The sequence below is a fragment of the Pogona vitticeps genome, chromosome 1 (genome assembly GCF_051106095.1).
Source record: "Pogona vitticeps strain Pit_001003342236 chromosome 1, PviZW2.1, whole genome shotgun sequence".
In the NCBI taxonomy this organism is placed as follows: Eukaryota; Metazoa; Chordata; class Lepidosauria; order Squamata; family Agamidae; genus Pogona; species Pogona vitticeps.
In genome coordinates, this window is record NC_135783.1 from 193504288 (window position 1) to 193567809 (window position 63522).

Sequence of the window (63522 nt, forward strand, 5' to 3'; positions counted from 1 at the left end):
ATTGTCTCTTTACCTTTAATTGTTTTGTAATTTGCTGTTTTATTCTTATTGTATTTTATCTCTGTTGTTGGCCGCCTAGAGTAGTCCACCGCGACTAGATAGGCAGGATATAAATTAAATAAAATAAATAAAATAAATAAATTTAGAGATCTATTCCATGCTTTTTTGATTGTGCTTTTCAAGGCTAACAGTTCCTGAATTTTAAGACTATAACTAAGGGTGCAACTACACTGGATAGCTGAATTGGAATGATTTGGCTTTGCTGTGATTTGATTTGGGAGTCACCATTCATATTGGATGCAATACGAGTTCCATTCCAGCCCATAGCTTTCCTCTCTCCCTCCCTCTGGTCCCACCTCTGCCAATCCTTTCTTCCTTGGGTTGCACATATGATAATCCTTCTATGGTTTGCTGTGAAGCCAGCTTCTTATTTAAAGCTTTAGAATACTACATTTCTCAAAAATCTTTCTATAGAACGTTAGCATGGAAAGGTACTTCATAGTCTTAAGAACACAGAGCATCAAAAGTCTGAACAATAATTTTGCAAAATGCATCATAATTAATGTGTCTGAATTATTCTATAAGAGGAATCACCACCTTCCTCTTCCCATCTGTTACTCTTTCCCCTTACATTCAAGTAACACATGCAGGAGTTACCACATTTCTAGTCACATGGTTTTCAACTATGGATATGATAAACAGAAAATTGAGGGAGGATTTGCAGAAATTATCACTGAACTTTTATAAGCACAGGTTTGGTAATACACAGGATGTAAAACTAGTTCCCTCTATGTACTGACATTACATTTCTGCCCTGGATCACATTTCTTGATTTTAATGAGATTTCAGAGGATACAGCTAATCGGTGATGCAGAAAAACTTTCTGCACACACTCAGAGATGCTCAATATTTCAGATTAAGAATGCCCCACACTCGATTTACCAGCTGATCTTTGTAGCTACTTATTACTGCACTTCAGTATTGCATTGGATCTGTTCTTTTTGATGGGAATAAAGATATCATTCTTCCTTAACCATTTTCGTTCTAACCAATCCACAGGGTTTGAAGAGTGAGGGAACCATGTTAATTGTTGCTAGGTTGGGATAAAAATGAAATACAGAGATGGCAATAAGCAATGCAGCTTAATTGAACAGGTTGTTAGATCCATGCTTTAATTTAGGTCCACATTCTCCAACCTGGCATCTTCTAGATGCGTTGGGCTGCACATCTGACCATCACTGGATGGCCACTGAATTGTGGGATTTGTGACCCAAAGGATCTAGAAAAGAACAAGTTGGAGACCCTCTAGACTGGCATTAATCCTACTGTTTGCGCCATTTTTATCACATTTCAATATTTGTTTCTTCAACTACACCAGTGGTCCCCAACTTTGGGTTTCCAGATGTTCTTGGACTACACCTCCCCAAAGGCCTGCTCAGCACAGCTAGGGGTGAAGGATTCTGGGAGTTTCAGCCCCAAGGTTGGGACCATCAGGGAACCCACGGATGGGAACCACTGGACCGCACAGCGTTTATGGAAATCATGAGCGGATCTGATCTCTTCACATGAGGGTGTGATATATTTTGTTTGCCCAGGAGGGCTTGTTTTATTATTATTATTATTATTATTATGAGCACTTCCCAAATGATTTTGTTGTTGTTCCATTTAACTAAAAATCTTAATTACTTAAGGATCAAGATTCCAAAGTGTATGTTTTGATGTCTGGACTTTAGTCTGCAGCCTCCATCCTCCCTCCTCCAATTTAAAAAAACAACAACCTACATTCAGTGTAGTAAAGCAGTATGTTAGCAAGAGGGATGGACCTTTTCTTTCGCCGTCATTGCTGCAGGAAACAAAAAATTGTTTTCTGGGTGAGTATTGTGCAAATTAAAAGAATTGGATTCCCCCACACCCACACCTGGAATGGGAAGCAGTTACAGCCGAGAGCTTTGCTCGGCACTGCTTAACAGTTAGATTGGCTCTCATCGGCCACCGAAGCACCTTGGCTTTAGATGAGGCGATTTTCAAGGATCCCAGCAGGTGGCAGTCAACTTCCAACTTCCCTTCCGAAAGCACCAGCCGGATAATTAACCCCGCTGTGGAGAATTTTAATTCCCTCTGCTACAATAATTCAAGGATGCAGCAGTGTCCAATTAACTATATTAAATCTTAAACATGTAGTATGCAAGCCATATATCTTCCAAAATGCTGTGCCTCCCCCCCAATCCTTTTGCTAAGGGATTTAAGCTGTTCACTTTGGGCACATTTTTTTTAAAAAAAATCCAAAATCCATATTAGCCCAATATCTTAATTAGGCCAAGTGAAAGCTCGCATAAATGTGCAAGGTACAGCCCGGAATAGTGCTGTGACACTAATGAGAGCGGGATACAAATTGAATGAATAAATAAATAATAAAATTTTCTGCGTGCTAAGACCATTTCCTCTCAATTTGTAACATCTTATCTGGAGGTCTGAAAACCTCCCACATTTTTAATGGTTCTTCCTTTGGCCCAATAAAGACATTGCATTCACATGTATTTTGGGATATTTACTTCGGCCATCAGTTCACAATCATTCCTAAGCATGGAATGAACTGTTAATGGGTCACTTCAATGCTTCCATTTTACAAGTGAAAAGAAAAAAATTACAAAAAGAAAAAAAATCTTTTGAGAATGCAGCTGTGATGTAAAAAACACACACAAACACACAATAAACCTGGAAGCATTGTAATACTTCATTTGATTCTAGGTTTAAGTACACTTGCTACAGATAGGTGCTTAGTTCAATGGACTGGTGTATCATAGAAATACACCTACTCTAAAACCTGTTTGTTTGTTTACTTATTTTAAATATTTTTAAACCCACCCACCCCCATTTCTCCTTAAAGAGGACTCAAGTTGGCCAACATCATTAAAATACAACATTTAAAGGAAAGAACAATAAGTATACACATATTAAAGAATCAAACAAATGGATGCTAAAAAACAGTAAACAAAAGTAGCACCAAAACCACGTTCAAACCAGTAAAGCACAACCATCCATTTAAAACCGCTCTCAGACCACCAGATAGTAAGGGAAAGCCTGCCTGAAGAGAAAGGTCTTTTTTTCATGCTTGTAGAAGGAGAGCAAAGATGGGGCCAGCCTGGCCTCCTGTGGGAGGGAGTTCCAGAGTCTGGGAACAGCCACAGGGAAGGCCCTCTCCTGTGAGGGTGGTGGGACTGAGAGAAAGCCCTCCCCTGGTGATCTTAACACCTGAGCTGGCTCATAATGGGAGATATGGTCTTTGAGAGAGATTGGACCCAAGCCATTCAGGGCTTTATAGTTTAAAACCTGCACTTTAAATTGTGCCCGGAAATGGATCAGCAGCCAGGGGAGCTGCTATAAGGGTGTGTGTGTGGTCCCTGTAGCCAGCCCCAATCAGCAATCTGGCTGCTGCATTTTGGACCTGCTGAAGTTTCTTGACAATTTCCATCGGCAGCCCCACACAGAGTGCATTGCAGTAATCCAGGCAAGATATAACTAAAGATATGTGTCATTGTGGTCGGATAAGACAAGGAACTGGTGCAGCTGGCACACTAGTTTTAACTGTGCCAAGGCACTCCTTGTCACTACCATAACCTGAGTGGTTCAGACTCAGATATTAATCCAGGAGCACCCCCAAGCTGTACTCCTGTGTTGTCGGAGGGAGTGTAACCTCATCCAGCGCAGGCTGCCCCCCTATTCCTTGCTCTGCCTCTCAGCTGACCAGGAGCACCTCTGTCTTGTCTGGATTAACATCTTTTCACCTTTTGGCAACTGCATTCCCATCCCTGTCATTCCTGATTCTGAAATGCTTCATTGAATCGCTTGCATTGCATTGAAACAATTCACTTAGAAATTCAATATGCTGGATATAAGTTCAGTAATGCCTGGGAGTAAAGCCGGGATTGTGCAACCTTCCTTTTGGAATGCATAAAAAGTGAGATAAGGTCTGTCTCTGACATTCCCCACACAAAAGGGGCCACTCTTGAATGTTCCATGTCCATAAAAGAGGGGTGGTTTAGCTGCATGGATAAAATGGTGTCTTCCATTTATATTTTTATGTTTGTAAGCTCTGGTTCAAAGTAGGGTTTTTGGGGGTATGTGTGGGGGAGAGATTTACCGTATTTTTCCATGTATAAGATGATACTTTTTTCTAAAGTATTTAGATTAAAAATTTAGGGTCGTTTTATACACAGAAGTAAGAAGTGCTTTGATGTTTCCTGTTTTCCCCTTCCACTTTCCTTGCAAGAAAGTGCTTTCCCCCTCCACTTTCTTCAGAAGAAAGTGGAGGGGAAAAGCAGGAATCACTTTGATGAAGTGCTTTGATGATTCTTTCTTCGCAAGAAAGTGGAGGGGGAAAACAGGAATCAAAATGGATTGATCCCTACCTTTCCCCTCCACTTTCTTGCAAAGAAAGGAATTCTAGGTTAGAAAAGTGGGTGTGTATGTGTCTTATACATGAGGGCATAGTATACATGGAAAAATACAGTATGTCTGAAGCTCATTTCCCACCTTGGTTTGTGGTGGACATGTACACTGAATTGGATCTCTGTAATTCTCTTAGTGTGGTTCTGCCCTTGAAGGTAGTCTAAAATGATATTTCAGCTGAGCATGAACTAACAGCGTAGATTACACTGTGTCAACAAGTACACTAGCTCCCAATTTGTTTGGAGCTCAGTTCAAGAGCATTACTTTTTAAAAGTTTTATAACAGGAATGGGCATCTGTAGTCTTCCGGTTGTTGTTGGGCTGCATCAGTGATCTATTATAACCAATGGTGAAAGATGCTGGAGATTTATTCTTGAAGGCTTTCATGGCCAGGATCTGATGGTTGAAGAAGAAAAACAGCCACCCACAAATAAAGTACAGTGGTGCCTCGTATAACGAGTGCACCGTTTAACGACGAATCCGCATACCGATGCGGATTTTGCGATCGCAAAAGCGATTGCATACCGATGGCCCCTATGGCGATTTTTCCCCATAGGCACCATTTCCCCCCAGGTGGGCGGTGCTTGCCTCCGAGCGCCAGCGGTGGACGCTTCCCTGGAGGTTGCTCTGAAGGCAGTGCCACCCATCTGGCCGGTGCTGCCTTCAAAGCAACCTCCAGGGAAGCGTCCACCGCCGGCGCTCGGTAGGGCTTGCCTCCGAGCCCCGGGGTGGAAGCTGAGGTTGCTCTGAAGGCAGCGCCGCCCAGCTGGGAGGCGCAGCCTTCAGAGCAACCTCCAGGGAAAGCGTCCACCGCCGGTGCTCGGTAGCGCTTGCCTCCGAGCCCCGGGGTGGAAGCTGAGGTTGCTCTGAAGGCAGCGCCGCCCAGCTGGGAGGCGCAGCCTTCAGAGCAACCTCCAGGGAAAGTGTCCACCGCCGGTGGTCGGAGGCAAGCCCCGCAGCTAGGCGGGGCTTGCCTCCGAGCCCCGGGGTGGAAGCTGAAGTTGCTCTGAAGGCAGCGCCGCCCAGCTGGGAGGCGCAGCCTTCAAAGCAACCTCCAGGGAAAGCGTCCACCGCCGGTGCTCGGTAGCGCTTGCCTCCGAGCCCCGGGGTGGAAGCTGAGGTTGCTCTGAAGGCAGCGCTGCCCAGCTGGGAGGCGCAGCCTTCAGAGCAACCTCCAGGGAAAGTGTCCACTGCCGGTGCTCGGAGGCAAGCCCCGCAGCTAGGCGGGGGCTTGCTTCCGAGCACCCCCGGTGGAGGCTGAGATTGCTCTGAAGGCAGCGCCGCCCAGCTGGGAGGCGCAGCCTTCAGAGCAACCTCCGGGAAAGTGTCCACCGCCGGTGCTCGGAGGCAAGCTCTGCCCAGCTGGGGTGAGAAGGCGGCGAAGGTTCAGGGCGCCCACGGTGGACGCTTCACCGGAGGTTGCTCTGAAGCCTGGCTTCAGAGCAACCTCCAGCGAAGCGTCCACCGTGGGTGCCCTGAACCTTCTCCCCCCAGCTGGGCGGCGCAACCTGCGGGGAGGCGTCCACAGCCGAAGCAAGCGCTGCCCGGCTGGGGGAAAATGGCCGCCTGCAGCGTTTTCACGCCTCGCTTACCGAGGCAGTGAAAATGGCGGCCAGATCGGGATTCTTCGCTTAGCGGTGAGTTTTCCCCCAATAGGAACGCATTAAACAGAGTTTAATGCGTTCCTATGGGTTTTCCCCTCCCGCATAGCGAAGAATCCGGATAGCGACGTTAATCCTGGAACAGATTAACGTCGCTATACGGGGCACCACTGTATTTCTGTCATACATCAAAGGAGTCACAGACCGCACGGGGAAACCTTTGAAAAAACACAACCTACAAACAGTATTCAGGCCCACCACAAAAATACAACAAATATAGCGACCCCCTCACCACTGCAGGAGTATACTGGATACCTTGCAGTTGTGGACAGGTATATATTGGAACCACAAAACACAACATCAACAGCAGAATCAAAGAACATGAGAGACACAGTAAACTAAAACAATGGAAAAATTGTCAGTAGCTGAACATGCCCTGAAACAAGCTGGACATGAAATTCTATTTCAAAATGCAGAAGTACTGAACAACACCAGCAATCATAGACTACACAGGGAAGCCATTAAAATCCACAAACAACAGCAGAACTTCAACAAAAAATAAGAAAGTCTAAAACTCAACAAAGCCTGGCTCCCAGCACTGAAAAATACAGCCTGTGAAAGGTCAACGAAATCTATCCAGCCACAAGGACTGGTGACCACACACAAAAGACTAGCTAATGACATCCATCAATCACAGTGACAGATCATCCCCCCTCTTATCACAACAATACATCCATAACAAAAAAAACACTGATTACCATAATCACCCAATCTCCTGAAAAGGACAAAAAGCTGATCCCAGAGCTAGATATATTCAACTATCCCACACATTACACAAGAACACAGGCAGAGTTCTAACTCCTGTCCTCTGAAGATGCCAGCCACAGAGACTGGGGAAACATTAGGAAGAAAAACCTTCAGAACATGGCCAAACAGCCCAAAAAACCTAGAACAACCATGCTGGAGATTGCAAGTTAACATCTGGAGCACCTCAGATGCCCACTCCTGTTGCAGATGTTCTGGGATCATGATATCTTAGAAACTTAGTCTGTGTATACATGCCTGCCCATGAACTTTGCTCAGCTTTCAAGACCTTCCTCTGGCAGAAATGCAGTCGGTCTGGGCAAGGGAAAGGGACTGTGCCGTGAGGGCATCCAGATTCTGGAATACCTGCACGACCGGCAAGCATAGTTAGTTCAGCAGGTATTTCTCACGTAACTTTTCTCAGACTAAAGTTTGGTTCTTTCCCCTGCATTTTATATTGTTGCTGGTGTATTGTATTTTATCTTGTTTTGTCACTTTGCTTTGTTTTATGATCTTGTAAGCCAACGGGAATGGGCATTTTGCCCAGAAAGGCAGAGTATACATTTTAATAGAAATAAATGTAAATATTAATGTGTGAGTAGCAGACTCAAAAGTTTTTGGCAGTAGGGGATATCGCAGGGGAGATGCCAAGCAGCTGCCGGAATCGCTGGTACAATACAAATAATAAATTACAAGTGACAAAAAGTACAGAGCTTCTGTCATGTGGAGAAATATATATTATGAAGCCTTGGAGTTATTCACTGTTGTAATATATATTTTATACACGATAGGTTTTTGTTAGTGATTTATTATTATATAATGGTGATCTTGGAAGATATCAGGGCTTTGTTTGAACCAGCTCAGTGTGTCATATTTAGCTAATGATGCTGCTAATGGATAGCTAGAGGACTTAGAGGGATCATTCACCTCTTCTTGTTCGTCTCCTAACCAAATAAACTGAAGTTTGACCAGGAGGAACTTTATACACATCTCCCTTGAATTATGCAGGTCTGAACAGCAGTTTTTTAAAAACTATACTTGGATTTTTTTCCCCCAATAAATAAATAAGTGTTCAAAAATCCTGTACCCTTGGCCATCCAGAACCCCATGAGTTCAACACTAAAGGCTTCATAGTGACCCCCTTTCTTCCAAACACAACATCTCTCATTCAGCTTCTAGACCAGGAAGTCTTAAGGACATTTTAAGTCCTGTTACACATGGTCCTGTATAGAAAGGATTGTCAATACTATGGAAGATCTGATCTCTCTCTCTCTCTCTCTGTTAATCCACTCTTTTTATGTTTTGTAGTTTAAGAACTTTTACATGGCTTTAAGTTCTGTAAAAAGTGATGATCCCTCTTTCCTCTTTGAAACTCATGTTGAGCAGCTTCTGCGCTGGAATACTTTGATACTGATTTTTTTTAAACTTTTTTTATTATATAAATCCATCCATATTGGTTTAACATCGTGTCACCAGGGTACAGCTTATAATCATTTGTAAAACAACTACTACACACATTATATTCCTAATCTATACAACATCCTTCTAACCATTGATAGAATAAGTCCCATGTTTGGTAATATTTTGTATCTTCTTTTCCTTTGATTTTCAGTGTTAGTCTGTCCATTTCGGCGGAGTCCAATATCTTTTTAATTATTTCTTGATCCGTAGGTGTTCCTTCATTTTTCCAGTACTGTGCATAAATAATCCTCGCCGCTGTTAGAATATGCAGTATTAAATATACATTTTGTCTATCAACACTTTCTGGTATTATACCTAACAGAAAGAGCTCTGGCCTAAAATCTACATGTTTTTTGATTATTTTAACAAGCCATGTATGTATTTTGTACCAATTTTTTTTCCTTTATCACAAGTCCACCAGAGGTGATAATAGGTTCCAGTTTTTTTATGACATTTCCAACATTTACTTGACCTGTTAGAGTACATCTTAGCTAATCTATCAGAAGGTAAATGGCATCTATAAAACATTTTACTGTATATAGATTCTCTTTATAAGATGTTGCCATTGTCATCTTATAGTTTCTAGACCACAGCCCTTGCCATTTTTCTAAGTCAATATTGTACCCAAAATTTTTTGCCCATTGAACCATCGTTTCTTTGACCTGTTCATCCTCCATTTTCCAATTTAGAAGGTATTTATATACTTTCCTAATTAATTTGTCATCTGATGTTAACATTATTTGGTCAAAAGTTGTCTGTTCTTTATAAAAAATCGTACATTTTTAGGTCCCGTTCATATCTTGATTGTATTTGCATTATAGACCACCATGATGCATCTAACCCCTGGTCTATAAGGTCTTGTTTTGGCTTTAATTACCTATCTTTGTCTAAAATATCTGTATAAGTCAAAAATTTTCTAACATTCAAAAGGTTGGGATGAACAAATGCTTCTATGGGTGAAACCCATCCTGGTATTTTCGTGTACATTTTCATTTTTATTTTTTCCCATATTATATACAAGGAGTTTCTAATATAATGGTTTTGAAAATACCTATGAGATTTGGCTTTCTGATACCATAAAAAGGCATGCCAACCCAACTGTAAATAATGTCCTTCTAAATACAGAAGTCTCTTGTTTTTCAGGCTAATCCATTCTTTCAGCCAAGTTAGAGCAGATGATTGGTAATATAAGGTCCAGTCCGGTAGACCAAATCCTCCGTTTTCCTTGGATTCTTGGAGCATTTTTAGTTTGATTCTAGCTTTCTTCCCTTGCCAAATATATTGTAGTATCACTTTGTTTAGATCGTCAAAATATTTCTTCTCTATTTTCACTGGCACTGTTTGGAACAAGAAAAGTAGCTTTGGCAAAATTTTCATTTTGATTGTTGCAATTCTTCCTAATAGTGATAGTTGTAAGTTTTTCCATTTTTCTAGATCTATTTTTATTTGGTTAAATAGTTTCATATAATTATCTTCTTTTATAGTTACACATCTAGCAGTTAAATATATTCCTAGGTACTTAACTTTTTTAACTATTTGTAAATCTGACATCTTTGAGAGTTGATTTTTTTGCTTGGCTGTTAAGTTTTTCACTATAACTTTAGTTTTTTCTTTATAATTTGATACTGTTGAACATTACATTTCCTCTGTGATCTGGAAGCGGAGCAGAAATGGTGATTTTCCAGAGCTAGAGAGTAACTTATTACTTAAAACTAAAAGCTAGGGAAAAAAACCAAGTTCCTTGTAGTTCTTCTTTTCTTTCTTGCAATATAATGCGATATTACAGAGCCTTGTGTTTTAAAACTGCAGTCAAAACTCTGCTCACAAGCTGATTCGATCCCAACGGATTAAGGTAGCCAGCTCAAAGTTGACTCAGTCTTCTGTCACTTCCAAGGTCAGTAAACTGAATACCCAGCTTGTTGTGTGTGTGTGCAAAGTGTAGCCTGCATAATTGTAAACCACCCGGAAAGTGCTTTAATTGCTACGAGATAGTATGTAAGCAGAACACTTTGCTTTACAATAATAATAATGTGTTATCAAGTCAATTCCAACTTATGGCAACCTTTTTCAGGGTTTTCTACATTAGAGAATACTCAGAAATGGTTTACTATATTCTTCTGGGTGTGCTCTGGGAATGTGCAGCTTGCCCAAGGCTATACTGTACACGTTTTTGCAATAACTACGACAATAATTTAGTTACATCAAGGGTGTGTGGATTATGGTCCCTAGGCCACAAGGCAAGGTTTGAAGCCCCTTGGCGTCTCTGGACCCTCCAGTGCTAGAGAAGAGGAGAGGGACATAGCTGGCATTTTCCAGGATGGAATGAGTTCCAGCCCCCCCCACACACACACATTGGTGGTGGTGGGGAGGTAGTGTGGAATACAGGAGATGCTGGCATGGAAAATTCACCCCCAAACCCTCTGAAGTTGCCTGTGGATACATAATGATTGGAATGCAACTAGGAATCATTTCTTTTCTGATGTGTAATTACAATCATGCTTAGTTTTTTTCACAATTACACAGGTGTGGCCTCACAATTTAGATATGTTTAGTGCCATAGGTCAGAAGCTTTATGCATTCAGATGATTTATCTATTCCTTAAGGCAGGCTAAGGGAATCCAGGCTGCCCTTTGCAAAGATGGCAGCTGCAGCTTCCCTACCCTAAATGAAGCCACAGCCACCATCTTTGCAAAGGGCAGCCAGTCTCCATTTTTACATGCATGGCTCTGAGACCAGAAGACCTCGGCAGCAGCAATTAAGGTAAGAGGGTGTTGGTGGGGGGTGGGGGTGGCATGGGGCCTAAGGTATGGAAAGGAAGGGGGTGGGGGGTAGGCTGTGGTATTGGGGTGGCTGTGTGGGGTGGCGGCTGCCTTTCTGCCGCCAATCAGCTGATCGGTGGCCGGTAGGCAGAAAGGTGTTTTTTTATTTAAAAAATATGAAGGACAAATAAAAACAGGTAAATATTTCTCCCTTTGCATTTGTGGGGGTCTCTGGAACCCACAAATACAGATTGATGAATATTTAATGAATCGGCTATATGAGTCGGAGAAAGCGATCTGTTTTTATATTGATCTCTATCTCTACCTCAGAGATCTTTCACATCACACTCTGAGGTTGAATCACAAAGGTTTCTCCTCTGGCCTCAAGGTTCGACCATAAAATCCCAGAAGTCAGAATCCTGCCAGCTGGGCAATGCTAGTTAGTGTAATCTATACATCGCTCGATTTCCTACCACTTTCTCTGGAGTTCTTTGGGTCTTATAGCTAAAATGCTGGTGTGATGCTTTTATCTGACTTAAGGATAGTGAATGGCTGGTACATATGCAAGTAGAAAGAAAGTGGCAACCATTTTAGTTAGACAATAAGACTGATGTATCATACCTGTTTCTTGTCTCCAGATTAGCAAAACGCCAAGACTGTTTTGTGAGATGGAAAAAACTATATCAGTTAACAAACTCCTTTGAGGAGATAATAGGCTTCGTGCATAATTTTCCTCAACAGGATTTAAATGAGCGAAATTAAGTGTTTCCCTTCTACAAAACTGAATAATGAGGAGTGTTGATCTTCCCAAAATGATTTGGGACGTATCTTTAACATTTTAGTCAACAAAGACCATCTGGCCGCATTTCTTTGCCCACCCCCTTTGAGACTTCATGCTAATTTTGCTGCCACTTCTCATCACTTCCAGGACTCTGACTGCACTAAAATGAAACGTACTTCTACTAATTTCATTTAACCAACAACATAACTTTTCTTATGCGTCATCTTTTTTGCAACTTGACTGTGCAACAATATAACTCCAGCAAGCTACTGTGGACATGGTACTACTGCAGAGTAAAACTGAGGCAAAACAGCAATTCAGCAGAAATGTCATATCCCACAAAGCACTTGTTAGTTACCTATCTGAATTCAGATGTGTGCACATAAATTAATCACATACTTGCAAGAGGGAGTAATCAACAGATGTTCTTGTTCTGAAAGAGGCATACAGGGTTTAGGGCGGTACATAACCTGTTCAATCAAGGTCATCCAGTCCCACCTCTGAACTGTTGCCTAGGGGTCTCCTATCAGTGCACTTGTTATTTCCCAGTCATCACTGTCTTTCTTTTCAGACCAGTGATAGGGAATCTGTGCCTCCCTCCAAATGTCTCCGCACCACCTTTTTCCATCTTTGGCGGATAGCCCAGCTGCGCCCCTATCTCAGTGTGGGGGCGCTCACTACCTTGGTGCATGTGCTCATAATCTCAAGATTAGACCACTGTAACGTGCTCTACGTGGGGCTGCCTTTGAAGTTGACGCGGAAACTCAAGTGGTGCAGAATGCGGCGGCCAGAGTCCTTAGTGGAGCGAGAAAATTCCACCATATTTCTCCTATTTTGGCCGCACTGCATTGGCTGCCCATTCGGTTCCGCGTCGACTTTAAAGTTTTGATGCTTACATACAAAGCCCTAAATGGTTTAGGGCCTCGATACTTGGCGGGATGCTTACTCCCACCTAGCTCTACCCGTGTCACTTGTGCGAGCCAGGAGGTGAGGAGCCTGATGTCGAGGAAGGCCCAGAAAGAAAAAACAAGGAACTGGGCCTTCTCGGCAGTGGCTCCTTGCCTCTGGAACAACCTGCCTCCGGAGATTTGTGCAGCACCCTCGCTGGGTACTTTAAAAAATCAATTTAAAACTTAGATGTATAGGCAGGTCTCCCCCCCCCCCCCCCGGTTAATTCCTGACCTTTTCCCTCCTCTCTCTATTTGATTTATTTTATACATTTCCCATCTTCCAGAATTATTTAATTGTGTTATATGTTTTATTATATTTGTTATGTTTTTATGTTGTAAGCCGCCTAGAGTGGTCGAAATGACCAGATAGGCGGGGTATAAATAAATAAATAAATAAATAAATAAATAAATAAATGCTGGACTGCAACTCCCATCAGACACAGAATGCATAGGCAATGGTGAAGGATGATGGGAGATGCAATCCAAGCAACACATCCTTGCTTTAGGAGAAAGGTCTTCTCAGCTGCCCATTGCCACTTCAAATCTGCCACTACTTTAATTTTTTTTTCATTTTCTCTTCTTCCATTGTCTTCCTCTGGGTTGTATATGTGTCAGTATCTATATGTAGCTTAATCATCAGCATTCCTCTGAAGTCAGGATGGCCAACATGGGGCCCTCCAGATGTTACTGGACTGGCTGCACTCAGTCATATCCAGCTTAGCTCTGAGCATGTTATGATTAAAGCGCCAGAAGCAATATCTGGAGGACCACAAATTGCATACCCCTATTATAAATGAATGCTGGGAGGGTGGCACTTAAAGAAGCCAAGTAGGGACAACATAGCCAAAACTGAACTCGTGACATGAAATCTGATACACAGAGAACAAAATCATGTGGTTGATTCCCCAGAAAAGGTCCAGGGCTCAAGTGGGCAGTCAAGGCCTGCGCATGTTGGATATCATGCCTTTAGATTGACTTCAGACAGTCTGCCATTAGCTAGCCAGGCAAGTCTGATGGAGGCAAGGCCGGCCTGTCTGATGAGTGTCTAGGATCAATATGCCACCCCCTGCTCCACTCAGACAGACAGATCAGCTGAAAAGTATTCTCCAAACCTGCTCATCGATGGCATAAGTCTCAGCCTTACATTTCCTCTTTCTTTCTCCCCCAGTGGCATATCGCAATGCAACAGTTGTTGAGAGACTTCCCACCTCTGTGAGAGAAACTAGGACAGTGAAGCAGGATTTAGAGAAAAATAAGTTAAGCAATGGCATGCCATGTGTTTTAAACTACGAGGTGTCCAATGATAGGGAAAGATCAGATCGGAGCTGGCCCTGCTATCGGTCAGACTGAGGAAGTCACCTCAGGGAGCACACGGGCAGATGCTGGAAGACACCGAAGAGGCACAAGGCAGTGACGGACAGATCTGCATGTCACCTGGCCTCTTGTACACCCTCCATCTCACATGCTGCCCGTAGGTTGGCTGACAGAGGCTATCTCCAGCTTGACTCTACCACTGGCCAAACAAGGGGTGGTCATGTCCGGTGGCGGATGGGTAGGGCTAATGAAGATGCCGCAACACATCCTCTGTTGTCCCCTGGCATGGTGCCTGAAGTAGCCCTTGCGGTGCTCCCCAGTTCCACTCTTCTTTGTTTGGCTTCAGTGATGCTGGCTGACTTCTTTGGTGAGACCTGCCTGCGGAGGTTCCAACAGGTGATTTGTATGTGTGTGTGTGAGGTGAATGCTCTCCTAGTGTACCTGGTCAGCAAGGACCCTTTGAAGCTGGGTCTTATGGAAGAAGCTGGCCAGCATCATGGGAACAGAATGGTATGGGGTCAAATGGGGTAGGGAAGAAGACCACGGTTTCTTTGCGGGGGGGGGGGAACCTTGCCTGTTTTGCCTGTGGTGCTGTATGGAATGGGGGCAACTCCCTCCCCCATCTCAGGGAATGGGAGGCTTTGAGCTCCCCCAGAGTGTCCAGTAAGAGTCAGTGTCCAGTTGTCTTGTATAAATGGCAGGGCTGTGTTTGCCATCTTTGACAACAACAACAACAAGATGTTTGTACAGGTCTTAGACAACTGCCACCGTTTTTGGCTGGCATCCATGCATCTCCTGCAACTGCTACGTTCTAAACTTTAGAGGGGGCTCCTTAGAGCCAACCTACTGAAGCGCAGACCCTCAAGAAACTTTCCTGTGGGCTATTTACACTTGCAAGGCTGATCATCTTAAGATTTATAAGGAAATGATTTTATTTCTAAATTAACCAGCAGGCATACTGTGTAATGTAATTTAAAATTGATTTCATTTTTCAGCCTAACTGAAAAGTATTAAGGGTGTCAGATTGATTCATAGTATCTAATCAAAGGGAGAATATCCTATTGCAGATTGGTATCATTAACATTTGAATGTTTTCATGTGACAATAAATCCTCAGAGCTTGCGAAATTCTTTGATATTCCAATGGTAGCAATAATACTCCAGCGACTTCATTGTGATCGTTTTAATGTGTTTTCCCTTCCCAAGGCTTGTTTGAAAAGCAAATGATTGCCATTATGAACACTGCCAACAGAAAAGAAGAAGAAGAAGAAAGTTTTGAAGACGTTCCACTGTCTGGGTATTTATAAATTACTCTGTCTCTAGGAGATTAATCTGAAAGCTGCAGATTTGTTTAGTAGAATAACCTTAAGGTCACTTGCATGTTACAGTATTTTTATTTGTTTGCTTGCTGTGAATTAACTGTTTTTTGACTAGAATATTTTTCTCAGAAGATGTTCACCTAAAATATTATACTAATTTAACACTGCATAGCAATTGACAGTGTTCAGAGTGCTTCTTATACAATGCGTCAGCAATTCTTTGCAACAATAATGCTTCATCCTCTCGAGCTTCTGAAAGCAAGTTAAAACCTGGCTTTTTACATAAACCTCACCCCTTTGTAATATTCTTTTTCTAGTACGTTTATGCCAGCCCAAAGGATTTTTTGTTTTTATATGTTCATTTTTTTAAAAAAATGCTGTACTGTATATTTTTGTTATTTTCTGGAAGCTGTCCAGAGTGGTGGGTTGTCCACTAAATGGGCAGGGTATAAGTATACACAAACAAATAGACATTGTTATAAAGTACTAGTCCTCATCCTGTATTGTAGATTGGGAGAGGGCTCAGGAGTAGTGACTTGTCTAAGGAGGTGATAACACTGGGACCTAGATTGCAATCTGGACCACTCATACTGTTAGTCCATCTGTCCATCTGTCTGACTACCTAAAATATTTTACCCTGGCTTTTTTCTTTAAAAAGACCAAAGGCAGCTTATATCGTTGAAAGGCAATATTTAAAGCTAAGAGCAATGTGTATAAAGAGGCACCTTACATCATCAAAATACAATATTTGAAGTTAAAAAGAGGAATTATACAAATATTAAGAAGGAACAAACAAATACCACTTTGAGAAATGGTAAACACAAATTGCCCTAAAGACCCAGTCAGAGCAAGTAATGCATAACAATCCATCTGAAAATCACTCTCAGGTAGCCACTGAGGGAAAGCCTGCCTGAAGAGCAAGGTCTTTTTCCTGCTTGTGGAAGGACAGCAAAGATGGGGCCAGCCTGGCCTCCGGTGGGAGGGAGTTCCAGAGTCTGGGAGCAGCCACCGAGAAGGCCCTCTCCTGTTTCCCCCCCAAGCATGCCTGTGAGGGTGGTGGGACTGAGAGAAAGGCCTCCCTTGACGATCTTAACACCCGAGATCACATAACACATGAGGAAATGTGCTGCAGCCTGACCCCAATCCATCCCCAAGCGATGTCTCTGGAAACAGAAAGGTCACTTTAAAGGTGGTCACTCACATTAAAATGACCTGTCTGGTGTGATCAGGTCCACACACCTTCACAGTCATCTGATTCCACTCTTACATCTGCTCATGCAGATAATGGAAGAAGAAAGTTCTGAAAGCCTTCCCCCATCTGGGTGTTTATAAATTACTCAGTCTCTAGGAGATTAATCTGAAAGCTGCAGATTTGTTTAGTAGAAAAACCTTGTGGGCACCCTTGTTATTTTGTCTGAAACAGGTGGATGAGTTTTCACCAAATGTGGACAGGTGTCTTTGGGGTTCTGTGACTTAAAATATAGGCTGGTATGTGCCATACAGTAACACAAAAGTAGCTTTGAGAGCCCTTTGGAGCACTCCATTTATTTTTGTTACCTACGGAGTTATGTGGAAAATCACTTTACATGTTTTGAATTATGCTGTAATTTCCTGGGATTTGTACTATTTAAACAAGCTGAGTGAGTACCAAGATGAAGAGACAGAGTTCTTATTGTTAAGTGCCATCAAAATGTCCCCGATGTATGACAACCCTACAAATTGGTGACCTCCCAAAGATCTTATAGTCAGCAGCCCTGCTCAGCTCTTGTATACTCTAGCTTGTGCCTTCCTTTATGGAGCCAATCCATCTCATATTCGGTCTTCCTCTTTTCCTAGTGCCTTCAGCTCTTTCCAGCCTCATTATCTTTTCCAGGGAATCTGGGATTCTGGCCTTTTCATGATGGGCTCAAAGTATGACAGCTTCAGCTTCATCATTTTTGCCTCAGTGCAGACTTGATTTGATTTAGGGTCTAGTTGCTCATCTTTCTGATGGACCAAGGTATCTGCAAAGGTCTTCTACAGGTACCAATTTTTCCCTGCCAGTTTTCTTCACTGTCTAGCTTTCCCATCTGTTCACAGTAATTGGGAATACTATATTGTAGAGGATATTCATCTTGGTCTCTACGCTTGAGAGTTTTTTCAAGTTCCTTCATAGCTACCCTTTTGAGAGAGACAGAGAAAGACCAAAGCAAAAGAAAGAAGGGGACATACAGGGAAGAAGGGTAGTGGGGTGAGCTATTTTAACTCCGGTAAAGCCAGCTCCGTTGACCAGTGCCAAAGAAAACTTGTTAAGCTGCCATAAGACTCTTTGTCTTCCCTCACAATGGACTTGTTGTGAGTCACTTTGGGTCCCTTGTTGGGAGAAATGTGGTATATAAATAAAACTAATAAATAATTAAATAACACAGCTACCTTCCTGGAAATTCCATTTCAATGTGTTTTCTCTTTGGGCAAGCTTTTTATCACAACACTGCTAGTCTGTGCATCTGCTCAGAAGTAAGGCCATGTGTGTTCAGTCACGCAACACTTTATCTACGGTGACTCAGAGGTAAGCCTGACTGAGCCTCAAGAGGAAATAACAAAGTTACAGCCGTTCGAATGTAAACCTTAAAAGTGGGCTCTCACAAAATCCCTGGAGATTTTTCTCTGGTATTTGGCAGGAATACTCCTCTCTCCCAATTTCATGAACATCCATGAGAACAACAACAAAAATAGCCATTTAAATTTCCCCATGCAAATTGGTGAGAGTTGCGAAGGTTTGGATTACAGAATTATGATTTGGATTCAGAGCCATGTGGCCTCAAATCCAGATATCTGATATTGGTCCTGAACTGAATGAGGCAATCCTTGTGCAGCCCTCTTATTTACTACATTTTTTTATTGCTCTTCTGCCAGGGGGTTCAGAGAGCCCCACTGAACTCAAAACCCATTGCCTGAAGTGGTCACTTCACTTTGCCCAACACGGCATCCTCCTCTCTTTTTATTTTTCAAAACTCTCCTGAAAATTAGATTTGATGGAGCGATCGGTCACCCATTCATTATGGTCACTGAACAAGCCTCATGGCTTGGAGGGACTCGAGCCTTTGTATTCCTTGTTCAATACTCTACCTGCTACATTAAACGATGCCTTCTGGGATTTACAGTTTCAACCATCTTAATAAATAAGCCTCAGCAAGCCGGATTGGGTTCTGTTTTGGAGGCAACTGTGGAATAATTTATGCCCTTTGGAGTAAAACTTGGACCAGTTACATAATGATAACTAATGAGCTACTCGATCAAAATGTTAGTAATGGCTCCTCTGAGCTATCCCTTCTCTGTCTCTTAATTAAGGTTATTTAGAACTTTTGAAAGTGTGGATTAATTTTCAAAGTAGGTTGTCATGGAGTGTGTCTAATGAATGCACACATCTTGTTTGATCATGAAATGAAATATATTTTCATGCTGTAGAAGCAGACCTACTAAAACATATGGTATCTCATTTTAATGTCTTTTTAAAAAGAGCTTAGTAGTTTATGAAGGCTTAAGTATGAAAAGGCAGCCCATCATTGTCTTCTAAGCCCTCTTATTTGTCCAACACAAATACTTCTGTCTGAAGACTTGTGCTTTATCTGAAGCCTTTTCTTTGACCAATACAGAGACTTGAGTTTAAAACATAGTCAGAATTTATGTGCCAGTATATTGGAAATTGAGAAATGTGCAACCACTCTTATGGAAATGATTATTGACCACAGGGGGCAGTAGAGATCTATCAACCAAATCGGATTACAGTATCTCCTCATATATATATATGTATTATCTCTTTGTCCTGTCTACTCTGGTGCCACCTCAACAGCCTCGTATTGTATTTCAGTCTCAGCTTTCATCAACATATTCATGCAACAATGTTTTTGCTTTTCGTTTTTGTTTTTACTTTTATCTGGGGTGCTTTCACAAAGAGCTGCTGCTTTGAAAAATCTGAATGTATGTGTGTGTTTGTGTGTGTGATGTGCTGTCATGTTGAAATCGACTTATAGTGACCCTAATGGGATTTTCAAGGTCATTAAGATATTTAAGCACCGGTTTTACAGGTGCCACTCCTCACTGGGTGAATTTCTATGCCAAGTGGGGATTCAAGCAGAAGTCTCTGGAATCCTAGTCCATCATTTTGCCATTACACCTCCTGGTGTATCCACTCTAATATAACTTTATGTTCACCGAAGGCCACCTTTTAAAAAAATTATTCCGAATCCCAGCTTCCACGCAGGAAACTCAACTCATTTTCTTTTGTCACAAAGCTAACCTGTACGGCTTTAAAATCAGTCTTTCCTAGCACCCCGCTCTCTCTCGGGCGACTTCCAAGTATGGGATGGGTCAGCCAATTAGTGTGTTTAATATCCCAAACAGGGACTCAAGACAGCTCACAATAAAATTAACTAAAAAGGTATCGATAGGAATATGGCACAAAATGTAATATTAAAACACTCACAGATCAAAAATAACTTTAAAACTTATCAGTAAAGAAGAAGAAGAAGAACTATGTCCACCTGTTAAAAGCCTCTTCCTCAGTAATCTATCAATTTTGAAAACCCCATTTGAGCAGAAAAGCCTTTGTCCGCTGGCAGATGGGCACCAGGTTGGGGGCCACCTTCGCCTCCTATGGAAAGGAGCTCCCTAGCCTGGGCGCAGCTGATGGGAAAGCCCCCCTCTCTCCTGGATTCCTGCCTAATGTGCCTTTGAGGCTGATGAGATGAAGAGGAGGTAGAGATCTCAAAACCATGTCAAACCCATATGACAGAATACAAGTTTCCAGTGATACATATAACATCCACGATTTATTTATACTTACCTGTGGTATTATGTTTCCCCCCCCCCCCGCCCCATTCGAGCACACTTCAGAGTGCTTGAAGGAGTGGTCTTCTGCAATCAGCTGGACATGGAATCAGAACTGAACAGGATGCCACAGAAGTGGCAAGTCATGACTCTGATTTCATGGGAACGGTGAATCCACTATGGATTTTGGTCCAGATTTTGTTACAAGAGCTATCCATGGTGCTGAATGCCATTCTCCACATATACAGTATTTTGTATCTTCAGCATCTCCTTTAAAGTTCAGAGTAAAACCCAGGCCAGATTTGCAGCCCCCATGAAATCAAAAACAATCAACCTGCGTTGTGCTGACGATTCTTTCAGGGCTTTTAAAAGCAATGCTGATGGGGGAGGGAAGGGAAGGAGAGATGAAAAGAAAAGGCTTCAAAAAGGCTGGTTAGAGGAAGAACTTCAAAGGCATATCTTACTTGTGAGTGAGAGGGGATGAGATCCATTTACCTCATTACGTAGAAGAAAGATTTTTTAAAAATTATTTTTAAAATGTCCCATGCGGGGGAAGCAGAGTGGGGTTTATTCACACACTGGATTTCAGTTTCTCCCCACCTTCTGGAAAGCTGTTGTCACCACACTTTTTTTGTGAAGAGCTCCGAATTGCTACAACATCTCTCTTCAAGCAATCTATAAACACCTTTCAATAAACCCAGAAATAAATAGCCAGGGAGAGGCCTAAACAGCCTCAGTACCTGGAAACAGAAAGTATAAATTTACTTCCTCTCCTTGCCACAGCCCTGACCATACTGGTCAGTCTTTGCAACTGCTATTTGCATTTCAAGGGGAGGTTCTGTTGGTGCTAATTTTGATAGGTCTTTTTTTTGGGAAGGGGGTGTGGACATTGACAGGGAAAGAGTTAATCTTTGTCTCTCTCCCCCCCCAAAAGCTGATTCACTCCTCTATTTACATAACAAAACATGTCTTAAATACATTTCCAATGGGGATGAGCAACTTGAGCTGCTCCCTGATGAAAATAATGCTTGTCCAGTGATTTCAAAATAAAACATTTTTCATCTCTCTCACTCTCTCACTCTCTCTCTCTCTCTCTCACTCACTCACTCACACACACACACACACACACACACACACACAAGCACAAACATACACTCTCTCTATTGAATCTCAAGTACATCTGTCTTCCCCATCCCCTGTTTTTTATCCCATGGACTGCTTTGAACACTGGGTGGACCTTTAAAAATAAAACTTCACACACTGCATTTTTACTTCAGGACCCCCCCAATGAGTGGCAAACTGAGGGCTGTGATCCAGAGGTGTCCCAAAACATTTGGCTGCCTGAGCCACAGTGGCAAATTGCACTCCCTGCGTGCACCCCAAATCAAGATACTGTACATTGCATTCCACTCCAGTCCTTAGCCTTTCCACGGCAATAAAATACGGCAGTACTAGCTGAAGTAACTAACAGTTTTCCTGCCTCTTTCCTGACATCTGAGCTGAGGCAATCACTTCACTTTGTTTAATGGCAGGGCTGGCCCCACTTGTTATACAATAGAGACTGTCACTGGTGAGCATGAATTCTTTTCAGCTTTCAGACTATAAAGAGGATTTTGTACAGAAAAAGGGATTCTACTGACAAGAAACTTACTAAATCCCACATGGGAGAAAATGCATTTACTGTAAATGGGTTGCTCATTGCTTCATGCCAGTTGTTAATCTAAAACTGCCAGAGAAGCGCCGGGATTGCCATAAGGTCCGCATAACAGATTTGCTCATAATCTATGCATATTACATTTTCTTTTATATTAATCACAAACTTGTCTGTTTCCTTATGAATTAAAAGGTGGAAATTTCCATCTATTTAATTCTTAGGGCACATGCTTAGTAAAAAAAATTATTTAAGAACAATGCATGTCTTTTTGTAAAAAAAAATGCATTTGATTTGTTCTTCTAATGATAAAACCTACTGAAATATTTACAGTTTTTTTAAAAAAATATATCCACAGAAAAAGTTTTTAAACAAGTCAGATATTACAAATGAAAAAAAAATTAAAAAATCATATTGTTCCTATTAGCAAAGAGCTTCTGAGCCATTGGGGACTGTGTTATTTCAATTTGCCTGTCCGTAAACACATTAGCCATTGTCATCCTCCATTGTAATTTGCATTGTCTGAAAAAAATCTTGCTCACCATCAGATGGCAGTCCTGATCCATTCTCCTCCATGGGGATTTTGATCATGGGAGGTAGTTTGCATGTAGTGATCTATAAATATTTGCTGCATTAGAGGACATTGCTGGGTATGGAGATCTGAAATGTATCCTACGACAGTGATGCCAAATGAGTTAAGCACACTATACTGTACAGCTATGAGTATGTCTAATGGCCATGTCATTTTACCTGTAGTTCTGTTCTTCATCATATTACTGGGAAACATGGAAAATTCTTCTCCATTGGAAGGTTTTAAAAAGAGTCTGGATGACCATCGGATTCTGTAGCAGCAGCCAGTTTCCTGAACTGGGGATGGTAGAGTGAATTAAGTATTTTTTTTGGTCAGTAATGGCCCATGTCTTGCTGTCTGAGGTGGGAGGGTATGTTCCCCAACTTTTTTTGACAGCCAGTAGCAGTGGTGAGAGGTACTGAAGCCTCACAGTGCTCCACTCTGAGGCAGTAGGAGTTTCTACAACACTTGTTTCTCCAGGGGCCTTTACTCCAACACAAGGCCTCAGCACCCACCCTGACAGGCTGTTGTTTTAGATCAATGTGACTGGAACTGTGGCGCCTTTCCTGTACTGATCAAGATTTAGGGTGCAAATGACATTGTGATACACTCCTCCAGTGGCTCTGGGTTTAGCACAATGCGAATCGATCCAAAATTTCCTGATTACATAACGCTATTGTAAGAGAGGAGGAATCATTTCTTTTTGAAAAACTTGTCATGAGGTTGTTTGTTTTAAATTGCTCTACTTTGTGCAGTTTTTGAACCATTTTTGGTGGTGTGAAAAGCCATGTCATTGTATTCTGTGTGCAGGGGCATTCCCTGTGTCTTGGTACCGTGCTGTGTATTGTTTCGGATGGTGTGAGATTTCCCCATTAGGAAATCATGCCTGCTGTCCAAATTGTTTTCCCTTATTTATTTATTTTTAAAATAAACTGTTCGTCTTTAGAGCTGCATCACATAGGTACTGGAATCTTGCTGTCTGCAGCATTAATACAGTGCTATGTCACTTAGAATAAAAAAAAAGAAAAAAATTAGCTCAGACAAGATGGTTAGGGGCAAGGACAGAACATAGGTGGAGTCAGGACAGACTCGGGGTGGATCAAAGTGCCAACCCTGGGTCTATTTAAGGGTATTTAAGGGGTGATATAATCCTCTGCACTGAACCAATTCTGTTCAGTTGAGGTTGCCCCATGATGATGGGGACAGTGACCCAAAGAGCAGCTGACATGAACTGATACAATAATACCCTGACACAACTCTTAGATTATTTGGGCAATGTGGCCACATCCTTACTCACTGCAAAATTCCATGCTGTATAGTTAGCTTTCCTTTGATGTAATGCAGATTGAGTTTCCATGCTGGTAACACTTCCACTCCATTATTCCACCTTCCGTCCCCATTCTCTGCTCTGTCTCCACCACTTTTCTATTTCCCTTCCTTGGTGTTGACCAGTTTGGTTGTGGAAGTTTTCATCTTATGACAAAGAAGGTGCTGCTTTCTTCCTAACATGGAGAATATTCTGCAGAGCTTGATCCATTAGGTCTTTTTACAATTTGATGGATGGATGGATGGATGGATGGATGGATGGATGGATGGATGGATGGATGGATGGATGGATGGATGGGATGGATGGATGGATGAAGCCCAAGATGAGAGGCAATTCTCCTGGAGAGAATCCTCCATTCCCATCTGCATTCCGACGCCACCCCAGCGCTGGCTCTTTGCTGAGGTGAACACTCCCAGAGCCGATATCGCCGCTGATGTCGAGGGGAGTTCTATTTCTACATGCCCTGCTAAGACCCCCTGCTCCTTAGGGAGGAAAGGACAGATAGGAGGAACAAATTTGGAAAAACTGGAGCTGCAATTAAAAACAAAACAAAACCCAGTGCCCTAGTAAGAGAAAATGCCTCAGAAATGAAAGAGATGCAGGAGGGATGATTTTGAGCGTCCAGTAACATCGTGTGTGCCATCAACTGATATGAATCAATGAGCAACTGAACCCCACTCTTAAACAAGAGCAAATTGAATTTGTGGATGACCTCTTAGTCTAAGGAATGACCTCTGGGAGTCCCGGTCGGCTCCTTGTTCTTGGCAACAAACAAAATAAATGATAATTGAGAAGAAGCTGTTGGACTAAGGGAAGTTTTTTTCCAAGCAATTCCAAGCTTGATATCACCAGAAGCCTCTTTTGTCCATAACATCTATTTGGACACCCTAAGACGAGAGGGCGACCACTTCCACTCATCTCATTTGCTCCACTGCACTGATCTTCACAAAACAGTAAACGTAGGAGCAGAACGTACTGTAGTTTCTTTCAAGACATAACTAGTTATAGTTACTATTTGGGCCCCCAATTTAGTTGCCGTTAGAGTTAACCCAACCCTTCATTCTCATTACTGAAAAATGACTAAAACAGTTTAAAAAAAAAATCAGAATACTACAGACCACTGGCTTGTAGTTCTAAGCTTGCCTAAGTAGTGAGGAAACACCCCTGTAACTATTAAAGTAACTAAAACCATTTCAGTTATGCTGCAAGATGAGCATAATAATTTTGCAGTTGTAATATAGCTTGGTTATGCCTTGATTGTTGCAAATTAAGAACAAAGGAATACATTATTTTAACAATTTATTTCTGAGCTCCCACTCTGGTTGAATCAATGGAACATATAGAGGAGCTGAATCACCAAACTCCAGTGGTTCAATGGGCCTACTCTAGATACAACCTACTACACTAAGCAACAACATTTTTACTAGGAAGTGTGCATTTAATTAGCTATACCGAGAGCAAAGCTTGGGGGGAGGATTCGTTTTTTGCTTTCCATTCCCAGAATTCCCTAGTCGGCACAGCTATTAGGCCTGGTTGGTAAGGGAATCTGGGAACTGCAATTAAAAAAAAAGTAACTTCCCAGGCTCTGGTGCAGTTAGATCTATTTAAACCAAATGGGACTAAATAAAGTGTGGCTCCCACATTATGCTAGTTCTTGAAGATGGCCCTGGTTTATCAATCTGGGTTAGTCAACTTCATTTGTTCTGTTGTCTTAAGGTGTCTGCCCTGCCGCAAGGTGGCTTTAGATCTCCACAAGATGCATCTAATTCTCAAGAAATTAATGTGAGACCTTGCTTTAATTAAATGCTGATCAATACTGCTCATTATGTCATCCACAGGTCCCAGATCACGTTCCGTTGTGCCCTGTATTTGGAAACAATAAGTGAGGAATTGAATTGCTAAGGAGAAATTGTTCACATATGCCACATTTCTCTTTTCTGTCTTCATTAAGTGGGAAATAGGCATGCTGTGGGGACGTAGACGGCAAAAACAGAGTCCTTAAAAACAGCCACGGTGTGACACAAACCCTTTCAGCAGTTTTGTGTGAGGTACTTTTCAGTCATTTGAGCAGAAGCGGAGGTTGCTGGCTCTTCATTCAGAAAGCACACCTTCCTGCCTACAAAGCCACCACTAAGAAAGGAAATAGTCACTGCGAATGCTCCTCTGCTCATGTTGCCCACACTTGTCTTCTCCCGCTGTAGCTTTCCTTCACCCTGAATGGAGGGAAGTGTGTCAACCACGGTCAAGCAGGTCATAACTTGTAAGCTCAGGGGTGGGGGTTGAAGGCCACATATTTCCTCTCCATGGGCTACAAAGTGCCCTCATATGGTCCTTTGAGCTGTTAATGGAAAAATAATCAGAAAGTGACAGGATGGGCATTTCTGGTTTTGTTTTAACAGGTTTTCTTTTTTTTGGGGGGGGATACTGCACTGGCCCTCAAATAGGCATGCTGCTCCTAGAGGCCTCCCGGGGCTCAAAATGGCAATCCTGGGGCAATGCCCTAAATAGCTCTTTTCTTATCTTGGGGAACTGAAAGGATGCAATGAAGTACATTTCCCCAGAGAACAAAATGTCCTTCCTGATCTCTCTCGGCTCTAATCAAGAGTTCTGGGCAAACCCACAAATTCCCAAAACTGAGCTAGAGCGACCGGTACCACTGCAGTGTGTGTCATGGACTTATATGTTGTAGCTACATTTTGAGAAATGTAGCTCTTATTACTTATTATCTGACTTTTTAAACAGCATTAGAATGTCACAAGTAACTTGTCAGTTGCAACATGCTATTTCCAAGTTTGGATTCCGAGCTAGGGGCTTGGAAGGAACAGCCGTGGACTGCTGCTACCCTCAAGCTTCTGTTGCCTGGAGCAGTTGCCCCACTTTGCCTAATGACAGGTCCGGCCGTGTGGCTCAATGATAGAAACGCTCAACCAGTGTATACGTTACCTACCTGTTTAGGCACTCCTAAGTGGTCAAGTGTCACACCAGAATCCCTGATATGAAAGAACAAATCAGCTCCAAAATGCCCGACTCTTTTCAAGCCTCGTTCACGATGAAAGATTCACACACCAAAGGGGCAAAGAGAAAGGGCTGGGACCTGATTAAGGTACAGTAATTAGTTATCTGACAGGACGAAAAACGGCTTTGGCTTGAACCAGCACCTATAATTGTTTTAATCCTTATTGTAGGGGAAAAAGCATAAAGTCGGTCTGGAAAGTGTAAACTTCTTTGGCTTTGATAGTGTTGTGATTTGTGAAGAAGAGGACTACTACGCCATCAAGGAACCTCTTACATTTATCTTTGGTATAACTGCATTACATCTTTATGTCACCCTGCCATATGGGGTCTCTTGGTGTTCTCATCTCAGGCTCCAATGAATGCTAACTCAAGCAAGTGCTGTATTTTCAGGCCTACACAATTTTCTTGGTACATGTAATGGTTTCTACTGCGGGGCCCTTGGCTTGCAAATGAATAAAAATGCCCAGTCACTTAGCATCAAGGGCACGAGACGCCTCTGACAAAGTAACCTTGATTGGCTAGCCGAAGTCTTAAAAGCATGTCACAGAGCAGTCCTTTCAAAAAAGAAAAAAAATGAAACAGAAGCTTCTCTCAGTCACCAATTGAAATGCCTTAGGAAGCTGACAAGGCAGAAGAAGCTCCCGGGGAATAAAAATCATTAACTGTCTCTCTAATGACATCTTTTCCTTGGGACAACTTGGAGGGATAGCGAAAGGAAGAATGCCATATCATGCGGTGTGCTGGGGCAGCTTTGGTAAAAAGAGGGTGAGATTTACTTACTTTTTAGTGAGAATTCCCTCACCAAAATAAAAAAGCAGACACAGTACTTTATAATAATTCTCTGAAAAGTTACAATTCTGAAGAGTGATTTTTGAATCGAACCAGGTATGAGTGGTCCATGTGCCTGTTCTTACCAGCGGGCATTTAAACCAGTCCTTTCTCTATGACACAGTGCTGCCTGGAGAGTCTTTTTCCTAGGTGAAGCATCCAGCTTGACTTGGTACTTAGGAGCAAGAGCTATAGCTTTTGTTTGAAATATGGCTAAATAGGCAGACTGCCTGAAGTTCATTTATATTTTAACAGGCAGTTTGAATATTTATTTATCTACCATTTAATATGAATGAATGGAAGATGATAAATCTCAGAATTCTTGGGCCATAGTGAAAGGAAGCAAAAATATAACAAGCGTGTCATCACAGTGCACTCTTGACGACAGTGGTGTCTCACTTAACGATTACCTCATTAAACGATGAATCCGTTTGACGGTGAGGTTTTTGTGATCACTTTTGCAATCGCAAAATGATGTTTCAATGGCCAAAAATTGCTTTACGACAATTGGTTCCCTGCTTCGGGAACTGATTCTTCACATTATGATGATCTGAAAACAGCTGATTGCCGGTTTTCAAAACGGCCGCCCGCTGTGTTTTAGGAGGCATTTTTCGCTTTACAGGCACCAGAAAATGGCCGCCCTATGGAGGATCTTTGCTGGATGATTAGGTATTTAGACCATTGGAACGCATTGAACTGGTTTTCAATGCATTTCAATGGGTTTTTTTATTGACGAGGATTTCGTTCTACAGCGATTTTGCTTGAACGGATTATCCTCGTCAAGCGAGGCACAACTGTACTTGCCTGTTATCCTCAACACAAAAGCCATACTGAAGCAGATGAAAGACCAGTTGCCCAATGGAAGATTAGGTTCTCACATTGGCCAGCTAGTTGCTGCTGAAAGCTTATGAGCAGGAAATGAGTACAACTGGAGAACTGCTCCCTCAAGTGGTGAAAAATGTCTTTTTCAGCACATGGTTTTCCTTACCTCCCTGTCATGCATTTAGTGTGTTTGTGCGAGCACTCTTTGACAAATGAGTATCGGATTAATTTGCAAGTCTAATTCCTGAAGCATAGGTAATTGAGGAAATACTATAGTTGGATGAGAAACAGGTTATTCTGAGGGAATACATATTCTATTTAACATATATTTTGATCCTTTCTTTGATGGCTTTAAGTAGTAATGAGGAATCTAAATGAAGTTTTCTTTTTATTCCCCCAAACATCATGGAATGCTATTTTCTTTTTTGAGTAATAGGCTAGCAGGAATAACCGAAAGTATGTGTTACTCTGTAGCTTATAGGTAATGTATTAACAGGTTTCGTTATTGTTAAATAGTAATTCCAATGTCTGTTCCCCAGAAGCAAGCTATTGGTTCCTTTAATGAAGGTTAGGTTCATCAGGAGTTAAAGTTAAATAAAAAAGGCTTTCAGTGTTCCTACCCATTTATGACTCCACCTGAAATGTACAACTGTCCTTGGGACTAGCCATCAAGTGCCCTTTTTGATAGTGAAACGGAGCATGGACAGAGATGCAGGCGTGTATCTCCACAGTCCACTTTTGGTTATAGCTGATTCCTCTCCTAGTTGCCTTCAATAGTTGATAGTTGTAGCACAAGGAGTGATTCCTCATCTGCAGCTGCCTCCCATGCTGGCAATCCTGGAGATACCTGTTGATGTTCAGTCTTGTAGTTTGTAAAGACAGAGGGCCCACATCAAACACACACACACACGCATGCTATGAAATATCAAAATGTTATTTTGTGCAGCTGGATGTCATGGCCAGTTAATTTTTGGTAAGTGGCATAGCGCTTAAGTGATGCGGCACAATAGTAGGAAAGTAGATTTCTAAAATAATAAAAACCAAAAACCCTAGACCGATCTGGGATGGATTGGTCCCTTTAGGGACAGGTTGGATTGCTCTAACAAGAATGTAGTGTAATCAACATTTTTAGAGTGATCCCAACCATTCCAGCAGGGGAGTACAGAGAGGGATAAACTTCTGTGTAGCTGACCTCTGATTTTCACCTCTCTCTGTGGACTCCTTGAGGACATTTTACTGAGAGTGTTGTGGTGCAGTGGTTAAACTGCAGTTCTGCAGTCCAGACTCTGCTCATGACCTGAGTTTGATCCTGATGGAGGTAGCCAGTTCAAGGTTGACTCAGCCTTCCATCTTTCTTAGGTCAGTAAATTGAATATACAGCTCACAGACGGTTGGCAGGCAATGTGTAGCTTGCAAAAAAGTGCTTCAAGTGCTATGGAGTATATAAGCAACACACTTTGCCTTGAGATCAGGAACAGATATTAGATGTAGCCTGCAATTAGATCTGAATCTTCACTGAATCCGTGAGATCCCATATGGTGTAATGGATGGACAGTTGGACTAGGATTTTGGAGAACTGGGTTCAAATCCCACTCAGCCATGAAACACATAAGAGGTGGGTGGGAAGTGGTAAAATTACTGTTTGAACATTTCACCCGCCTGGAAAACTTTGACAGTGTTGCCAGAAGTTTAAAGTGATGGCAAATAAGAGCAACAATAAACAGTGGAGATGTTCTGGATAGAACTATGGCTGCTGCAGAAACAATTATGGAGGAATGACTCAAGATTGCCGTCACTAACATGAAGCAAAACCACCTTGGCCGTCTTTATCATCAACTTTCTTCTGAGACTGACAACCCTGCAGTTATGCAATCAAAAACCAGAAGCTATTACCCAGCTTTGGGTTTCCTATTGTTCTCATGCAGGTGAAAAACTAGCATTCTAGCTTGTGTAGTAACATAGGACAGAACTCTTTGTTTTGGAAACATGTGCTTTTTGACCCACAAAAATTGTAGCTTTTCATTTTTATTCCTTCTAGATGGAAAATAGGATTATAAAATCCACATCTTACCAATTGGGAAGTGGAAAAATAAGTTGTTGGAGAGAACCTTGTGGGTTTATGTAACTTGCCACAGCTAATTGTGGCTAATTGGCAAGAGGTTCTGTGATGGGGTCTCAGTTCTATGCTTGACCACATGCCTGATTACGAAACCAAGACGTGCCCTGACACTTCATCTGTTAGCTACAATGAGCTGCACCAGGTGACACAAACCATAGGCAGACACCAGTAGGATTCAGGCTATAGTCTTTTACTGTGATGCATTCCCAAGCACAGTGATCAGATTGCTTATTCTTGAAGGTGTGCACAGGTTCTGTGGCAAGAGGCACTTTCTCACCCTAAGGCTGCTGTTACAGCCTGTGCTAATCTGAAAAAGTCTGGTGATATTTATCTCCCCTTTGCTAACATGCTGTATGCATTCACACAGGGGATTGTAGATGGGGCTGCCCTTAAAGACAGTTTGGGAGCTTCCAACGTACAGCAGCTATTATGCTAACCAAGAAGACTCAAATGGAACATTTCATATCAGTTGCATTAGTTACAGGTTAGCTCATCCTTAAATTTTAAATTCCTAAGCACCTTAAATGGGACTGCCGCTGTGTTGCTGCCTTTGGATAAACTGGCTGAATTGTAAGGTCATCCTTAGAGGGTCAGCTTGTTCTTCTCCAAGACAACGCTTCCAAAGGGAGACGGATGCCAGCTGGGGATAGAGCCTTCTTAATTGTGGGGTGCTCTTCAAAGCTTCACTGCACAATTTTGTTCAGTGGAAATTGACTGGAAATTTCTGTGTATAATCATGGATCGGTTTTTATGCTCGCCAGTTTCCTGTGGCATACATAAGGGGACAGTTTTCTCATTTTGCCCAGCTGCAGGACTGATGGCACAACCTGGGCATGTTGGAGCATCCAGTAGACCGTTGGTAAGATTATCCACACCCCTTGCATGATTTCTGGTCTACGCGTTGCTTTCCTGACAGGATTGTGGCTCTTGAGGACCCCCTGTTCCCGCAGCTTCACTCGGAGCTTGGAAACATGCTTTTCTTGAGCCACACATTCCCCAAAACCCTATTCTATTTATACTTTTTCTGCTTTTAAACTGTAGCTGTTGTGAAAGTCTCTGGGCTAAAAGAGCAGGATAGAAATGCTTGCCTTAGTAAATACTACTCACCTAGGTGTACCTCGTTTGGCAGAGACATCCTGCCTCCTCTCTCAAATACACCAACCTTGGGCAAGAGTTGCCTTTTGTTCTAGGAACAGCTGCTGAAGAACGATCAATGACTCCCTCTATTCATATCTATTCATATCTCTTAGAACACATCCCACTAAGTGGGGGCTTTTGCCAGAGCTTGAAAGGAATGCACAAATAATGGTGTAGCCAGCAACAATGCTGCTTGTTTAAACCACCCCTCCTCACTAATGTTAATCTTTCAAAGTAACAACCCAAGCACCGGCTTTTGCTGTGTATCTACCTTTGTTGTCGCATCCCTCTTGAAATGCAGAAATCCCATTATAGTGTTTTTAACCATGGGTGAAATGGAGACTTCTTCTTCTTCTTTTCCTCCATAAGGACCAGAGAGAGAAGAATAGACACACTTCAGCAGTTTTGCTCTTGACGTAAGATATCACTTTGGCGGCTTCAGTGAAGATGTTGGGTTAGGTTTGGGGAGGAATTACTGGAACCCTGACAGACAGCCTTATCCAAATACAAAAGCTCTCAAGGTTACACTACACAGAACAAGTGTTTTCCTCAGTAGGTTTATTGACGTGATATCCCTGGTTTTCTGTTAGTTGACAAGTGCTAGATAAAACATTGTACTTTGGATTTTGGCTCCGGTTTCAAAATGGTTGCTATGGCAGATTACGAGGTATCCTGCAGATTTTGTAAAAGGTTTTGTTGTATTGAATTATTCTTTGACCTTTTCTCTGAGGAAGCCAAGGTGGCACCATTGCTTCTCTCCCATTTAATCCCCAAACTGACCCTATCAGTTCAGCTGGCCTAAGTTCACCTAATCAGTTTCATGGCCAAATACTGTATTTTTTTTTTGTTAAAACGTTGGACCAATATTGGTCTTGCTAGCCCCAGTTCCACTATTTATCTTCACAAACTGTGGCAAAATCTTTTCTCCTTTCCAACACTTTTATCAAACTCAAGAATTCATCCAGGAATTGTTGACTAGTAGTTTTTGGAGAGCCTTGCTTCCTGAGCAGAAAGAAAATTTCCAGCTTGCACTGGGGCAAGAAGCTTGGAGAGAGGTAGGCCTAGCTCAGCCTTCAAGTTGAGGCCTTTCTCCCAGGTGAGCCTTATTAAGGTGTCTGTCTCTTAGGCTGAGGAGGGATGTGGAGGGATGTGGTTAAACCGCAGAAGCCTCTGTGCTGTAAGGTCTGTAGATCTTCAACTGTAAGATTGAATCCACGCAATGGAGTGAGTGCCCGTCGCTCGTCCCAGCTCCCGCCAACCTAGCGGTTCAAAAGCATGCAAATGCAAGTAGATCAATAGGGACCACTTCGGTGGGAAGGTAACAGCGTTCCGTGTCTAAGTCGCACTGGCCATGTCACCACGGAAGATTGTCTTCGGACAAAATGCTGGCTCTATGGCTTGGAAACGGGGATGAGCACCGCCTCCTAGAGTCGAACACGACTGGACAAAAATTGTCAAGGGGAACCTTTACCTTTACCTCTTAGGCCGAACAGTCTATTATGCAGAATTCCAGCTCCAGAATGGAGAATTATGGTATATGTAGTAAAAACAAAGAAAAGAAAAATCCCATCATTATAAGGGAAATGGAAGAAATTCTCCACAAAAGAAACAGAACAATTTGGGACTCTAGACCTTAATGGAGTTCTGCACTGGGAAAAGTTCATTTGATGATGTTCTTATTTATATTTTATTTTTAAAATTATTACATATGTTTGTATTCTGTTTTTGAAGGTAAAGCTAACTGTTAAACAGCTTACAAAGAAGCTTTAAATAATATAATCTTGTGAAAGCAATAGAAACACCGTATAGAAATTCTGCTGAATAATTGTGCCTGTTCACTCAGAGTGAAGAGATGGCCTCCGATACGACAGTGTTCTTTATTCTTCTTGTCATGTGGGCTGTTAAATGCATAGCACTTCAGTGCCTAAAAGAAGGTGGCAATCTTCATTTAGTCCAACTGTTGCTTTTATTTTGGGACGAATGAACTCAGAAGTTAATGCCATGTTTTCCTTTAGGGTACATAATGGACAGTGTTCAGGAGGAAGGGCATACAGTGGACCCTTGACTTACAGGCGGCTTGACTTACAGACTTTTTGAGTTACAGACTTCTCTGGCTGCAAAATTTAGGTTTGACTTGCAGACTGAGATTTGACTTACAGACCAGAAAAAAACCAAAATGGAACAAAAACGGCCTGTTATGGGATTAATCGGTTTTCATTGCACTGTAGGTCAATGGAGACTTGACTTACAGACTTTTTGACTTGAGAACCGCCTTCCAATACGGATTAAGTTCTCAAGTCAAGACCCCACTGTATTTTACACCATAAACCTCATTTGTAGAAGGAAAGCTCTATGTGCAAGTAACTAGAAGTTGCTATGCAGTTATTCTGTCCTTTTTTGGAATGCGATGGTGTGATCAAAGCTTCACGGTGCCTATTTCATTCTAAGGCTGTAACAGGTATCCGTAAATGGAAGTGAAAGGGAGCCAATGGCCAATCCAGACCAAACAGTGAGTAGTCAGAAGGAGTTTCAAAGAACATGCAAGAATCAGGGCCGAGACAGTTGTAGTCAAGCCTTATAGCAGATATATAAAGATCCAACAAGGCCAAGAAGGAGCAGACAGAAGTAGGTCTGTGATAATAGGGGTACGATAGTCCAGATCAACAGACCAGGTCGACACAATGCAAGGAAGGCTAGAACAGAATGGGATTACAAATGTAGCTTCCAGCTGCGTGGGATGGCTGGGACTCACGGTGTTTCTTCAACAGGGCATGGGATCCCTCCCTTCATCATTTGACTCTAGTTGCATATGGATGGCAGGTTTCTCACCTTGAGAGTGTTTGTCTGAGATGTTGCCATTTGCTAGGGTCAGGAAATTGTTCTTTCGTCAAGAGATGATCTTAAAAGATCAAGATATAATGTTAATACATATGAGCATCCTCAAATAAGAAATCCACTATTCTTATATTATAATTTATATTGTTCTGCTATGCTATTTTGAATGGATGGTCAATAAATTTTTTTTTAAAAAAATATTATCGTATTTATTTTTCCAATTTTCTGCTATGGTTTGAAACAATGACTTCTGTCTACATCAGGGGTGTCCAACCTTTCACCTTCCCTGGGCCATATTAGAAGATGAAAATTTGGTTTGGGCCGCACATACATTTGGTTTGGGCCGCATGGGGGGGCAGCCCTAGCCATCCTCCGCAGCTCCGCTCCAAGCGCGCTTACTGGCAGCTGCGATCTCAGACAGCAGAGACTGCCAGCTTCAACTCCGGTGGCTTTATGGGGCTGGGAGGGGGTCCACCTATTGACGGGGATGGCACAATGCAGTCACACAGCCCCCCTGTCCCCTCCCCTCCCACTCCTTCCTTCCCTCTTCCCCCCTACCGTTGTGACGTGCCCCAGCCGCATTCTGGCCGCAAGCGCCAGCAGTGTAACTTGAAATTTTGGAATTTCTTTAAAAATAAAAAATTGCACTGGGCCGCATTATGAGCCAACCTGGGCCGCATGCGGCCCTCGGGCCGCAGGTTGGACAAGCCTGGTCTACATCTTACTTTATTTTATACACAAATAGCAAAAGCTTTCTTAGTGAGGGGGCCCTTAGGTAGCCAAAATGTTATTCGTACCTGAAACTGGGGCTGCCCTTGGCTGTGGGAAAATTCCAAAGTATACACATGTACCACCTGGGGAAAAAAATCTTTCACTAAAAATTAAACTTAAGGGCAATTTAAGTCCCTACCCCCTCCAAAATGTGAATGGGAACCAAACAGCCCATTAGCGAGCACAGCTGGCTCTGAGAAGCGGGACTGAGGGAACGCCAGGGAAAAGGCACGGAGTCTCCTGTAAGTGAGCGTGGCAAGCTAACTATTCACATATTCACACATCTTGAACCCAGTGTGGGACCGTCCCCTCCCCCAGGCCAATAGCAGTCTGGGGTGGGATTGGGGAGGAGTGTCACTGGAAATGAGTGACAGACACTAGCACCTTTTCTTCTAGTGCATGGCTGTCCCAATGGAAGCCTTCTTCGGACAAATGAAGGCTGGCTCCCCTCACAGGAGGCCCAGTGGGGAATTGAACCCCCAACCTCTGGTTCTGCAGCTAGGTACCTAACTGACTGAGCTTTCAAAGCAGCTTTATCTCTCTACTTATGGCACAAAGCTTCTGATTTAAGCACTACTCTCTGGGTTTAAAGAGATTTTTAACAAATTGATTCTGGTTGGATTACGTAAAGTTGCCTACTGGGAAATATTGCAGAAGGCTACAGCTATTTATAGAGAGGCTGTCCTCACTCACTGCCTTGACTTATTTCCCCATACAACAGTTTGATCGCAAGTAGAATGCTGCTCTTGTTAAGTCCATGCTTGATTTTATGCAGCATGTGCCTTTTTAAAAAATGTGTTTACATAGCAATCTAGAAATCTATTTTAATGGAAATTTCAGAGAGCTTGAAGGGACGATATCATGATAAAAATAGGATACTTTGCAATAAAAAGCCCGTGTCAGCAAAATATAAGATGACTGAAGTTGCAAACATTCAGCAAGATAACTTTTCAAATGACCATAACTTTTGCTCCTCAACCTACAGTTACTGTAACTTATGTGTGGTATCGTTTCATCAGTGAGGTGAGCATCTGTCTCTGTAATTTTCTGTAACTTTTTCATCAGTGAGGTTAATATCTGTTGGAGGAATATTGCGTGTGTGAGTTTTCCACCCCAGAATCTTTTTGATATCCTCACCCTGATCCTATCTGATACGACGTGTTGTGACAACTTGCTTTCTAAAGCTACTTCAGCAGAATGGTCAGTAGCATTTCATCGAAAAAGAGGACATGCATCACTAAAAAAGAGAAAAGGACGTTGAGGATTCACATAAAATTCCAGATGTTAATAGTAACAGTAACACTAACAGTAATGTGCCAATTCTGATTTATGATGACCCTTCTCAGGATTTTCTAGATATAGTGCTCCGTTTAGTTTATAGTATAGCTTACCATTCCATTTTTCTGGGAGCACCTTGGGACATATCCAGCCACTATGCGGACCTCATGCTGGCTAGAGACTTATGGAAATGACTGTTTCCAAGTGCTGATAATACATATGATTTGCTTAATTATAATGCTGTTAGGGACTGTTTCCCCTGCCCCAGATCAGAAGTACATTGTTTTCAGTGAGTCTTGCTCCTTGACAGGTGCGCAGAAGATGGCAATACTGAGGGCTCTTTCCGATACAATGTGCCAGTGTGCTGGATTCTGTGCTATTGGTTTGGGTACATTTCCTACAATCCTGATGAGCTGACATCCTCAGTGGCTTTCAGTGACTCTCCCCAGCCCATCTTTCCATGTTTTTGGTCACTTATGAGGGCATGTTTTGGAGCTTAGCACCACAGTACTTTAAATGGGAAGCAAATTTTCATGTTAGGGTCTCCCACATGGAAGCTTTTAATTAACTTACTTTTAAAAAAAAGTCTCCAGAAGGAGAAGCATCTTTCAAAGATCTGGCTTTTCACGTTAAACTCTGGGCTCCTAATCTCACTCTCCTTCATCAAGAACGGAACACCTTTGCTGTGTCTGGAAGAGCCCTAAAGCTGCAGAATGTCATGCCATGCTCTGTTTTCTTCCTATCACAGCAGACGTTTGGCAGTATTTCCAATCCAGGTTGATCCTTTCCTGCTGTGGACTTCTAACAATCTATTCTGGAGTGATGGCATTTATTTTGAGAGATTTAGAAACGGAGTATATTTAATTCATGGCAGAATACTGTTGGTTCCCTAAGGACTGAGAAATGTTTGTTTCTCTCTAATACATTATGGTATTCCTCTGGTTTTCCAGATCTTTCAGAGTTACATGTTTGACATATGAAGCTTAAGTTGGTCTTACCTCCCAGTGATTAATTTTTTAAAAAAAATGCAAGAAAAGGTCATTTAAAAGGCAGGCTAAATGCAGACTGAAGTAAGCTTGTGTTAGATTAAACAGTGCTTTCCTCTCCGGAGAGCTTTGCTTCTAGTGACATGTTAGCTGTGTTGCATAGTTCAGCTCTGAGTTGCACCTGGCAGCCACTTCATTATGGTTCAAAAAGCACAGCCTTGGCCCACTTGTGTCTCCATCCTCTTCATTGGTCTCAACCATTTTCCCTTTAAATGTGCCAGGAAGGATGGATTTGCTCTACAGTTCACTTGATTGAGTTGGCTAGATAGCTTAGTGAAGTGAGTGAGGCTTCCCGCTGCACAGACAGAAGTTGGGAGTTCAATCCCCTACTGGACATCCCAGAAGGAGCCAACCTGTGTGGCCTTGCCTTGGGCAAGCTGCATAGTCCCCAGGATGCCCCTGGAAGAAGAGAAGAGTCAACCACTTTTGAGTATGCCATGTCAGGATTGTCTCAATGGCACATGGTTATTATGAGGAATGTGCATTCAGATTCAGAAATATTCAGAATTCAACCAATAATGCCATATTTGGACAGTTCCATATATATCTAAATCCAATTTGGTATTTCTGAATATCTGTAATAATTATTCCTAATAGTGGGAGTCCCATCTACACCTATAGATTAGAGAACAAAGGGCTAGGTTTTTTTGCTTAATAGAGGATGAAGTGAAAGTGAAACCTCTTTCTCAGGTGTCCTGGAGTGATTTCTTGAGACATGAAACTCAGACTCTTGGGCACCAAGGGGAGTGAGGGCAGGGAACTGATTATCTCCTGATTGGGGTTGCCACGGGTTTCCCAAGGGAGGAAACAGGACTTGTGATCATAGGAACTAGCAGTCCCCTAAATGTCTAATTTGACCCTAAAGGAAGCAGGATACTAAGTCACACTTATGGTAGAAGAGGTTACCCTTCCATCACTTATTTCAATGGAGAAGTCATATCTGCCAGAAGTCATCTCTTTGGTGGAGAATCCATGGTCATTGAGTTTTATGGTGGACCCCTAGTTTGTACTTACTAAGCAAATTGGCTCAAGTCTCTCAGGTTGTGCTGTGAGCCCTGAGGGACCCAAGAAATCAGATTGATCTGTTTCCATTCCATCCCAGTGTCATGTGTTTCCATGAGTCCCATTCCACCCTGTATTTTGTCGCAAAATATGCTTTTCTAAATGTGCTCCCTCTAAAACAGGGGTGAGCCATATGTGTCCCTCCCAATATATTTAGATTGCAGAGGAATTTGGAAAAGTTACTTTTGGGGGCTATAACTTTCCCAGTATGCTGGCTGGGAAATCTTGGGAACTGCACTCACAAAATTGATGTTTCTGAGTTCTAAATTACAATTCCTTCCAGACCTAAACAGAATACCCATTCTAAGGCTGATGGGAACCTAAGTACAGAAACATACAGTGGCCACCTGTTCCTCATCCTTAACCTAAACTATGTGGTTTGGTACATTATGGGGTTGCAAATTGCACCACAAAATTCAGAAAAGTGAGAAGCACAAACAATACTTGCATTCTAATAATGCACCAGGAGGTACATGTTAAGAAGTTCACTCTGAAATGCAGACCATGTGAGTTGTGCTTTTAAATTCTATCCCTCATCTCTCTCTGTCTTTTAAAAAACATTGGGATATATATAATTGTTACCATAGAGGAGGATCCATTATCATTTCCATTGTCAGTGCTTAAGGACTTTACTGCCTTGATGGTGGCGAAAACTGGATCTGTGTGGTCTAATGGTTAAGAGTGTTGGGCTGCAGACTGGGACATGTGGCTTTAAAGCCCCACTGTGCCATGACATTCGTTCTTTCTCTGCATGATCCACATCATAGAGCTGTTGTAAGAAGAAAAGAGACTTTTATGCTGATTTGAACTTTTTGGAGAAGTGGTGAGATATAAATATAAGAGCAAACAAGCAAATACAGCTTCAGCAGGTCATCCAGTTAATGGTTGGATGTTCAGATCACATGTAAAAATATATGTTTCCATCTCTTACACCATTATTCCCCCAGGTCACATAAAACATTTACCTCATGCCTGAGAAATCTGCAGAAAGAGCCATGCTATCTCTCAGTTGACAAATTACAAAACAAAAGCAAAGTAATTTGTCAAATGCAGATGATGGTAGACCTGTGTTCAAATGAACAGACAGCGTTTTCCCTTACGGGTGCCCTGCTTCGAGATACAGAATGGAACACTTCATCTCGCGAAGTCCTGACGGGAGCTTCGAGGTGGGCTCCTCATGCATTCTGGGAGGGAAGTGCATTCATGCTATTGAAAAGATCAATGATGGGATCACGATTCCTGGTGGTAAAAATTCAAGAAAGAAGAGGAATAGGATTGACAAAATCCTGGCATCCTCTGAGTGCTGGTACATAAAAAAAGAGCAGTTCCCTATAATACAGACTGAGCTAATGAGGAAGAGTCATTCTGTGACATGGTGGGGGATTTCAGTGATTTGACCTGCTTGATCCTTTGCTTGTAATTAATTGTCAGGGCTGTTGTCAGCTCCGGGAATCTATTTCTACTTGCTGGCTTCAAAAAACCCCTTGCATTTGGATTTCTTCAAAGCCTTTCCTTCAGTGAATGAAATCAATTGCTCCAGCAGCATGTCCCCTCCAGAAGGAACAAAGTCAAGCCACGTTCTGTAATGTCGTCCAATTTGTTTGAAAATGTTACCTCTTCTTAGTGTTTTCTTTGGTATGCCAGGAGCATACAGAGCTACAGAGAACATCAACGTGTGCTACAGATTTAAGTTCACATCCAAAGAACTGTAAGGAAAATAGCCAGGAGTCAGAACATGGGAAAATCATGCTTTTTTCCACCATATCTCCCAGAATCCCATATCCAGCATGGTCCATGACCTGGTTTTGTTACTTCCAAAGTAATAATTGTTATGCTGGCTGGGGATTATGGGAGTGGTTGTCAAAAAAGTAGTATTTCCAAGTTCTGATTTTGAGGACTTACAAGCACATAGAAATGTCACATCTGCACGCAATATGTTCAAATAGGAAGAGACACTCCATATGAGCTGTGAATTAAACAGCTATAACACAATGATTGTTTTAATTAGTAATTTTGTAGTTGTTTAAACTGCATCTCTGGGAGAGTATCAAATCCTATGTGGAAGATCTCCTAATCGTGGGTGTAATGGCACACTGGAGTTTTGAAGATTTCGTCTGTGTGCTTATTTCAATCAGACACATCCTGATAGTGCAATCCTATGGTTTGTCTACTCGTAAGCAGGAAAGGGAGTGGTATTCTTTAAGGCAATGAAATTCTCAGCTGTTTTTTCCTGGTCGCGAATAGGTTGGTTGAGAGCCCATCTCCCACCCACCAAGGCCTGCCTCCGTCTTTGCCACATTAAAATCCAATTCGGGTGCTCGTCATGTACATGGAAGAAATTTAGGATAACATTAAGTACTGCCAGGCAAATCATTAATTGCACCAAATTCCCAAGAAAAGCAATTGGCCTCCAACAATAGTGAATAGATAGTACAATGCTTTTAAAGGAAAAAGGAAAAAAATATATAAAGGCCACCCAATTAATCTCCTCACCAGTCCAGTCCCTCCTCTTCCTGAGTCCTGCATCATATCATTAATCCCGCCCTCTAGAGGCTAAAGTAAATTTTGTGATTCTCCACCTCTAAACTTTGTATATGCATGCCTATAAATATCACAGGGTTTGGAGATTGCTCATTCACAGGGCCTTCATAAGTCAGGGGTGATTTGATAGCACATAACAACAACAAAATGAAGTGCCAGAAGCATGACCAAGTGTGCACCTGGTGCAGAAGCTGATACATGCGTTTTATTCTAGCCCATGCCTTGTTAAGGCCAATTCACTTTGATAAGTTGTTCTATTTAACTTTCTCACATGTAAAACTCATCCTCAGACTTCTAGCCATTATGATTCAGAATCTGGAATAAGTTTCTAAGATGGCTATTTCTACAGTATTACAGGTTGCTTTGGTACTAATAAGCAGAACTTACACTTAGCGTTGCAAAATGAATGCATTCAAAACGAGCAAAAATGAACACTTCAGATGAGGTATTCACTATTAAAGAAAATGGGGTTGTAACAAAAGGGCAATTGAGTGCAATGTCTATTAGCTCTGCTTCATGTTCAGGTTGGTGAGACAACAACAGTATCTGATATAGCAAATGAAACTTGTAAGAGAATGGTTAATTATGCTTCTTTTGGAGCCTCTGTAATTGCTACATGGAGGCATTTCTCTGCATCACAATTTTCCATCTGACACTTGCTGCATTGTAATTGCAAGCTGTCATACCTGCATGCAATTCAGAACTACCTGTACAACTTCTCTGATTGCATCTTTTTGTCAAAAGAAAAGTGAAGGCATTTCTGCTGCCGGAAGAAGAGTATATACTTGGGAGGGGAGGGAACAGGAAATAAATAAACAATAGTGCAGTCTCTGATATCTTGAAATATGTTTAATTGAATTCTATGAAAGCTGTTTCCAGCTAAATGGACATTACAGCTGCACAGTAGCGTAACAGAGAAAATCAACATTCAACGAGGCAATTCTAAAAATGGAGGCAACCAAAAACAAAAACAAAACAAGAAAAACCCCAAACTTAGAAACTGGACTTTGGATGAGCACCAAATGTGTCACAGATGTAGTAAATAGTATGCTTTCAAGTTATGAATTTTAACCACCAACCCCTGCATGGAGAAACATGCAACCATAAATGTCCTCAGATTTAAAGTAGCTCACACAAATTGAAAACACCAATCTGGCTTATTTTGAAAGAGAATGGTTGGTCTCACCCACTTTTTTTTAATCTTGTAAAGAATTCAGTCTGCAGGGGCTGAAATACTGATATTCAAAAAAGCACTTTCAAAAGAAAAGAACTAGTAACTATTTGGTTGAAACAGGCTTACCAGCAAGAGAGTTCCACTGTAAATACATTGCTACAGTTTTATGGGCCAAGAAAGGAGATGTTTGGAGGGCAGTGAAAAGTCACAGAAACAATAAAAAGAGAGGAATTCTTTGAGGAGTAAAAAAAAATCCAGGCTTGCTTTAAAGAAAGTAATGGAGTGACAGAGCCCCAGAAAGGGACATTTAGCCATGTATCTCTAGAGCAGTGGTTCTTAACCTTGGGTTACTCAGGTGTTTTTGAACTGCAACTCCCGGAAACCCCAGCCAGCACAGCTAGTGGTGAAGGCTTCTGGGAGTTGCAGTCCAAAAACACCAGAGTAACCCAAGGTGAAGAACCACTGCTCTAGAGAATTTGCATAGTTTTATAAGGCATATTCAAAGTATTTCTGCATTATAAAAGCATAGAGCAGTTGTGTTTCTCTCAGCCCTAAGTATTTTCAGTAAACATTTTCTCTCTTGATTTCTGAGACCAGATTTAAAATGGGAAATCAGCTCTAGATCTGAGGCAATATAAACTTTTGACTCTGTCAGTCAGGACCTAATTAGATGACTTTCAGGAGAAGAACTTTTACATTTCTTCCCAGCCAAACAGGCATTGCAAAAGGATTCTGTATCCGGTTGTAAAAGTATTTAAAACTGTTAGCTCTGCTAATATCAAGTAAGACCATCCACAGCAAAAAGAAAAAAAAAGTAAATTTTTAAAAATTCACAATGTGAACTTCTGAGTATTCTCTATTCTTTTTGAAATTATTATTTTTTGCTGGGGGTGTTCTTACACAATGTCGGTGGAGCTTTGGTGTCCTGTCATAATTTCAACCATTCCACCTGTTCACCTGTTTTGTCACTATACAATTGTCTGGTAATTAAGAAAAAAAAAACCTCCAAAGATGATATGTGCAATGAAATACTTTCTGATGTGTGGTGAGTATATACGTTAATAACCTCTCAAATGTCCAGTCATTAACAGCTGTGCTCAGATCTTGCAAAACAACAGCATCACATCTTAGATCTTCCCCTCTTCCTACTGTCCCCCATTTCCCCAGCAATATTGTCTTTCTGGTCAGTTCTGCATTCTCATTATATGTGCATGGTAGGATAGCCTGTTTACTTATTTTTTTGCTCTAGTGAGAGTTCAGGCTTGACTTGATTGAGAACCCTCTTTTCTGCCTTTTGGGCTGTCTGTGTAAGGCTCTCCTCCAACACCACATTTCGAATGAGCTGATTTTTGTCTCTGTCTTTCTTCATTGTCTGTGTTTTACATAGTAGGTATGATTTTGACCTTGGTTTCCAGTGATAATCATTTCTAACTCTCAGCTCTTCCTTTCTTATTTTTTCAAAAAGTGAGGAGGAGACATCTTTTGGAAAACCTGCACATAACATGTTCATAGAGCTTTTGGTCTGATGTAGCTTTTCTTCTTGCAGTTGCCTACCCCAAGGAAAGGGTCTAGATTAGTTCAAACATAGCTTTCTAGTCTGACTTCTGTGGAGTGGGCTTGGCAAATGTAGTTTATTAAGAGGTTAAAGGGTGTGTATGTTTCTCCATTGTATATGTTGCACTTACTCATATGTTGGTTTTTCAGTTTCAAAAAACAGCCCTTCAAAATTTTTGGCATAGAGGGAGTATAGCGACATCCAAGCAGTACTTGCTTCAGTCTTCTCCCAGTAACCATAGTACAGATCATATGCTCTTTTTCTGGAAACTTCTACTGCTGAGTAATTCTATATGAGGGAAATTTCTGATCGGATTTATATGTCGCTTCTGCATATTTAAACTCTTGTTTTAAAAAGCCAGGAAATTCAATTTTTTAAATTTTTATTTTTTATTTTTAACAACTAGGGATAAGGTAAGGAATACAAAAGGTAGAGGGGGATATGGGGGGAAAAGAGGGGGAAGGAGAACACAAAATGTACTGCCATCCAATCTGTTTGTTCATGTTGCAATATCAAGTTGACTTTTTGCCTTTCTACAATTTGATTGCCCTCCAGGTTTCAACTTACAGTTACATCTTAGTTTAATTCTATGTTATTCAAGCACTCTCTGGTGACTCAAGCCATTTATATAATGAATTCAATTCTTAAAAAAAATCTTCTGGTTTAGGAATGTGAGATATTATTCTTCTGTACCCATGATTCAAAAAGTCGGGGAATGGCCCAATATCACTGCACAATTTTGTGCCCACGTTGCCAGCAGGAAAAAAAGGACGCCAAGCTTTACATAGCAAAAGGGCAGCCTGAATGTTGACAACACCCATGGCAGTGATCAAGGTGGTCTACAGGATCCCCTCTTCTGCTCACTGCCATTCACACCTGTTGAAAAACAGCCCTGACAATAGCTTTGTGTTTGGGTGAGAAGTGGTTAATTTATTTTAAAAAAAGAGTCAGCTTCTAGGATTTTCTCTTGCTTGAGTGAAAGGGTCAGGAGCCTTCTGCCGTTGTTTAGGCAATAATAAAAATAGATTGGTGTCTGGCTCCAAGCAACTTGTCTTCTAAACAAGCAATGAAGAGAACAATGAAGGAAAAGATTGGTGCAGCAGGTGCTTATGTACAATCAACACACAGCACTCAATGGGCATAAAGATGATTAATGATGTCTACACAGATTCTTCTACTGCACCACAAAATAACAGCCTTTCAAAACTTTCATATTTTAAATGTTCCTGCTGGTATGTAATTGCTCCTTTTGTTAGCGCTATCAAATGTCTTTCACTCTCAAGTTATAACAAGATTTAAAAGCATCGACATTGAGACCATGGTTTTAAAAAAGATGCCTATACGCAAGGTTTTCAAAGATAATCATGAAATAGCATCTAATGCCAATAATATTGTCCTGTTCACCAGCAGATCCGAGACAGCTTCATGACTTTCATTGCCAATTCCTTCCATCTAATCAATAATTGGGTGCTTTTAAGTTGATTTTGAGTTATGGCAACCCTTCCTAAGGTCTTCTAGGTACAGAAGGCTTACCCTTCTCTTTTTCTGGGGCTCCCTTGAGATTGCTTGGCTTGCCCATCTCCTTTCAGGAAGCACAACCCCTAACCTCTGGCTCCACAGCCAGATACTTAAACCACTGAGCTATCCGGACATGCACCTAGATTTCTTTTAACTTGCTATATCTATATATATCACTCCATGAGTTAGGGGAACTGCCACCTATTAATATATTATATTTATTAAAATGCTCTAAAACATAGGATGGAGAAAAAAATTGAGGAAAAATGTATCTCATATTTGTAATATTTTAGTCATCAAGGGAAAATAGTCTGGTTCTGCTAGGTTAAGTAGCTATTGTGTCCTCCTCCCCCCCATGAGAAACACCAATGTGGTGGCGAAATGGCATGAAATGGAAAAAGGTGTTGAAAGCAGAAGCTTCTCCAAAAGAAAACAGAGGCAGGATGAAAGATTTGGTCCATAGGAGGCTGCCTCCTATCATGAGAAATTGTACTTTGGAAATAAGGGGGATAGCTTACATTCAAACTCATCCTTAACATCAGCATGACATTATATCCAACAACTACAGCCCTCCTTTAAAAAACAAAACTGTGTAACATCAGAATTTGTTAGAATACACATTGATCTTACATACGCAGAAAATACACACTGATCTTATTAATATATGAACCATCCTGCCCTCCTGTGAAGTGAAATAGTATGGACAAAGGCAGGGTAGAATGTTAATGACAGAAAACTTTAGAAGCTGGAAAGATGGGAGTCCATGGAGGCCCAGACAGCTGGATCTGAATTCTGGAAGGATACAAATGCCCGAGTGGGTGATACCTTTAATTGACCATTAAGAATATAAAACTAACAAAAAAACTAAAATAAAAATAACAAAGAACAAGCTTTTGATGATAAATCCTCATCTTCAAGGCTGTGCATCCAGTTCTTGTGGGCTGTTCCAAACGTAGGTGCTGTTTTTAATGTCTCAAATTCACCTGGCTGATGGTGTGGAGGCCAGGCAAGCTTCTTAGATGGAAGCAGCTATAAGCATACAAGTTGGGTTCAAGCTCTTCTTCAATTCCAGAAGAAGCCCTCTGTGCTTTTGCAGATACCTGTGTAATGCTGGCTTTAGTTAGAGACAGATGTGTAATGCTGATTTTAGTTAATATCCCCATGAATTTTAAGGCTAAAGGAAATGAATGGGGGGGAGGGTGGCCAAGGATACCGTGATGTAATTTCACATGAGTTAAGAGAAATGTCCCTCCAAAACGGTCTTATCTGGAAGAGGTTACAGCTGACCACAGAGTTTGCTTGTTGATGGCCAGGATTTCTTGGCCACCCCAAGATTTTGGACCTCACAGGATACTCAGGAGCACTCCATGAGTTAGGGGAACTGCCACAGGGATTGGTCACGGATGGTGTCCTTTCTGTTGCTAAGCTCTTTGCTTAATAACTACAGTATGTGTGAGGCAACTTCTGTACTAATTTTTTTCAACTCACAGAAAGGAAGGTCTTTTTCTTCTTAAATCCTCCTTAGCATCAAAGTGCACAATGGTACATAATATTATAACACAGTGCTGCTTTGAATTCAATAAGGGGAGATCTCGGTATTATTCATTTCTGAATGGTAGTAAAAAGGCCGATTCCTCTTTTATGGGAAGAAATGTTGAACTCAACAGAGCTGTTAGGTAGTGCGACTGACAGAAATCTCCCATGATGAGAAATAGCATCTGGGATGAATTTTTCTTTCAGCACAGGGTTAATAGAGGTAATATTTCTCTCTATATTGACAACTTGTGCTGGGTACTCCAGCAGATCTGGGATAAATAGTACTTGAATTGTGTCAAGGAAAGGCAAAGAAGATGTAGATGATAAGGGATGACCCACCGCCATGCCTGTTTCTGTGCGAGGAATTAAAAGCAAATATATTTTTAAAATTAATACTATCTCAGTGGTTTACTCTGTGAAGCGGCATGCATGGATTGGTGAAGTTGTTAGTCTTACAGCTAAGAGCAGGCTTCACCCTTCTCTCCCACTGAGTTGGGAGAGACAAAACTGGAAACACTGATTTTTGTAATGTGATGGCAATAAATTATCTGGCTGGGCTGCTTCACAGGAGGAGATCCAGGCATCGTATGGTGCCAGTACTGGTAAGAATCTGGAAAAGAGAACTCTCAGGTAAACTCTAATTTACCTGATTGCTAGGATAGCTCACTGTAAAGCCTGTGAGGAACTTTCCCTAATTAGTCCTCCCCTCCCCTGCATGAATTTACCCAATTCCAGACCTCTTGGACTCAAGATGGCACTGGATTCAATGTTGTCAGACATCTTTATGTTTGGGGCTTGAGGTGTGTTCTGTGAAAGAAAGCCTTGCAGATCAGCAAGTGAACTAGGGAATCCTGAACTTTCTTCCCCACTTGTGAAGCTTGTGGGCGGGGGTCTGTGGGGTTGGTGGTCTCCTCTGATTCAAGATGAATTGGTTTACTGAACTGTGTGGTAAAGATATCCATCCAGCTAGTCAGGATGAGACCGAGAGTGACTGGCCCTGTTAAGAGGCCTGTTGCCAGATCTAGGCTCTCTGTGTTAGTCTGGAGCAGAAACTCCCTGGGCCAGAAGGTTACTCAAATGGATCCTGCGCCCCCCCCCCTTATCTAGCAATGCTACACCCACCGTTCTTGCAAGACATGGAGAGCTGAGAAATGCAACTGTAGCACATAATCTTACTGGAATATAAAATTTCTGAAATTACTAAATGTACAGTTTTACAAGAGCTTTTAAAAACATGCCATTCCAAAGCAATAGGTGGACAAGTTCAAAGCTCAAGCGATCCAGAAATTCTTTTTATGATAGCTGATGTGAAAAGGGGCCATAGTGAGGTGAAAAATGAAATGAATTGTGGAGGCTCCTCTAGAGCCCCCACCCTCATTAAGCAATGCCGTTTCTCCTCCCTCTGACAAAGCAAATCCTATTGGGTCCCATGGCCACTCTCCACACAATGTTCATCCATGTTCCAAGGCGAAGGGAATCATTCAGAAACACCGAGGGGCATTTTCCTGACACAGCTTCTGAAGTGCTCAGTGTTGTGTTAAGGGCAGCGATGCCAGAATTTATTTATTTATTTATTTATTTATTTATTTATTTATTTATTTATTTATTTATTTAATATGCCACCCACTCTACCCAAAGGTCTCTGGGCGGCTTACAATTAAAATTCAATACAATAAAATATAAAATGATTAAGATACAATTAAAATACGATTAAAATACAATTAAAATTGCCATCATAAAGACCCACAGCATATATACCCAGCATATTCTTCATATCCACAATCTGTTGTAGTTCAGGGAAGGGCAGTGGAGCTCCCTGGCAGAGCATGCTTCCTTGCAACAGAGTAGGAGCCCAGCATGCTTAAATAAGGCAGTCGTAAGACCATTGTTGAAAAAGCTCTCCTTGGATATCACAATACTTAATAACTACAAGCCTCTCTCTAACTTCTTGGGCAAAGTGCTGGAGCAGTGGTTGTGGCTTCTCAGCTCCAGGGGTTCCTGGATGAAACAAATTATCCAGATCCATTTCAACATGGCTTCAGGCCTGGTTATGGATTGGAGACTGCTCTGGTCACCTTGGTGGATGATCTATGACAGGAATTGGACAAGGGAAGTGTGTCCCTGTTGGTTCTGCTGGACCTCTCAGCAGCTTTCGATACCATTGGCCATGGTATTCTCCTGGCTCATCTCTCTGGGATGGGATTTGGAAGCTGTCTTTTATAGTGGCTCTGGTCCTTCCTGGAAGAGAGAACTCAGAAGGTGGTGCTGACAGAATCCTGTTTAATACCCTGACCTGTGAGGTCCCTCAGGGTCCTGTTTTGTCTCCTATATTATTTAACATTAAATGAAACGGCTGGGAGAGGTTGTCTGGAGTACTGGGATTCAGTGTCACCAGCATGCAGATGACATCCTAGCCTCTCTCCTTCCCATCGAAATCTGAGGAAGTGGCTTCAGCTCTAGATCAGTGTCCAATGTCAGTAATGAACTGGATAAGGGTGAATAAATGGAAACTTAATCCAGACAAGACAGAGGTGCCCCATGTCAGTCAAAAGGCAAATCAAGGAAGAGGGATGCAACCTGTACTGGATGGGGTTGCACTCCATATGAAAACCTAGTTGCGCAGCGTGAAGATAATCCTGGACTCATGCTCAGGTTTTGGCTGTGGCCAGGAGTGGCTTTGCACAGTTCAAACTAGTGTACCAGCTGCACCCATTCCTGGAGAGGCCTGATTCGGCCATGGTGACCCATGCCTTAGTTACATCCCAGCTGGAGTAATGTAGCACACTATCGAATAAATAAATAAAATAAATAAATATGTGGGGTTGTCAGAAAACTTCAGTGGATCCAAAATGCAGCAGCCAGATTGCTAACTGGGGCACAGGGATCACATGACTACAGTGGTTGCCTATCCATTTCCAGGCAGAATTCAAAGTAATGGTTCTAACCTATAAATCCCTAAATGGCTATCTCAAGGACCATACCTCCGACTTGAGTGTTCAGATCATGATGAGAGGCCTTTTTCTTGGTCCTGCTACCTTCAAAGCTGAGTCTGATGGAGACACAGGAGAGGGCCTTCTCTGTCACTGCTCCCAGACTCTGGAACTCCCTCCCACAGGAGGCCAGATTGGCCCCATCTTTGCTGTCCTTCCACAAGCAGACAAGTGACCTTTCTCTTCAGGCAAGCTTTTCACTGGCTCCCAAGTGGGCTTTTTAAAATGAATTGTTGTTGTACCTTACTGCATGGATGTGTTTTGGTGTTGTTTATGTTTTCAGGTATGGTACTCATTGATCCTTTCAGTATTGTATAACTGCTAGTAATCTTAAATACTGTATTTAAATTCTTGTAAGCCACCGTTAGTCCTTTTTAAGGAGAGTAAGGTAAAGGTAAAGGTTCCCCTTGACATTTAGTCCGACTCTAGAACGGGGTGCTCATCCCCGTCTCCAAGCCGTACAGCCAGCACGTCTCTGTAGACTGTTTCCCTGGAGAGTGGCAGGCGATAGATAGATAGACAGATAGACAGACGGACGGATGGATGGACGGATAGATAGATAGATAGATAGATAGATAGATAGATAGATAGATAGATAGATAGATAGATAGATAGATAGATAGATAGATAGATAGATAGATCATCACCAAACTATAATTTCCCAGAATTCCACAGGATGCATCCAGGCATATTAAAGTGGAACCAAACTACTGTCACTATGCAGTGTAGTTATATTTGTGGGCGATATGGGTAGTTCAGAAGAGAGACTCCCTTTGTGCTAGTGTTTCAAAAGATACTGTAGAGCTATTTATACCAAGAATGTACTCTTTTCTTTCTTTCTTTCTTTCTTTCTTTCTTTCTTTCTTTCTTTCTTTCTTTCTTTCTTTCTTTCTTTCTTTCTTTCTTTCTTTCTTTCTTTCTTTCTTTCTTTCTTTCTTTCCTTCCAGCTCCAGGTGAGAGCAAACAAATGATGGAAAAACAAGGGAAGACAGCAAGCATGAGCCCTTATCAGGACCCCAGACAATTCTGTGACCAAGGGAGGAGGACAGCCTAATAAGAGCCTCATCTGGAGGCATCTGAAGGTAACCGTATGAGCATTTGGAATGATGTGGACATGGTTGTTTGCTTAGACCTTTGCTCAGCTGAGAGGGTGTTTCAGCACTTCAGTGTTTGATTTTCTGCATCTCGCTGGATGGAAGCGTAAGAAATGCAGTCATTCAACAAAATGCCATCAAGAAAGGAAGTTACAAATATAGGACCTCAAACTTGTATTGTCAAAGATTTTGTTTCTTTTAAATGTAGTCCAAAGTAGGGAGGTGGGAATGAAACCTATACTGGGAGTGCTGACGGAAAGACATAATGCAATGCAAATTTTTCAGTATGGTACAATATAAAGCAAATATGTTTGATAACCTAAAGAGTGGTTTGTTTTATTGACTCATAATATTTGATAACCGAACATTTATCATAACTGAACAGGCAAAAGAAAAGTGACATCTGTTACAGAAGAACAGTTTTCAAGCAAGAAGGGATTCAGTCATGTAATAAATTACACAATAAAGATAGCTATGAAATGAAGTATGGAAGCTCTCAAAATGTATTTTTTTCAGTGCAGCCCATATGCTACTATTAGACCATGCCAACTAGCACAAACCGACGCTAAGCATAGATTCTTAGCTCAAAGACAGAACTAGACATGCCAGGGGAATTACAGCCCTATGTCTAATCATACCAAGAATGTACTCATTTTGCTGAGATGATGCATTCTCCCCTTCTAATGCATAGTCCTGAAAGAGCTCCTGTTTTGCATGAGTCTTGGGATTCGAGTCTTGCATATGGATGGGACCAAATCTGTCGCTCCGTGTCCTTTGCCTAAATCCCTTGTTTAATCCGCTTGAGGAAGGGAGGAGGTGCAGACTCAGGGGAGGCTTCTTTGCCCCTTCTTCGCGAAAGCCTCTCTTGTTCGCTCATGCCGTCGCATGGCTACGCATATCTTTCACTCTGCCCGCCTGCTATCTGTCTAGATTACCCTTGAGCTGGCATCCTAGGGCTGCATAATTTGTCAGAGGCTGAGAAAATGTCAGCAAACTGCCTCCACCGTGTAGAGGACTCAGTGCACACTGTTACTGCAGAAAGAGGAGAGATGCACATGTCGCAGGAACATGGGGAAGGGCAGATGATGGAAGGCAAGTACTCTCCCTAGCACGTTTGGTGGGGGAAAAGAAGTCCCATTGTAAATGTTAACATTGCAATGAAAAGTCTAGCAGATTTCTCAGTGGCAGCAGCTGCTCAGCCCGCGGAATGATGCTCCCATCTGTGGCTCTCAGTTTCTCACCATAAACCAAGCTCCTCCCATCCATTCGGTAGGTGTGGAGGCAAAGTGGCCCTCCCAAAGTTGTGACTCTGCAGCTGTCATCAGTCCCAAGATGTTCTAGTCCAGTCACATCTGGACCATTCCATCTTTCCCTTCCCTGCCCTAAGGTTTATCTGCTATTCTACGGTGCAAGAATTCTGTGAACCTGGAAGCACTGCCGTACAGGACTGGCTGAAGAAGTTGCATCTCCAGCCAGTTGGTGCCTCACAGAGTTTGAATTCAGGATCTTTCTTGATCCCAGAAAGTGCCAGTAATTAGACCTATTGGCTTGTGACAAACATATGGAATGTCTCTGAGTGCGTGGGAAAGCTTGCACATACGTTATGCCTTCCTCATGGAGTTAGGTCTATGTGATTTGTGTTTGTAAGACTGAAATTCTTTCTGTAATTTTAGCCAAGACAGTGTGTGTGTGTGGGGGGGGGGAGAGAGAGAGAGAGAGAGAGGGACTGGATGAAAGCTAACAGGCAGGATTGGGCTGATAGACTTGTAATGGTGGTTTGCTTTGTAGGGCAATACAATTAGTGCTCAATAGTTTGGGTGACTTGCAAAATGTAGAGTAATGTGTACTACAGCTAGAAATAGTTTCCTTAGCCAGGTTACAAATTCAGAAGATCCTTCCAACATGTAAAGCTGCTGTGGTGGTTAAAATGAAGGATCTACTGCCCTACTGTCTAGTGTCAGGATGGGCATCAAATGGTCCTCCAGGTGCTGGCCAAAGTGGCTAGTTAATTCTGGGAGGTGGGATCCAAAAAACAAGTCTTTCAGTTTCTGCTGTTACTATTTTCATCTGCTTCTTGACTGCCAGCCAGTTTTTTTGGGGGGTAAATACCATATTTTTCCATGTATGAGATGACCCAAAGTATAAGACGAACGCCCCCTTTTTCTAACCCCAAATTAGAAAGAGCAGAGAGCAAAGGGCTCCCTTTTTGCGAAGCCCCGCGCCTTGACGAAAGGCAAGGAAAGCGGCTGTCGAAGTGACTGCCGCTTTTCCTCGCTTTTTGCGAAGGCACGGAGTTTAGCAAAAAGGAAGGGGTGTCGTTGCTCCCTTTCCTTTTTGCTAACCTCTGTGCCTTCTCAAAAGGCAAGGGCGGGCTGGTTTTAGCAAAAAGGAAAGGGAGCCGTCTACGGCTCCAGCGCACCCTCACCTTTTGAGAAGGCATGGAGGTTAGCAAAAAGGACAGAAGGCACGGAGGTTAGCAAAAAGGGAGCAATGGCTCTCCCTTCTTTTTGCTAAAGCCCCATGCCTTCACAAAAGGCAGTGGTAAAGAGCTGCCTTCCCTGTATAAAACAACCCTCATTTTTTTCTTAAATTATTTAAGGAAAAAGTATCATTTTATACATGGAAAAATACGGTAAGCAGGTGATGAAGAATGTGATGTGGGGAACAGTAGCCCATGAAAGATCAGGTTTCTCCACCACCACCATCACTATGACAAGAACAACTATAGTTCTCCTGGCAGAGGTCTAAGGATATAAAATACATTTGCTAGAGTTGCAGTTCTACACCAAATGTGCCAGTTTTGTCTCTTCCAGGACTAACAGCAGAATGGAAGGCCCCTTGTGTTGGGACCTCTATAAGGCTTGGGGTCCATTTTGTGTGTGTTGGAGTTTTGTGAACAGAACAAAACATATGTTTCAGAAAAGTCACATGGTGAACATTGAGTACCTTTTGCAGCAAGCCCAAATACACACCCTAACTGACACAAGAAATATGTACGAGAGTGTGCATCTTAGGAAACGGTCTACAAGAATGCCTTGATTTTGAAAAATGTGCAACAAAGCATGTGTGAATTTGCATACAGAAGAAGAAAGGCATCTTGCAGACCGGTCCATAGAGGGGAAGGAGAATGGAAGTTAGAAATTGGGAATGATAATGACAGATTTCCACATTTTTACATGTGGTACAAAGGCACACCAGAAAGCATAAGAGGATACCAGATTTTCTTGTTTGTAGAAAGGCTAAATACCCTATGATGTCTTGATAGGGGAGCAAAGGAAACTCAGGACCAATTTAAGTGGTGACAAGCAGTCGGCAGCCTCATTTCACTTAATTCTGTACATACACCAATCATCCTTGACAGGAATGCTTTACATCTTATGTAGTATCTCTTAGAAGTAACTGGAAATTCTGCTATAAGAAAGAATCAAAGGCAGGAAGCATAAATAAGGGGAAAGAGTCTGAATCACACAGAGAGTGAGAACGTTGAGGTGTGAATAAGCAGACTGCTTTCCCCCTAAAGCGTTTGTTGCCTGTCAGTGTCAGGCATGCCAGCATTCCAGGAGTGATAAATGGATCTGACAATTCATTAAAAATAGGTGTTAAGGTTAGCTGCCAGCATTCAGTGCACAAGAAGGTCACAGTCCTTGAACATAGGATGGTGTGAACTGCTCAATGGCACGGGTCAGCACTTGATTTTAGTGTTGAAACCCTAGGAGGAAGCAAGACCATAATAAATGTAGAGTTCATTATTTAAACCTGGGATCCCTAAATCTACTTACTTGCTGGACAAACTGTGTTTAGAAGGAGTTTCATCTCCACATAAGTGTTATGTTTGCACATGCGTACCCACATGTGGGAGAAACAAGTCCACAACACTATGTAACTAGATAATACCAGTGAACTTGGAGTCAACTTACTTCTCTTGACACCCATCTCTGTCATCAGAAGCCACTGTACTTTCCTACCACTGACAGATTTCTAGGGTGGCCGGAAGAAAATTGTCAATCCATGATCTGGTCCCCAGATGAGACTCTCCTCTACTCTCTTAATGTCACACTAACATAAACATGTCAGTTTACTGCACCGGTCACAATAGTCATAAAACTTAAAGTGCCATTCCACTGTCAATAAGAGCCTCAATTTATAAATTCTCAGGGACACAATGCATGGGCAGAATCAATTTATTTGGCTGAAAAGTGAATGTTTTAAAAAGTGGCCAGGAGGGGCTTTTTAAAACACTTCACTTGTAAATCAGTTTATTTATACAGTGGTGCCCCGCTTGACGATTACCCCGCTCCATGACGAATCTGCTTTACGATGAGTTTTTTGTGATTGCTATTGCAATTGCAAAATGATGTTTAAATGGGGAAAATCCGCTTGATGACAATCGGTTCCCTGCTTGGGGAACTGATTTTTCGCTTAGTGACAATCAAAAACAGCTGCTGGTGGGGGTTTCAAAATGGCTCCCCGCTGTGCAAAATGGCTCCCCGCTGTGTTCAGGATGGATTTTTCGCTTTACAGGCATCGGAAAATGGCTGCCCTATGAGGTATTTCGCCCATTGGAACACATTGACCAGTTTTCAATGCATTTCAATAGGGTTTTTTTTACTATCGCTTGACAATGATTTTGCTTAACAGTGATTTAAACGGAACGGATTATCGTTGTCAAGTGAGGCATCACTATATTTGGGTTGATGATTGTGAACAAGTACTACTTTGTGCCTTTACGTATTAATTTTGAGCACCACCTTTTAAAAGTGTTTAGCAATGTGTCACTTAGTGCACTGTGACCATGATCATTTCTTTTGCATTGTTGAGACTTTATCACTGCATCATTTCATCTATACATTTTATATTACAATCATCCTCCCGGTTTACTCCTTTCTGGTGATGAAACATTATTTTAAGTTCTGCTTTTTTCTACAGTGCTCCCCTCCCAACTTTTGTTCTTCAGAATATATGACACCAGGTGGCACCCCATTGAAATTTAGAATAATTTCTCTGATGACTGCAGCCATCAATTTAGCAATGTATTACATTTTTTTTTTCAGAAGAAGAAAGAAAGGAAACGAATCAATTTTATCTGTGTAGATGCCAAAACCGATTTTAATTATCAGAAATAAAGCAAATTAATTTAAGTCAAAGTGAACATGACTACCAATTTATAATCCCCTTCCACGATTAACACTTTACTGGGAGAATGTCAGCTATGACGAATCATGGATGTTTGTTCTTTGCCTGGGAGCTCTGTACATTTCTGTCGGACTCCTGGGGGAGCCAGGTATCCTCATCAGGTTCTGACAGGAGAGTGAAGCAAACAAACACATATCAGGATGCTTTTCAGAAAGATGTCTTCGGAGACGTTTTGGTTCAGTGCCGATTCTTCAGGGTTTAGCCCCTTTCTGAGCATCTCCTGAGTGTTAAATTTTGGAGATGTCACTGTGGATATATTTTGTTTCTCTCGAATCTGTTTATAATACAATTCCTTCCCTTTAAGTAGCAGGTAGCAGGGAGACTAACGTTGTACTCAGCCCCGGGGGTGGGGGGTGGGGGAGGCAAATATCATGCTGTGCCATAATTTGCCGTTCAATTTCCCCACAGTTTTACTTCTCCTTGAAATAGGCTTCCATTTTCCTGCCTCATTCTCTGAGTCCCTTCAAATTTCTTTCGGTGATCTTTTGGAGCTTACCCTAACATCCCAAAAGGACCAAAGGTGATCAGTTTCTCCTTTTGTTTTTCTTTCAGAGCTCTTCTTCATTCTGCAGCTTTCCCGGCTGCCTTCCCTAATCAGAGAGCCTTAGAGTTGCCTCAGGGCCCCTTCCCCACTGAACTGCAGGGAGGGGAGGGAGGATAGTGCAAACTGCCTTGGAGATCGTGGAACAACAAAAGATAAGATAGGTACGGAAGCTCCCCCCACCCCAGTCACCTCAGAAGTCATCATCATCATAGGCATCCCTCAGTCTCGAGAGACTATGGTGACATGCTCTGAACTGAGGAGTGTCCTCTCCAGAGCATGAAGCCCGGGTAAGGTAATATGGAGGATAGGCTGTTACCCAAACAGCAGATCCCCCCTCTCCACATTGCTGAAATGGTCCAATGGAAAGGCAAGAGCCAATACAACTGGTTCCAGCAACGTCGCAGGAGTTGGCAGAACGACACATGCTGCCTCCGGGACTCAGGCTCCGGATTTTGCCTCGAGGTTAACTCCTGAAGCCTTTTCCATGAGTGGATATAGCCACAAGGCAGTGGAGGTTTGAAGTTGGAGTTTTCCTTCTCCTACATGGGCTGCCTTCCATGGCTGACAAGCCCCACCTACCCAGCCTGCCCTTTAATAGTGTAGAAGTATGATCTGACCCTTAAAACTTTCCTGCCTTCCAGGCTTATGCAAATCTAATTGGATTTCCTATTTTGGATAAGCCATATGGCTACAAAAACCCCTAAGGAATGAATGGTAAGGTACTTTTGGTCATTTTATACCTAGAAGACAGCTCTGGAAATAGTCACAAAAAACCAAAATTGACTCATTGAAACATATTTACTCTCTTTAGCAGTAGCAAACTTTCAGGTTGTTCTGAATAAAGCATACCACTGGTTTCCATATTTAAGAACATGTGTGAGTGCCTTCTTGTTGGTTATGTTGAAATAAACCAAACATTAGGGGGTGGCGGGATGAGCGCCGCCCCCTAGAGTCAGACATGACTGGACAAAAAATTGTCAAGGGGAACCTTTACCTTTACCTAGATATGGCAACAAAAAAGGTAATTCAGTGCTAGTGCACATCACAAGTGTCCAGATCAAGGGATGCAATATTACTGCTCTGCTCTGCTTTGGTCAGACCTTACCTGAAGTAATGTGTTCAGTTCTGAACACCAGAGTTTAAGAATGTTGACAAGTGTATGAAGAGAAGAGCAACCACAATGGTGAAAGGTCAGGAAACTAAGTCATGAGGCACAGCAGAGGAAGACGGGTTATGTTTAACCTGCAGAAGACTGCAGGTGAGAGGATAGCCATCTACATCTATTTAAATGACTATACTGTAGAAGATAGAGAAGTTATTTTCTGTAACCCCAAAGGGTAAGACCTGAAGTAATGGTCTAAAATTGGAAGAGGAGAGGACAATCAAACTCAGCAAAGAACTTGCTAATGATAAGAGCTCTTTGACAGAAGACTCCCAAAGAAAGTGGTGACTCCTCTCTGATTAGAAGTTTTTATACAGAATGAAGCTTTGGTTGTGGATTTCCCACATGAACAGGGGATTGGACTAGATGACCTTTGGGTTGAACTGGAACTCTACACAGTTATACTTCTGTGAACTATCAAGATTGGTGAAAGCAATTTGTTGAATTGCGCACAGAGACTCCGATACCTGAAAAATCATTTTTACTCAATGCTATTGGTAAATCTTGCACTCATAATGAACCCCAGCAAATGCAACAGAAAACCATCACCCATAATCTCCAACCACCTTCTTGCACCAACTTTTACTGCTGAGATACACACGAACATTAGAACTTTCAGGGAAAAAGTTATTGTGAAACAGTTTGTGTAAATATCCAATCATGGTTACTACCTCACAAACCTTTTAGAATTCTTTGAAAAGGTCAACAGGCATGTGGATGCAGGCGAACCAGTGGATATTGTCTATCTGGATTTTCAGAAGGCATTTGACACGGTCCTGCACCAAAGGTTGCTGAGAAAACTCCAGTCAGGGGATAAGAGGGCAGGTCCTCTTATGGACTGAGAATTGGTTGAGAACCAGGAAACAGAGAGTAGATGTCAATGGGCAATTTTCACAATGGAGATGAAGAGTGGTGTGTCCCAAGGGTTTGTCCTTGGACTGGTGCTTTTCAACCTGTTCATAAATGACCTGGTGACAGGGATAAGTAGTGACCTCAGAAGTAAAGTAAGCACAAACATCCTGAATGTCACCCATGAGAGTTTCTCTATCATTTCTGCTTCTTTGGAAATCCTTTTTGGAAGGGATTTCTTTTCTTTCAAATTGAGTGAGAATCGTCAAATTTCTCAAACGTCTCGGCATTGATAGGCAGACTTAGTGCAGCTGCCACAGAGCTCTGGAGTCCATGCCTTGTTTAGGAGTAGCTATACTCTACAGCAGGGGTCCCCAACCTTTTCTACCCCACGGACCAGCTGGGGAAGGTGGGGCACCCCTGCACTAGTACGCATGTGCGCATGTGTGAGAATGAGCATACATGTGCATGCACAAACAGCAGCGCAGCACTTGTGCGGGCATGCACTCGTGCGCATGCACAAAACAGTGGTGTGGTGGTTGCGCAGGTGTGTGTGCTCATGCGCATGCACAAACAGCAGTACGATGCTTGCATGGGCGCGCTGGAGCACACGCCCATGTGCAAATTAGCTGTGCAGGGGGTGGGGCGGGGTGGGAGGTCTGTCTCAGTGGCCCGGTCCAGCTCAGGCCACAGACCATCACGGGCCATGGACCGGAGGTTGGGGACCTCTGCTCTACAGAACACTGCAGCCTGATTGTAGACTGGAGCTGGTTGCAGGGAGCATACAACCCCCCTGTTACAGTGGCTTCGATGGCTGCTGAATTATTTCCAGGCACAGTTCAAAGTGGTGGTTTTGAACTCTAAAGCCCTACATGGCTTTGGTTCAAGCTCTCTCAAAGGCTGGTGTCTCCCATTATGAGCCTGCCCAGGCATTAAGATCATCCAGGGAGGCCTTTCTCTCAGTCCTGCCACCTTCACAGTAGCTGCAGAAGTTGCAGAAGGGATAGCCATGTTGTTCTGTGCAAGCATCGTAAGTGAAAACAAAGTAAAAAGAAAAAGAACAAAAGAACAAAAGCGTGGTGGCACCTTAATCTTTTTTAAAATATAACCTTCACTTGGTGGGGATCCAGGAGAGGGCCTTCCCTGTGGCTGCTCCCAGACTCTGAAACTCCCTCCCACGGGAGGCCAGACTGGCCCCATCTTTGCTGTCCTTCCACAAACAGGAAAAAAGACCTTTCTCTTCAGGCAAGCTTTTCCTTACCGACTGGCGGTCTGAGAGGGTTTTTCAAATGGACTGTTGTACTCTGTTGTTTTTAATTTTTTCTTAGTATTGATTTTATTTACAACTTCTAATATATTACTTGTTTAATTGCTTTTTAAATGTTTGTATACTTGCTGTTTTTAGCTTTCGAATATTGTCTTTTAATTGTTATAAGTCACCTTGGGTCGTTTTAAGGAGAAAGGCAGAGTAAAAATATTTTAAATAAATACATAATAAAGTAATGAATAAGTGTGGCGAAGCTTTGGCACTCTGAGCGTTTTGGACTTTAATTTCTATAAACTTCACCCAGCATGGCCAATGACAAGGAATTATGGGAGCTGAAGTCCAAAGCATCAGGCTGTCCTAAAGTTCACCATCCCACTTGCATAAATTAAGGGGCAGGAAATATACTCATTGCTCTAACTTTCCCCTCTTTTTTTCAGGGTAGACAGAACTCTTCCATGCCTGTACAAGGAGCCTTGTGGTACAGTGATTAAACTGCAGTACTGCAGCCAAAACTCTGCTCACAACCTGTGTTCAATCTCAGATAGCAAACTAAAGGTTCACTCAGCCTTCCCTCCTTCTGAGGTCGGTAAAATGAGTACCCAGCTCAGCAATATGTAGCCTGAATAATTAAATTATAAACTGTGCTTTAAGCAATATGGGGCAGAATATAAGCAGTATGCTATGCTCTTTTTTTTGCTTTTTGCACAAGATGGCACCCAGTTGGGGTATGTTCATGAAGGCATGGATGAACTATAGAGAAATATGGGACTACCCCATCTGTTGGAAGAATCCTCCAGAAGCATCACCTCTTCACACATATTACAAATGTTGACTGGGGCATTTGGAAAGAAAGCAGTTTGTATCTGTCCCTTTCATTGCTTTCTCTTCATCTTCCTGTTACTCCAAAGAAAGAAAGATTTATCACTTTCTGCCCTCTCAAATAAGTTTTTCCTTTCCTTTCAAGCTGTGAACATCTCCTTCCTCCATGCCCCCCCCAACTTTTGGACCATGTGTTTCAGCCTAGCTCATGGTCAGCTATCTAGATTAGGAATTAGGTTTTCAATTTAGGTGCCTCCTAAATAAGTCTGTGGGTCTGAACACTTTAAGCTCAATGCCTACAGGAAACCCTGTTGCCACTTGTCTGCCACATAGAGAGATCACCTAACAGGGCTCTCTCATACATGATCAAACATCATCATCATCTTAGAACTATAGAGCTGGAGGGGACCCTATGGATTATTGAGTCCAGTCCTTGTCAAGGAGACACAGTGAGGGAATTTAACTCCCAACCATGGCCAGAGACGTAAACCACTGAGCTATTCAGCCAGCTAATCTTAGAATGGAAGAGCTGGAAGGGACCCTGGGTAAAGGTTCCCCTTGACATTTAGTCCAGTCGTGTCCGACTCTAGGGGGCAGTGCTCATCCCCGTCTCCAAGCCAGTGTTTGTCCATAGACAGTTTCCGTGGCCACGTGGCTAGTGCAACTAGACACAGAACAGCATTGCCTTCCCACCATGGTGGTACGAATTTATCTACTCACATTTACATGCTTTTGAACTGCTAGGTAGGAGGAGCTGGGACAAGCGACGGGAGCTCATTCCGTTGCGTGCATTCGATCTTACAACAGCTGGTCTTCTGACCTGGCAGCACAGAGGCTTCTGTGGTTTAACCCGCAGCGCCACCACGTCCCCTGGAAGGGACCCTATGGATCATTAAATCCAGCCCATCATGGAGGCACAGCAGGAGAATTGAACTCCAAACCTCTGGCTCCACAGCCAGATCCTTAAATCACTGAGCTATATAAATATATAACATCATGAACCAGTCATGAAACAGACAGATCCAGGAAGACTGGTCTAGGCTTACACAAATGCATTATGTAGAATATGCCATTCCCCTCACCTGAAACTATAGCTTCCAGAATCATTCAGCCAGACAGAGATAATTATAAAGTAAATGTTCCAAACTCTGTGTCTAGCAGTGTGAAATAAGTTGAGAAGAGCTTGCTCTCATTTCAGTGTTAGAAACAGACTCCCTTGCCCTGCTGTATTTGGTTCCATTCCAGATCATCATCATGATGATGATGATACCTCACCTGGGAACCGTTTTTGTGCCTGGTGCTTTCAACAAATGCCTTTGACCTGCCTCTCGTAAGACATATTTACGGCTTGATTCTGACCCAGTCCCAGGTTTAACAAACACAGCAAGCTATTAATTAACCACTAAATGTAATTTATCTTCCCTGGGGCTTCAAGTTGCCTAGCAGACAGGAGACCCCTTTTTTGTTGACCGAGGATATTGCGGAAGGAAGCATGGATTAATTACAAGCCTGTCTTTCTGAATTAAATGCCACGAAACACACAACTAGCACTCCAATCACAGAAAATGCTGGGTGGTGGCTTTTCTTCTTTAAGCTAAAAGATTTATATTTAGGTTCAGATGCCTGTGAGCCAAGACTGTCAACAGTAATTAGTCTTTTGAGATGGCACCAGAGAACAGGTTGGATTGTCGGCATGTAGCAGAAAGGAAACAGCGATTTAACTTTCTCCAAGTGTGAATTCATTTCACAATACTGTGGGCATGCGGTGCGATACGGGCACCTGTATCTACCGTCACTCTTTTGCTACCAACTATCACATCAACCCTGGCTCCCTCGGAGCAGGTTGTTGGTCTGTCTGCTGCTGACTCATTTTGACCTCACAATTTACCTCCTGAAATGGGCATTTTGAAAAATCTTACTCTAACATGGTGAGAATGCCTGATCTCAGGAATAATTTTCTTTATTTCTTTTTTTTTAAAAAAAATCAAAACATACTTTGTCTTGGGAACAGTTTGATGTTAGTTTCTTATGATATACTTTGCTTACGCTGGACTTCAAATGTGAGTCAAGGAAGGTTAGTTGGACAGCCAAACTTTTAACATCACTATAGACCCGGCATTCTCATTGGGGCCCATATGGGTCCCTGGCTTATTGGAAAGGGGCCGTCAAATGAAGACAATTCTTCACACACCACCTACTAAGGTTCATTATGTGATATATACATTCCTGATTCAGCCTAGAGTATATATATATATTCCTGATTCAGCCTAGAGTGGTCTTAACCGACCAGATAGGCGGGATATAAATAAAATATATATACACAATATGAAAGAAATATTTATTTATTTATTTATTTATTTGTGTTTATGGCCATTACCAAAAGAGATCGATTGATCGATCAATTGATCGATCGATCGATCGATCGATAGAGATAGAGAGAGAGAGAGAGACTGATTGCTATAGGCCATTAAAAGCTGGAATTAATCAGCAGGTGCTATAGAATTCACAGTATAATTCAATTCCACACTGCATCCACTTCATTTACAAGTAAGTCTTTTTCTTTCATTCAGTTT

General features: G+C 42.2%; 1 long non-coding RNA gene across 1 annotated transcript; it reads left to right on the forward strand.

Moving 5' to 3' along the window:
• The first annotated feature begins 15327 nt into the window (after positions 1-15327).
• Positions 15328-57308, forward strand: LOC140702276 (uncharacterized). The gene is made up of 3 exons (XR_012081389.2): positions 15328-15414; positions 50969-51103; positions 56861-57308. It is a non-coding gene; the product is annotated as an uncharacterized LOC140702276 (long non-coding RNA).
• Positions 57309-63522: the final 6214 nt, after the last annotated feature.